This window comes from Lutra lutra, chromosome 4, assembly GCF_902655055.1.
Source record: "Lutra lutra chromosome 4, mLutLut1.2, whole genome shotgun sequence".
NCBI classification, from domain to species: domain Eukaryota; kingdom Metazoa; phylum Chordata; class Mammalia; order Carnivora; family Mustelidae; genus Lutra; species Lutra lutra.
Genome location: NC_062281.1, coordinates 165,656,590 through 165,726,809, shown reverse-complemented (window position 1 = coordinate 165,726,809; position 70,220 = coordinate 165,656,590). Strand labels below are relative to the sequence as shown.

The window sequence follows — 70,220 nt, the reverse complement described above, 5'->3', positions numbered from 1 at the left end:
CAGGAAGCAGAGAGCCTGGTTTTCAGCCAGACCCAGCTTGGAAGTTCTTTCCACCAACCCCATGCTGCGACCTTCTGCCAGTTGTCTCCAGCTGGAGGTGTAGGACTGGGGGAAGGCACTTAATGGTTTCTCGTCTGTAGAATGTTCACCTTTCAGGGTTATGAGGATAAAATGAGATCATCTGTGTTAAGCTTCTGGTCGCACTTGACCGAATAGGCTCGCTACCCAACATTGACTGTGGAGTCCTATGGGTAGTGAGACCATTGCTGGGGGAGGCTGGGAGCGGCTGGGGCAGGCTTCCTGGAGGAGATGCAGTGTGAGCTGAGGACTCATTGATTCCAAACACTGTGATGAAGTTTCCAGTGGCTTATGGGTGAAAGGAGAAAAAAGGACAGTGCAGTGAGGGGTTTGGGGAAGCTAGATACATTCAATGTAAAGGATTACTCTTTATCCTGAGATTCTGTCCTTCCTACTTTGTTGGCATTAAAGCATTCTTTTTATGAAATGGTGGTGGGTAGGGGGTAGTAGTTATATTTTAGACATCCTTACTAATGAAATAAAAACTTGGCAACCTTCCATCATTCCCCAAACTTTCTTTTGAAGTTTTTCACTGGTTGATGTAGTTCCAAAATCTGAGAAACTCTAACAGCTGGCATGCAGGGGGCATTCTTGGCAGAGGGAGTTGCACGGGCAAGCACAAAGGTGCAGGGAAAAGCACAGTACACTCTGGAACAGCAAACAAGCATCAGGAGTAGGAGGAACACAGGGGGACCAGGGTTTCTAGGGGGGCTGAGCAAGGAACCAGCAGGCCACATCCTGGGGTCAGGGTGGTCACCCTGCTGAAATGCCCAACCTGAGCCTTACAGGTGCCCAAATTGACAGGGGAAGTTGCTCTGGCCTGAGGCTTCTCCCCAGGGCACCCCTTGACCCTGCAGGGGTGTATGTGTGGGGCCTGCGTATATGTGCACGTTCATGGGCATAGGAATCCTTGGTGAAGAAAGGAGGCCAGGAAGAAAGGAGCATTGAGGACTGAAGGGTCCTGGCCTGGTCAGTCTTGAAGAGACACACAGGATGGAAAGGGAAATTAGGAAGGGCAGTGGGAAGAAAAGGGAGGAGAACCCCAGGACTATCCAAGTGGGGTTAGCAGAGTCTGCATGTCTGGGCACAAGTGTGTGTGTGTGTATGTGCGTGTCCCTGAGATCATGTGTGTCTGTGTGTTTGTACCTTTGCACCCTACATCATGTGTGCCTATTTCTTGCACATGACACTTGAAGGGGGAGCTGGGAGAGGTCAAATTCTTGATCCCATGCCTTCTCGCTCCTCTGGGCCCTTGTCAGCCTTGAGTCCACTCGGGCTAGAGTGCTGGGGTGGGAGAGGCCTTGCGGGTCTATGGGGTTGGGGGGGCCTTTGGAAGCCTCGCTCCCAGCCTGTTTCTGTCCTGTAGAGGTTCTCTTGGCTTCTCACAACCTCCTCTGATCCCCCACCTCAGTGTCTCCCTCAGAGGCTGGTGCTGGGCTCCAGACTGCTCCCTATGCCTGTGAGCAGAGGGAAGTCACCCTGGCTGCCCTCCTCATCACCTGCCTTCTTTCCCCACTCAGGACCCTTCTCCAGGGTTCTCCAGAGTCAGGCCTCTGTGGTGGGGCTGGGTCATGTGGGGGGCGAGCTTTCCCCAATGACTTGCCCTTGTCACTTGGCCTCTTGGCCCATATCCAGGAGCCTGCCAGGGGGTCTTCGGCACAGAGAAAAAGTGGGGTAGGTTGGAAGGGTGTGTCTGGGGGGTGATGAGGGCACCCCGAGAGCACGTGTCTCTCTGTCTGTGAAGGTGAAGGATGACAGGTGCGTCGGTGATCAATGGCATGTCATTTCAGAGAGCTGCTGGCAGCACTGGTGTGCGAGGTGTGTGCAAGGCAGACTGCATGTGGAAGTGCATAGGGGAGGGGGTGCAAGCACAGGCTCCCATTTATCAAGTGCCCGCTGTTAGCCAGGCAGGACGCTAAGTGCTCCGCTCAGATTATCTCATTTAATAAGTGTGACAGCGTGTGAGAGGGTGAGAGAGGAAGGAGGGTGTGGGTGGCTGGGAGCCCTCCCACACGTCACCCTGTGGGGACACCCCAGGCCTCAGGCTGGGGAGCTACCTCTCAGTCCCCTGCCCTATGGAGACAGGCAGCAGGGGGAAGAACCAATTCCCTGGGGTCCAGCCTGCCTCCCTGCTCTGCCCTCGGCCCGCAGGGATGGGCTGACTCCCTCAGGGGCCAGAGGACCACCTAGTTCTCATCTCTCTCCCACTATGCTTAGCACTGGGCCCAACACTCAGCAGGGGCTTAACCGGCCCTGTTCTTTAGCAGAGGGTGAGGCACACCCTAGAAACATCTGTACGTTGGTTCAGCCTGGTCCTTACATGGGGGAAAGGGGAACCCTTGTGGGTCAGAAGCCAGGCCCCAGAAACGAAAGAAGCCATGGCTGAAGCTATTTGAGCTGAGGTGAAATGGCTAATGTGGCTGCTCAACGTGAGGGCATGAGGCTCAGGTCCCATAGCTGATACCCATTGCTCTGTCTCATTCCAGTTTGGTGCTGGATTTTGAGTAAGTGAAGGTGCTTGGAAGTGAGGACATGGTCTCTTGTCACCCAAGGGTAACAGTGCAGGGTACTGATGGCAAGAATGCCATGGATTTCTTATCCTTTCCCTTCCCTTCCCTTCCCTTCCCTTCCCTTCCCTTCCCTTACCTTCCCTTCCCTTCCCTTCCCTTCCCTTTCTTTTCTTTTTAAGATTTTATTTATTTATTTGGTGCAGAGAAAGCACACAAGCAAGGGAAGCAGGAGAGGGAGAGGGAGAAGCAGACTCCCTGCGGAGCATGGAGCCTGATGTGGGACTGAATCCCAGGACCCCGGGATCATGAGCTGAGCTGAAGGCAGACGCTTAACTGACTGAGCCACCCAGGCGCCCAATGCCATGGATTTCTAGAGGAAAAGTGACAAGCAAGAAGGGAAGGAGGGAAGAGAAAGGGAGGGTAGAGGGAAGAGGAGGGAGGAAAACCATGGAGGTAAATGGAGTTCTCTCTTCCCCGCTGCATCAGCCACCCCATGGGAGCAGAACAGCTGCTCAGAGCTGAGTTACACAAGTATCTGAGGATCCTGAGCAACAGCAGTAGGGAGGCCTTCCAGGAGGAAGCGGGTGAGCCCTGAAGTACGGAGAGATTGCCACAAGGAGGTGCCTGGAGGGAAGAGCCCCAGGAAGAGCCAGCAAGTATGTTTGGAGGTCAGATGGACATCCAAAAGAGCATCACCTCCTACCTCCATCCTCCCATCCTGCACGTGATTGTAATGATTGCAATTTTCAGAAAAATACTAATATTAGTTATCGTTGATTGAGTATTTTCAGAGAAATACAATATTATACCTGCATGGGAAAATCAAGGTTTAAAAAGGCAAATGTACTTGTCCAAGGCCTCCTGTAGAAGCAGTGCCGGGATTTGAACCCAGGGTTTTGGCTCCAAGCCTCATGTCCTGACCGACTCCAGTCTCACTGCTGCCCCAACCACAAGTCCACCCCGCTGGGTCTCTGAAGTGTGGCACCACCACATGCTGGGCACCCAGGCTCAAAACCTCCTTGGCCCCCTTCCAACACCACTTCAGGCAGACCCCAGATTCTGAGTCTATTTTCTCCTCGTGGCCAGAATCAGACGGACCTGGATTCTAATCCTGCTCCATCACTTGTCAGCTGTGTGATCTTGGGGAAGTCACTTAACCTCTCTGTGCCTCAGTTTTCTTGAAGGAGAGAATAGTAATGGCACTAAGAGGATTGTGGTGAGATTTGAACCAGTGAATTCCCATAAAGAACTGAGACAACATCTGGCAGAAGAGATACTCAGGAAAAGAGCTATTTTTATTTCCACTAAACTACCCGCAGTGTTGATAACCGCCCAGCACAAGAACCTGTCACTTGTGCCTCCTGCCTTGCAGATGAGCAGGCAGACTGGGCCAGAAATTTCAGAACATGTCTTGCTATCTATATTGGTAGATATAGGTAGGTCTGCTCAGGCTGCCATAACAAAGACTACAGGCTGGGGGGTTCCACAGTGGAAATTTATTTTCTCGCAGTTCCGGAGGCTGGAAGTCCAAGAGCAATGAAAAGTGTTGGCAGATTTGGTTTCTCTGACGCCTCTCTCTTTGGCCTGCAGATACACAGTCTTTCCTCCATGTGCGCACCCATCCCTGTGTCTTTGTGTGTCCAAATTCCTTTTTCTTACAAAGAAACCAGTCAGATCCACTGAAGGGCCACTCATATGACATCATTCAACCCTAATTACCTCTTTAAAGGCCCTCTCTCCAAATACCACCACTTTCTGAGGGATTGGGGTTTAGTGGTCTGATGCACAAATTTTATGGGGGACACAACTCACCGAATAATACTATCTTCCTTCTCTGGGTATTTGCTCACGTGGCCTTTCTCTCTGCCTGGAACAGAGAGAATTCCTCTGTTCCTCCTCTCCTCCCCTCCCCTTGACGACCTCCTACTCATCATCTAAAACTCAGCCAGAGCATCACCACCTCCAAGAAGCCTTCCTGGCTGGGCCCCCCACAGTAAAATGTGCCTACACATGTCGTATCATGCACCACTCTAAGAATTGTCTTTTCTTTTTAAAAGATTTTATTTATTTATATATTTATTTATTTAGCGAGTGGAAGGGCGGGGCAGAGGGAGAGGGAGAGAGAGAATCTCAAGCAGATTTCCCACTGAGCGCAGAGCCCAACGTGGGGCTCGATCTAAGGACCATAAGATCATGACCTGAGCCGAAATCAAGAGTGGGCATTTAACCAGACTGTGCCTCCCAAGGGCCCCTAAGACTTGTCCTCTCATATTGCCTGTCCCTCTTGCTCGGGTAGATGCCTATTATTTTGATCTGGGCAGCACCCTTTGTCCCTCTCCTAACAACAACTTCTTCACAGGGAAGAAGGGACCCTCCCACTCTCCCTCCCCTTCCCTACGGCCACTTTAACCTTTCACATCCTCACAGGGCCCGTCTCCAAATACAGTCACACAGGGGGTTAGGGCTTCAAGATATGAATGGGGGTGAGGGAGAACACAAGCATTCAGTCCGTAACTGTTGATGAGAATGTGGAGGAATTGGGACTCTCATCTTGTTGGTGCGGATGCAAAATGGGGCATCAAATCATGGTTCTTGCTTCTTACCCTGGGAATGAACATAAGACTCCAATTAGAGTCCTTCCTTGGGCTTTTCATTGATGAATGCTGGGTGAGAAGATACTTCCATTTCTTCGGGGATCCAGAATGATGTAGCCTGAAATTTGCTGTGGTCATGCCCCTCTCTACCCCTGCTGTGAAGGGTCTTCATTCTGCAGGGGACAGAGTGAAACTTAGGCACAGAGGGAATACCTACTGTGGGCCAGATTCGTTACCCAAATTTAAAATTTTTCGTATTTCAATTTCTAGTGTTTTGGATAGGTAACAGAGCTAAATTGTTCAAAAATCAAAATAATATGGAAAGCTATACAATAAGAAGCCTCTGTTTTATACCTGCTCCTGTCAAGCCCATTACCTACCTCCCACCACACCACATAGATAAGCACCTTATCTGTCTACCTATCTATTATCTTTGAGCCGGGAGGAACAGAGGAACAGAGAGAGAGAGAGAATCTTAAACAGATTCCACACCCATTGTAGAGCTCTTGATGTGGGACTCCATCTCACAACCCTGATATCACGACCTGAGACAAAAAAAAAAAAAAAGAGCCAGATGCTTAATTGACTGAGCCACCCAGATGCCCCTGGATAATCACTTTAAGACATTTCCTATGGGTCCTTCTAATGGTTCTTTATGGCAATATAAACAAACAAAATAATAGTATATTATTTTTCTTTCTTAAAAGAAAGAATACTATATATATACACACAAACACTATATCATATAGTATTATAATATATATATCTTCTACACCTTGTCTGTTTTCCTTTAACAATATATTCTGGTATATTTTCCATAAAGTACTCTGTGATCCTTCTCTTTCTTTTTTACAGCTGCATAACATTCCAACATGGGAATGAACTACACACTTCCTAATGATGCACACTGGGGTTATTTCCAATCTATTGCAACAACTATGCTTGATATGTATACTTTTATGTGATACAAGAGTACATTCAGACTTAATAATAAAATAACTCAATTGAAAAAACTGGGCAAAGTACATGAATAAACATTCCTCTAAAGAAGATATATAAATGGCTGATAAACACACGAAAAGATATTCACCATCATTAGCCATTAGGGAAATGCAAATCCAAACCACAATGAGATACCACTTCACACCCACCAGGATGGCTGGTGGTCAAAAAGACAAAAAATAGGGAGTGTGAGTATCTTAGTCTGCTCAGGTTACTAAAACAGAAACACCACAGACTGGTTGGTTTAAACAACAGAAATTTATTTCTTCTAGTTCTGAAGGCTGAAAAGTCTAGGATTTTTTTTTAAAGATTTTATTTATTTATTTGAAAGAGAGAGATCAGAGGTCATGGCAGAGACAGAAGGAGAAGTGGACTCTCCACTGTGCAGGAAGACTGATGTGGGACTTGATCCCAGGACGCTGGGACCATGACCAGAGCTGAAGGCAGATGCTTAACTAAGTGAGCCACCAGGCAACTAGCCAATTTTGTTACTTGTGAGACTTCTGGCTTGTAGATTGCTGCCATGTCACTGTGTACTCAGTGGACTTTTCTTCATGCACATTCAGAGAGAGAAGAGAGTGCTCTGCTGTCTCTTCTTATGAGGGCAGTGATCAGATTAGAGCCCCACCCTTATGACTTCATTTAACCTTTCACCTCCTCATGGCTATATCTCCAAATATAGTCATGTTGGAAGTGAGGGTTTCAACATATGAATTTGGGAGGCATAAGAACTTTCAGTTCATAATAGTTGTTGATAATATAGAGAAATTGGAACTCTAATACCTTGTCAGTGGGAATGCAAAATGGTGCAACAACTTTGGAAAACAGTCATTCAAAATGTTAAACATGGAGATATCATTTGACTCAGAAATTCTATTTCTAGGTACTTACTTACAAGAAATGAAAACATATGTCCACACAAAAACTTGTACATGTGTGTTCATGGTAGCATTATTCATAACAGCCAAAAATAGAAACAACCCACATATCTATCAACTGATGAATGGGTAAACATGCGGTATGTCCATATAATGGAATATTATTAAGCAATAAAAGCAATGAAGTACTGATCCATACTACAATATAGATGAAACTTGAAAGCAGAGTGAAGAGAGAAAGTAGAGGGAAAGAGAGGGAAGCCAGTCACAAAGGATCACATATTGTATGAATTCCATTTATATGAAATTTCCAGAATAGGCAAATATATGGAGAGAGAAATTAGACTCGTTGTCTAGGGCTTAGGGAATTGGTAGAAAAGGAGAGAGACTGCTAATAGGTATGGAACTTTCTTTTTTTTTTTAATTTAATTTATTATTTGAGACAGAGAGAGACAGCGAGGGAGGGAACACAAGCAGGGGGAGTGGGAGAGGGAGAAGCAGGCTTCCCGCTGAGTAGAGAGTCTGATGTATGGCTTGATCCCAGGACCCTGGGATCATGACCTGAGCTGAAGGCAGATGCTTAACAACTGAGCTACCCACGTGCCGCAGATATGGAATTTCTTTTGGAGAAGATGGAAATCTTTTAAAACAGATTGTACCACTCTGTGAATAAATTAAAGTCATTGTATTGTATAGGTTAAGTTTTACAGGTGAATTATGTGGTATCAGAATTATATCTCAAAAAAACTGTTGGGATAGTAGGGTCGTAGGACTGCAACTATTGGGTAAAAGGGTAAATGCATTTAAAATTTGATACATATTGACAGATTTGGCTGTGGGGTTCTTAATTTGGGGTTCATAACATGTGATATATGAAAGTGCAAGGCAGGTACTATTATCTTTATTTTATACAGAAATTCAGGCATGGATAGTCCAATATCACACAATAAATAATACCCAAGATGTAATTGAAATCAGTCCTGTCAGACTCCAAAACTTGTGCTTTGCTGCATTCTATTCATTTGGTGTTTTCCCAATAGTCATTGGATCTAAAAACAGTAACAAGAACTTTTGATTGCATTGATTTTTCTCTATTATTTTTCTGTTTTCTATGTAATTGATTTATGCTTTAGTCTTTGTTATTTTTTCTTTTCTGCTGACTTTGGCTTAATTTACTCTTCTTTTTCAAGGTCTTGAGATAGAAGTGGATGACACTGATTTGACACCTTTCTTCTTTTCTAATTTATATGGTTAATTCTATAAATGTTTTCCTAAGTATATTTTTAGTGTCATTCCACAAATTCTGATATAATGTATTTTCATTTTCATTCAGTTCAAAATACCTTCTAATGTTCTCTATGATTTCTTCTTTAACTAATGGGATATTTAGAAGTAACTTAATGAGTTTCCAAATATTTAGGGGATTTTCTAGATATCTTTTTATTATTGATTTCTAATTTAATTCCATTATAGTCAGAGAACATACTTTGTCTAATACTAAATTTATTAAAACTTGTTTTATGGTCTTGGTCAGTGTTTTATGTGCATATTAATAATGTGTACTCCACTGTTGTTGAGTGAAGTGTTTTAAAAATGTCAATTAGGCCAAGTAGGTTGATAGTGTTTAAGTCTACTCTATTCTTCCTGATTTTCTGCCTGCTGTTCTATTGACTACTAAGAAAGTGATATTGAAATGTCACCAACTATAATTGGGGATTTTCTCATTTATCCTTACAATTTTATAAGTTTTGGAGAGTATTTAAATTTATATTTAAAGTGGGTTTCTTGTAGGCAAGCAGTATGTAGTTGGATCTTGCTTTGGATAAACAATCTGACAATCTTGGCCTTCTAAGTGCGGTTTTAGACCATTTATAGTTAATGTGAGTATCAATACGAATGGGTTTAAATCTACCTTCTTGCTATTTGTTTTTATTTTGTTCCATGTGTTCATTTTCCCCTTTTCCCTATTTTTCTGATTGAGTTTTTAAAAAATTTCATTTTACCTCCTTTATTGTTTTAACTAGCTATATATATATATTTTATGGTTACTTTGGGGTTTATAGTATACATCTTTAATTTATCCCCATCTATCTTCAAGTAACATTAAACCACCTCGTGTATGGAATAAGAATCTTACAATAATATGTGCTTTCACTTCCCCCCTCCCCAGCCTTTATGTTATTGTTGTCACACATTTTACTTCTATACGCGTTATGAATCCTGAATACTTACTATCTTTTTATTTGCTTTAACAAATAAATTCTCTTTTAAATATATTTTTAAATAAGAAAAAATGTATTTGATATATTTCCACATAGTTATCATTTCCAGAGGTGTTCATTCTTTTGTGTAGATTAAAGTTCTATTTGGTATAATTTTTCCTTCTGCCTCAAGGACTTCCTGTAGCATTTATTATAGTGCAGTTTTTTCTTTTAAGATTTTACTTATTTATTTGATGGAGAGAGAATGAGAGAGAGAGCGAGAGAGAGCGCACAAGCAGGGGGAAAGGCAGAGAGAGAGGAACAAGCAAGCCCTCTGCTGAGCAGGGTGTGCAACATGGGGCTTGATCCCAGGACCCAGGATCAATACCTGAGCCAAAGGCAGATTCTTAACCAAATGAGCTACCCAGCTGCCCCTCTTATAATGCAGTTTTGAAAGTGATTATTTCAGTTTTTTTTTTAATCTTGGAAGAAGTCTTTATTTCACCTTTGTTTAGAAGTAGATTTTCAGTGGGTATAGAATTTTAGATTGATGGTAGTTTTTTGTTTTATTTTTTTATATTCTGCACCACTGTCTTCTGACTTGAATTGTTTCTGATGAGAAGCCTGCTGTAATTCTTACTTTATTTTTTTGTATGTCATCTGTATCTTTTTCTCTGGCTGTTTTTCTGATTTTCTCTTTATCACTGGTTTTAAGCAATTTTGTTATTATAAAGTTATAATAATAAACTGCCTTGGTGAAGTTTTATTCATGTTTCTTGTGCTTGATGTTCTTTGAGATTTTTTTTAACCCCTGGTTTAGTTTTTGTCAAATATGGAAAATTTTGACTATTATTTCTTCAAATATTTCTGCTCCCCTCTTCTTTTGGGGACTCCAATTACATATATATTAGGCCTGTTAGAGTTGTTTCACAGCCCATTGATGATTTGTCCATGTTTAAAATTTTTTTTTCTCTATGTATTTGGGATCTTGTTATTGCTATGTCTTCAAATTTACTAATCCTTTCTTCTGTGTCATCAAATCCATTGTTAATCCCAATTAGTGTATTTTTCATCTCAGACACTGTATTTTTCAACTCTAGAAGTTGAATTTGGCCTCCCACTCCCCATTCTCCACTTAACATGATCAATCTTTACTTTAGCTTCTTGAGCATATAGAATATAGTTATGTTGTTCTAATAACCTTATATACTAACTCTATCTTCTGTGTTATTTTGGGGTCTGTCTCTATTGAATAACTTTTTGGCTTATTAAGGGCTATATTTTCCTGCTTTTTTTCATGCATGTTAGTTTCTGGTGGATTCCAGACATTGTGATTTTTACTGTGTGTTCTGGCCACTTTAATATTCCTGTAACTATTCTCGAGCTTTGTTCTAGGATGCAATTTACTTGAAAAAGAGTTTGATTCTGTTGAGACTTGCTTTTCAACTTTATTAGGTGGAACCATTACCTTTTCCCCCCAGTACTGAAGCAATACCCTTTTAAGGAATCAATCTGGTGCCCCATGGCTTATGAGGTTTCTCACTCTGATCGGCAGGGACACAAACCATTGTTTGTGTGTACTTTGCAAATTGTTTCCTCTGCTCCTTTGGGATGTTCTTTCCTCAAACTCAGATAGTTTCCTCACATACAAGGACTGTTCAATATTCAGTTGAAGGCTTGAGGAGAACTCTCTATAGATCTTTGAAGCCATCTCTCTGTAAGGCTCTCTTCTCTTCAGTTTTCTGCCTTGTGAACTCTAGCTGCTTTGGCCTCCCCAGACTCCCTGCTCCGTCTTCTCTATGTGGAGAGGCAGCTGGGACCCCGTTCCCTGTGCTGCAGCCTGGAAACTCTCCCCAGGCAGAAGCTAGCAATCAGAGGGCTCACCTCATTAGTTTCTCCTCTCTCAGGGGTTGCTATTTTGTGCTGCCTGATGTTCAATGTCTGAACACTGTTGTTTCATGTATTTTATGTGGGTTTTCAGTTGCTCAGAACAGAGGGTAAATTGACTCCCTGTATTTTCCTCTTCCCAGAAGCCCCATAGCTGCATATCTGTATTTAATTATTACTATAATCTTATATATTAGGGATGATTATGCCCATTTTACAGATGAGGAAAGCTGAGGCTTAAAGAACACATTACAGTAGTGTTGGGAGACAGAATAATCTAACAGATAAAAAGATGGATTGTGTAGCCAAACCTCTGGATTTGACTCTCAGATTCCCCATTTTATAGTTGTGTGACCTTGGACAAGCTCTTTAACCTCTCTGTGCCTCAGTTTCCTCACCTGTATGAGTGGAACGATAATAAAAACTACCTGATAAAGGGTTGTTATGAGAATTAAATGAGTTAATATGTAACTGGCATACAGTTACTATGTAAGTATTAGTTATTATTATGAAGGTAGACTAGTTGACACACCTAGAGCTGAGTGGCAGGGAAGCTCATTTTGAATTCCAGCTCCACCACTAACTTCTTGTGAAGCCTTCACCATGTCAGCGTTTGGTTAGAGACACAGAACGGCTAGGAGATCCCCGCCACGGCTGTGCAGGAAAGGGAATTCTGGGAAATGTAGTCACACCATACCAATTATCTGCTCTGAGAATCTAGCTCTTCCTCTGTGAGATGGGATAATAATACCCCTCATTGAATGAAATGAGATCATGCACCTGAAGCGCCTGTCATGCTTTCTGGCTCAGGGTTCAAGAAATGGTTCCTAGAGCCCAGGATCCCATGGCTAATAATGGCCAGAGTCATCATGTTCTGTCTCCCAAATCTGTTGTTCTCCCCCCATCACCATGCTGCCTTCCCGTTCTGGGCCTGGATGTATGAACATGTGTAAGTTACTAGCCCCTGGTAGAAGGGGAGGCCAGGACACCCAGGAGTATAACATAGGACAGGAAAAGGAAAACTAACTATTAATGGGAGCTCCTCCAAGGCTGGCTCTGGGCTGGATCTTCTACGGGGGGATGCAGAGGTAGGGATCCAGGATCTTCTGCATGCCAGGCACTGTACATGACCATCCCACTGAGTCATCACCACTGAAAAACAGGACGGATAGTCTTATTATCCCTGTAATATACAGACAAGGGAACTGAGACTCCGAGAGACTGAGCCACTTGCTCTGGGTCACAGAGTGACCAGATGACAAAGCCTCCGTGTCCCAGGTGATGGCTAGAGCGGTGGTGGAGGCGGCACCGGGGGTCATCCCTGGGCAGTGGCTCTCGCTAACTGACTCTGAGCCCCCCACCCACCCGAGGCCGGCTGGCCTCTGCGCCTGCGTCTGCCCGTGGGCGGCGGGCACGCTGGGGGCTGCCTTGGCGGTGGCGATGGTGGTGGCGGTGGCAGCGGCGGGCGGCAGCAGGGAGACAGTCACACCTCGCTGTTTTGTAAACTGTTTCTCACAGCTTGTTTGTTCCGGGTTAGGGCTGGAGCGGCACCGTATGGAAGTGTGACTCATTGTTTAATGTGGCAGCTCATTAGCAGAACTTGTTGCTGCCTCTGATTTCTCTGCTCCCGCTAATTGGAGAGCCCAGTGGGGCCCTGGCTTCCCGTGAAGAACAAGCCAGCCCCCGGGGCTCCAGCTGGCCCTTGCCCCTCGGGTTCCCTGAGGAGGCCACCCCATGCCGCCGGACTCTGGTCTCCGCCAGGCTGGGTTCAAATCCCAGCTCATCCTGGCTGGGGAGCCTTGGACAAGGCTCCCAGTCCACGCCTCCTCTCTGAGCCTCAGTTGCCACACTCAGCAATGGAGGAAGCAGTAGCCACCTCATCAGAGTGGGTGGGAGGAAGAGCCATAATACGTCTCCGGTCCCCTGGCGCATAATAGATGCTCAGTAAGTCAGTCATGCAGTTTTATTGTCATTAGTCTGGAACCTGAGGGAACGGCTCCATCCTGAACCTCCGCTGGGGCAGACACCCAGTCCAGAGGAGTTCCCGAGGCTCTGGCTGGGAGGAGCTTTCCACTGCGGACAATCTAACAACACTTCTTCCTTCCCTGTGACACTTCATAAGGCAGATCTGTGGGGCCCCAACCACACTCCGTTCCGCCAGAAGAGGGACCGACAGAGACAGTGCAGGCCTGCCCTGGAGTGGGGGCTGGCTTCCCTGGAGCTCTCCCTCAGATCGCCCAGAACGGGTCTGCTCCCTGGGCCCTGGGACTGTCCTCTGATCTTTGGAGACAGCAACCATGCCTCTCTCCAGGTGGAACCAGTCCAGGTCCTTTGTGGCTCCCTTCCGGAGCATAGTTTATGGGGTCCCCGGGATGCAGCTCTGGTGCCCTGGAGTCCTGCGATACTATGAGCTCCTTCCGAGCCCCTTTCCCACTGCCCCCACTCTCTCTGGACATGCTCCTGCCCTGTCCGACAACATGATAACGCCAGCCCTGTGTGTGTTTTTAAATATTCTAGTAACCTTTTATTCATACAAATTAAAAAATAGGCAACATGAACTTCAAACTATATTGTATTTAACTCGATATATCTGAAATAGTATCATTTTGACATATAACCAATACAAAGATCATTAATGAGAAATCCTGACATTTTTTTTCCCGCTACAATATCAGATGTGTTTTTACACTTAGGTCACAGCCTTTGGGATGAGCCATGTTTCAAGTGGTCAGGGACCACACGTAGCGGTGACAGTGTTGGCCTGGTGTGAGGCACTTCTAGACTCTGGCTCTATTTGTGTGGTAGGAACTGACTTGGGTATTGTGGCTAACATGTAGCTCTGATTCAGGAGGGTTGGGGCATCTGGCTGTTGGGAGATCTGGGACCCACACTGGGTTCTGTTACCAGCTCTTTCTGCTGGTGACTGTGGATACGTCACGACTCTTCTCCAGACCCCAGTTTCCTCATCTAACAAATATGAGGAACTCTCTCGAAGGTGCTCTTTGTAGGTTCTCTTAGGCATTTCTTAGGAGAGCCCATGATGTAGGTTTTCTTATCTCTGTTTCCCAAGTGGGGAAATGGAGTCTCAGAGATCTGACCTCTTCCTCCTGTTAGGGGTTTGCCGATTCACCCAGTGCAGGGACTGGCCGCTCCTGCCTTCCTGGCCACCATGGATCCCAGTGGGGCTACTTCAGGCAGGCAGCCCTCAATCCTGTCTCTTCCTTATTGTGATTCCTTCCCAGAGTAACAGATGAAGAGCGGGTGATGGCAGCACAGCTGGGTGGATACAGTGTGTGCAGGTGAAGGTCTGCTGGAGGAAAATGGCTCCATCTGCTCAGGGATCTGCTCTCTCTCTCCATCACTGTCCCATCACAGTGGGGGCCTAAGGGCAGGTCCTGGCCCCTCCCTATGTTTGCTTCTGCTCCATGGGGATGTATGGAGTACATCAGACATCAACTCACTCAAGGCTCCCTCCCTCCATCTGCTTCTTCCCCAAATCCTTGAGGCTGGCTGACTTCTCCACCCTGACCACCGACTTGTCTTCTAATTCCAGAGCCATCTTCTGTCACCTGTGTGACTTCAACTAAATCACTTTGCTTGACAGAATCTTCACTTCCATGTCTGAGATAAGGCAGACTCTCCCTTTCCTCACAAGGTTGATGAGAGTAATGACTGAGTCAATATATGTGAACGGCCCTCGCTGGGTACTTTATGGAAATGTTAATTGTGACTGAATATTGACTTGTCATTTTAAGAAGACTTAGCTTTATTCTTCCAAACTGGACCTTGCCTGGTCTAGTTTACAAGGCTCTGTACGGCTTTGTCCTTTTCACTAGCCAGCCAGCCTTCTTAGCCTGGCAGGCAGGCTCCCCACTGTCCTCTGAGGAGAGTGATCACCCACAGATGACCACTCTCTCTGCTGAGAGCATGGGATGCCAGGGCTGAGGGGTCTTGGCGGTCATGCCTGGGACATTTCATCACCAAGACCAACCATCTTCAAAAATAAGACAATTGACTTTTTTTTTTTTTTTTTTTTTAGGTAGGCTCCACACCCAGCGTGGAGCCCAATGCAGGGCTCAAACTCACAACCATGAGATCAAGACCTGAGCCAGGACACAAGAGTCAGACACTCAACCGACTGAGCCACCCAGGTGCCCCAGGACAGATGTGACTTCCTTTTTTTTTTTTTTTTTAAGATTTTATTTATTTATCTGACAGAGAGAGAGAGAGATCACAAGTAGGCAGAGAGGCAGGCAGCGGGAGAGAGGGAAGCAGGCTCCCTGCTGAGCAGAAAGCCAGATGAGGGACTCGATCCCAGGACCCTGAGGTCATGACCTGAGCCAAAGGCAGAGGCTTAACCCGCTGAGCCACCTAGGCGCCCCGACAGATGTGACTTCTATTGTGAATCTTTCTAAAATATATTGCACCCTTCCCTGTGTCCCCCAAATGAGGATAATTGATGTGAATTTATCTTTTTCTTGATTCAGGATCGTCATTACAGATGGATGTTTTTATATTAAAATAGGAGTAAGAGCACTCACTCTCGTTGAGCATTCTCTGTGCACCGATGCCTTGCAGACGGCATCACGCAGGTCTTACCCTGCCCCGATGTTGTATTTGGGTATTTTCCCTTTCTCATGTGGGAGGAAGCTGAGGCCCAGAGATATGTAGAGACTGGGCAGGGCCTCCCTGAAGAGGGACTGGGTCCCACTGGCTGAGAAAGACAATCTTGTAGCACAGGCTTGCCTTGACCTTGCCTTGACCCAAGGAAGACATTCCTTGACCTGGTTGTGCCACCTGCGCTGTTCCCAGTACCTCCTTCTTTCACCCTCTCTTCTCTTGGTTTTCATGAACCCCCTTTCCTTCTTAGCACTCTGGCTATTTTCCCCAGATTCCTTTGCAGTCTCACCTTGCTCTGCTCCCCTTAATGTAGGAGAATCAGGACACCCTCTGGCACTCTGCTTTCTCCACATCTCCTCCAGGGTCTTAGCTGTGGCCAAGACCATGGCTTCACCAGCTCCTCACCATGGACTCCCAGATTCCCATGACCTGCGCAGCTCCCTCCCCAGAGCTCCAGGCTGTGTGTGGATGCATGTCTTCCCTGGTTCTCCCACAGGCACCTCCCGCTCAGCACCCCAAACAGAGTCCACCCTCCTCCTCTGTAGCTCCACCCCCTCTTGGAGTTTCTGGCTCAGTGACCCCTCCTGACTCCCCCAGCTTCCTTTTTTTTTTTTTTTTTAAAGATTTTATTTATTTGTTTGATAGACAGAGATCACAAGTAGGCAGAGAGGCAGGCAGAGAGACGGGGGGGGTGGGGGGGAGCCGGCTCCCTGCTGAACAGAGAGCCCGATGCAGGGCTTGATCCTGGGATCATGACCTGAGCTAAAGGAAGAGGCTTAACCCACTGAGCCACCCATTCGGCCCTCCCCCAGCTTTCTGATAACACAGGCTACTATTTCTCTGGCCTTACAGAGTATAGACTCGTGCTAAGTCCTTCCACGGCTCTCACTGGATCCTCCATCAACCACCTAGGTCACCAGGATTTCGTTATTATCCCCCTTTTCCAGATGCAGACAAGGTCTGGGCAAGGTAGCAGATGTTCCTGGCACATAGTAGGCCCTTGACAAGTGCTGGTTCATTCTTTCAGCCTCTGGTCTTTCAACAGTCTAAATTCATAAAGGAAACCAGCTGATCTCACGCCAAGCCGAGGTGCACAGTGGTCGTTCCCACCCAGACGTCCACAGGGGTCCAGCTCGCTCTGTGAGTCTGGCTTGGCAAACTGGGAGCCCAGACTGCTTCCTTGTCTGGAGGTATCTCACCATAGCTCCTTCCTGCTGAACTTGACCTTGCCTCAAGAGGCAGTTGCTGTGCAGCCCCCAGCGTGCTCCTTCCCTGGGAAAGCAACGTTTCCAGGTGTGTCTGAAGGTGGTGGTCTGTGAGGGGTTTCCTCCATCTGCCTAGGTATCAGCCTCTCCAGAGCTGGCCCACTGTGACCGACTGTGGTGAGGTAGGGTACAGCCCCTCCCCATGTCGGTTGTCCTTGTTATAGTTACAATAATGATTCTTATCGTCATTATCATCCCCACGATAGCCTGTGAAGAAGGCAGTGTCAGTCTGTGTAGCTAAGACAGCTGGGGCTCTGGGAGAGGAAGTCACTTGCCCAAGTCCACACAGCTCGAGCCAGGCTCTGTGCATGTGCTCTTTCGATGTGTAGTTTCAAGGTGATCGACTGCTTAAAGAGAGTAAGATTAAGTTCTCCTTAAAATGACTTGTAAAATGCAGGCATCCACCCAGAAAAAGACTGAAGATTTGGTCACAGTGAATATTTACTCCAAGTCCTGGGCAAGGCATATTCACATATATTGTCTCAATTGTGGCTCCCCCTAGCCTTATGAGAAGGGGGGTTCTCCTGGATCCCAGACACGGAAACAAGGATTATGTCAAAAGCAGTACTTTGCTCAAAGTCACCCGGGTGACAGGTGATGCTCTGGGGTAGAAAGGCAAGACTCTGAGACTCTAAGCCCCGTGCCCCATTCCTGGTGAGACTATGAGCAGGAACAGGGGCTAGGGAAGTAGGAGGTGAAGAGAGAGCCTTGGGTGGCTCAGCAATTCATTATTCTGAACAGGGAAACTGAGGCTAGAGAAGCGCAGTACTTTGTTTCGAGTTACACAGCTAGGAAGTGGGGATGCTGGCATCCTGCTCGCATCCTTCTGGAGCTGCACCCCTCCTCCCACACCACAGTGTAGTTGCCAAAGCCACACACCTCCTCCTCCGGACAGGCTCTTCTAGCCATAACCTAAGGTCCATTAGGAACTCTAGATCCTTTTCTCTCAGCCCTTCTGCCTTATTACCCCCAAATTGCTCCAGGCACTGTACTGGGCACTTTACATGCATTACTTTATTTAATCCTCATATCAAGCCTGAGAGGTAGGTGCTACTATCCCCCATCATAATGATGAAGACTCTGAGGGCCAAAAAGGTCACAGGATTAAAAGTGAGGAAGCTGGAAACTGGAGTTTGCATCAAGTACTGACTCCACACCTGCATCTGACTGCGACCTTCTGCTATTTCTTGCCTGGACTGGGTGGAGACAGCCCTCTCTGAGGTGTATCAGGCCAACAGCCCCGAGGGCCAGAGTCCAAAGCTCCAACCACCCTTGTCCCCATCCATAACTCCCTCTTCTTCATGAGGACATCACCACCCCCACCTAACACCATGGGTCAAGTCCCACTCTGACCTGGGGACCTCTTTGGCTATTTCTTTGCTTTGTCACCAGTTTTCACAATTGCCCTTCGGGTGGTCTCCATTTCCCGGAAGATTCGAGTCTCCAGGGTGCCACAGGGTGGGCATCAATGTCCAAAACCAGGTCTGTCTGTCTCTAAGTCTCATGTCCTTTCTAGTTACCTCTCCCCTCCTCCCTGGGAGGTCTTGCAGGGAACCTGAAAAATCTCCCACTTGGAATTGTGACGCCTGAGTTGTGGCCAGTTCTACCCCTACTTGGGTGCCTCATACCATCCAAGGGACTCAGTTCCTATTCAGGCAATGAGCCTGATAAGGCTCCTTCTTGATCTGAGAGCATGGGGTCCTGTCCTCATGACTCTGTCTCAAGTTCCACAAGGAGAACAGGGCCAAACTCCACCAGGGGACCAGCCTCCTGACCTTGAAACTGATACTCAGGCAGCTGGGACCACCCCAGTGTCTCCAGAGGGGTCACCAGTCACAGCCCTCCTCCATGGAGGCCAATTCACCTAACTGTGCTTTCTCTGGGTTCCTGGAACCTACCCAATGGGCCTCCTCACCAGACTCTGTGACTTCCCACCCTCTGTGCTCCTCAAGCCTGTCCCAGGGCAATGGAGGCAAAGTGAGCAGGTTGTGGAACCCACCGACCCAAGTCACTGGGCTTTCCAGCTGGACTCTTTTTGGGGCACTGATTCACTAAAGAATTAACCCAAGGACAGGTATTCTAGCAACTCTCTGCTCTCTTCTTTCATTATTCTTAATTTGTTGAAAAAATATCTGACAATATAAAACGATATAAAAAGAAGGAAAGCTCTCTTGAAGCCCCAACACCACTCTGGATTAGAACTAACTATTCTTAACAGTTTGGGGCAATCCTGCATACATGTATAGGGGACTTTTTATGTATGTATTTATATACATACATGTTTAATGTGCACGTGTGGGATTGGCAGAAATGGAATCATGACACAGCGCCTGGCATGGAGTAGGCACTGACTACTTTTCTGTCACTTTGTCTTTCACTTAATGTTACATAAAGGCCATCTTGTGTTAGCGCATGGAGGTTTATTTAATTTTTTTTATCATTTCTTTATTTAAAAATATTTTTTTTAATTAAACTGTACACCCAACATAGGTCTCGAACCCATGACCCCAAGATCAAGAGTCAAACGCTCTTCCGACTGAGCCAGCCAGGCACCCTGGAGGTCCATTTATTTTTAAAGAGCTGCACGGTTGTCCTCTGTGTGGTTGTGCTCTAACGTAATGTCCTACAGATGCTCTCCAGTGTTTCCCTGCCCTGCCCAAGATTACAGCTGCAGCCTGCCCTTCTGGAGTGCCTAGCATGTGCCTGTCACAGCAGGAGGCCCATTATGTACACATATTTATGAATACCTCCCCTGGCATCTACTAGGGGCTCAGGAAACTATTGGAAGACCTAGCCCAAGTGACTCACCTTCCCCATCCCCCATGCCCTCCCACTCTCATCAGGTCCTATGCTGGACCCAAGAAATGAGCAAGACCAAGACCTGAACCTGAGGACCGCCCAGAGTAGCAACCAGATGTGGGAGCAGGTCATCAGAGCCCAGGCACAAGGAGAACAGAGGAGGAAGGACTGGTGTTCCTGAAGGTTTGGGGTGGGGGCGGGGACCCTCTCAGGGGAGGGGACAGTAGAGACTCTGGAGGATGTGAGGAGAGTGGCAGGTGTGCAGGGCTGGGCCGAGGGCTGCCCACCTTCCATGGGACTGGCTTTCTGCATCTGTGCTTCATGCCATCCGCAACACGCGTGCCTCGTCTATTTCTGAAAAAAGGACTGGGGTAGTTGCTGATTTTTATGAAATTACGTACACAATAGGACCATTGAGTGAGGAAGAGGACTAAGAGTTCTGTAATAAAATGGGGGAAGAGAATGACTCTTCTCCTATGAAGAGGATAGTTCCTGAGATGGAACACAAAGCTGACCTCTCTGCTCCCAGCAGCCAGACAGGGTGGCAGCCGCCGCACTGCAGGGACAGAGGCCCATTCAAGCCCGCCAGTGGAGTCATGTCCCCTCCTCTCCACACTTGACCCCTGTTTACTCGCTGGGCTTATGGCTCCCTTGTGTCCTGGGCTGCTATTTTGAAGGGATCATTAATTCTGACCCATTCACCCCATTGAAATGTGGCACCTACCGTGCCACACTCTGAGACACACACAGAGAAGAACCCAGGGCTCAGAGGAGTTAGGGGAAAGGTGGGCAGGGCTGTCCCTGGGCCCCCATCTGTTGACCCCACCCCATCCTCTTTACACATTCGGCCGGGAAGGAGCTATGGATAAGATACCTCCTGACAAGGAAGCAGTCTGGGCACCCAGTTTGCCAAGCCGGACTCACAGAGCGAGCTGGACCTCTGCGGCCGTCTGGGTGGGAACGACCGTCATGCCCCTGGGCTTGGCCCAAGCTCAGCTGGTTTCCTTTATGAATTTAGACTGTTGAAAAACCAAAGGCCAAAAGAATGAACCAGTACTTGTCAAGGGTCTACTATGTGGCAGGAACATCTGCTACCTTGCCCAGACCTCATGTGCATCTGGGAAATGGGGATAATAATCAAATCCTGTCAACCTCAGGGGTTTGATGAAGGATTCAGTGAGAGCCATGGAAGGACCTAGCATAGTGCTAGCCCCCATTGAGGATTCTCTTTATGATGTTGGTCATTAAGATTATCCTCCTCACAATGGTCCCGTGAAATAGGGACTGCTAGTGCTGCCTTATGGCTAAGACATGGAGGCCCCGGGAAAGGAAGTGCTCAAGGTCACAGAATTGGAGCAGGAAGCCTGTTGGACTCAATTTCTGGGCTGTGTCCACACTGAGACATGAGCCCAGGAGGTCAAATGAAGACCCAGGGCAAGCACGCAGAGGGCAGCCAGACTTGGGCGGGTGTGCTTGACGGTGTCAGGTCCCTGACGGTGTCAGGGATCCAGAGGGCAGCTGCAGAGAGAGTTGGGGCCCAGGTGGCTGGCCCGGGCCTGGGGGCTGGAGCTGCTGTCACTGTGGTGGGGCCATGCTAGGGCCATGCAAAGTCCCCAGAGGAGCAGTAGAGAACAGCCGCAAAGCAAGCTGGGCCCAGGTCCCAGGGCTCTTGAACGGGCCAGGCCACCTAAAAAGGGCCATCTCTTGGCACCTGGTGCTGAGAGCTTAGGATAAATGGGATGATATCCTTTGCGTGACTGCATTTTTGGCTTGTCCTCACTTAGTCTGACCCAACTCTTAAACTGCAAGGATTGAAAAGTAGAATTTAAGAGTGTGGGCTGAGCAGGTTTCCCAAAACTGTCAGCCGCCCTTGGCTGGGGCACCCTGTGTCTTCCCCGCCCCACCCCACCCCTGTCCTTATTTGGCCTTACCCGCCTGTGCAGGCAGCGGCCAGGTGTGATAAAGCAGTTGCAGTGGTGAAGGCACTAGCTTTGGGGGCGGGGAACTCTGGCTTAGATCCTGGCTCAGAGACCTGGGGAAGTCATTTTACTGCCCTGAGCCTCTGCTGTCCCCTAGAAAGTAATGCCAACCTCTCAGGATCATGGGAGGACTGTGGAATCATTTAGCAGAATGGCTGCACTTAGGAAACACTCACTACATATTACTATTGTGTTTATTATTGTCATTGCTCTCATGACAGTCCTGTAAGATTTCTGCCACAGATCCTGCCTCAGTTTCCTCAGCAGATACCTTGTTTTCCTCATCTGCAAAATAGGACTCGTCCTGAGGCTCTGAGGGTGCATTTGTGGAAGGAACGAGGAGTGCAGTGGGCAGCTGGTGCGTGAGACACCCCCCGCCCCCCACCCCGATCCCTGCGAGCTTCCTCATCCCTCTGCAGCTGCCTCAGTCGGGCCGGACTCTCTGGCTGTCCTCATCGGCTGGGAGCCCACTGCCTCCCTTACCCGAGGCCCTCATGCTGTAGGGATCCTGAGACCGAGGGCTGGGGAAGTGGCGGTGTGTGCCACGCCTCCAGTGGACACAGGGCCAGGCCAAGCCGTGGGCCGCAGAGAAAGCACGACCTGAGAAATTCTTTGGCAGTTATGCAGCTCCTTCTCCCCCACGTTCTCTCCTTTCATTCTCCTGCCTGCTCTGGGGGGGGGGGGTAGATGCTGTGATCTCCATTTTACATATGGGGGAATCTGAGGTTGGTGACTAGTCCCGGGTCACCCAGCGTGTCGTTGATGGGGCTGGGACTTGCTGCCTCCTTCCCCAGTACTAGGACCGTGACTGCAGAAGGGAGAAGTGGCAAACCTGGGGTGTGATGGGTGGGTGGGCATCTGGGCGCTCCTCCGAGACTCAGGCTCGATGGCCTGGGATAGACTGCTGCCTCCGGGGCCCGATGGACTGGAGGTGGGGGCACTGGAGAGGGGGACAGCTGGAAGAGGCTGCCTTCTGTTAGAAACCTCACTCCCTTTTCCAGGACTCATTCCCCTAACAGTCATGGCTCTGGAATTCTAAACGACTTTAGTGTTTTGCAAGGAGGTCTCAGGGCTCTGGGAACGTCAACCTCAGATTGAACCTTCGAGGTCACCTGCTCCAAGCCTCCCATCCATTTGACTAATCAGAAGACAGAGCCCCTGAGGAATGGAGAAACGTCTTAGCTGAGAGCAGGGCCGGTGGCAGAACCCTGCAGCCCCATGTTCTGAGAGCGTCACTGGATCAGGGAGATGACAGGCTGGGGTCAGGACATTCCAGAGGACAGGTCACATGGGCTGGACAGGGCAGGACAGGACGGGGCAGGGCGGGCAGGGCAGGAGGCCACAGTGAGATGCTAGGAATTCTTCGGCCAGGCTCTGCTGTCAAGTCCTCACTTTGTCATTTCCTTCCCACATCCCGGGGAGGTCACTATTGTTGTCCTCATGCTACAGGCTAAGAAACAAGACACAGAGAAGTTCCAAGTCAAAGAGCTTCTTCGTGAAGGAGGCAAACTTGAATGTGGCCTGTCTCCAAATCCTACAGCTTTTCTATTACACCTCCGTCCCAGGGGGAGTCTTGTCCATCCTCCACCCCAAAAAAGTCCTGCGTTTTCTAGAACCTCAATACGCGACCTTATTTAGAAACAAAGGCATTACAGATGTAGTTGGTTAAGATGAGGGTCTAGCGGAGTGGGGTGGGCCTAATGCAGTGTGGCTGGGTTCAGAAAAAGAGGAGAGGCACAGAGAGAATGCCGCTGGAGACCTGGAGAAGACACAAGAGAGGACAGCATGGAGAAGGAGACAGAGGCTGGAGCGATGTGTCTACAAGGCCAGGAATACCGGGCTTGCTGGTGATGTGCAAAGACCGGAAGAGGGAGGAAGGGTTTTCCCCTAGAGCCTTCAGAGAGCACGGCCCTGCCAGCACCCTGATTTCAGACCGCCAGCCTCCAGAGCCTTCAGACAATATTCTGGTTGTTTTAAGCCACTTTGGAGCTTTTGCCCTAGCAAACGAATACGCCTCCTTCCTGTCTCGTGGAGAGAGGATGACGTGCAGGCCTCAGGGATCCCAGACGTGGTCGTGTTGCCATTTAGAATATCAGGGCAAACGAATGGGGGAGAAGGACGGAGGGGACACGTGTTTGTCTGACATTTGCTCCGGGCTCCACCTTCCACGTGAGGTCCTGATCACCCTCCAGGGGTGACGACAACCATCTGTCGGAGGCCCCGTGAGGCATCCCAGAAGGGAAAGGATCTGCCCCCAGGCCCTAGGTGCCTCCAGGTACAATGCAAGGAACAAACCTGGGCTCTAGTATGAGTCCTAGGGAGGGAGGCCACTCACTTCCCTTCTCTGACCCTCTTTCCTCATCCAGAGAAAGGGAAACATGGTCACTGGCTCTCAGTGATTGGGAGAATGAAATGGGCTCATTCTGTCGTTCAAGAAACATGTGTTGATGGTCTCCGTGCCAGCCCCTGCTCTAAGTCCTGGGGACACAGCAGCGAATAAGATAGGCAAAAAGGTCTTGCTCCCAAGGGGTTAGATTCTTCTGGATAATATGTGTCAGGGGCTGACAGTAAGCGCTCCATACAACTTACGGCGATAAAGACACAGGGTTGAATGGCACAGTGGGCAGATCGGGCTTGGCCTGGAAGAGGAGTCCACATCAGCCCTAATTGTCTTCCCTGTGGGTGTGGCACAGTCTCCTGGCCCAGGAGAACACCAGGTCCTTGGGCACCCAGCAGCCACTGGTCTAAGCTGCTTGCCCAAAGCCAGAGAGCTCTCTGCCCCAGGCAGGGATGGTGGAGGCAGCTCAAGGAGGCTTGGGTCCCATCAGGAGGGCCCTCCCCTGCTGCTCTACCACACAGCCTCAGCTCAGCCCCACCCACTCCCTGACACTGTCCCTGGGCCAGGCCTGAGCCTGCTCTGGAGGCTCTCCCAGCTGTCCTGATGTCCCCTCTGGCTTCTGCAGACGCTCCCCATTTCCACCCCTGGAGGCCTCTTCTGGGCACCAGCCCCTCCCCTCCAGAGGCGTCCCCAGACATCACTCCTGTGCTATTCTTTTTTCCTGACAACTGTGGCATCAAATGTCAACCAGGATCTGCTCAGCACCAGAAGGTGGGGGCAGGAGGCTGGTTCTTGATAATGACTGTGTGGTTTAGGGGAGGGTCCTCCTCAGTCCTCCTGTGAGGGGCTAGGCATGGCTGGCCCTGGTCTGGCTCTGCTTCCAGATCACTGTATCGCCTCAAGCAAACCTCTTCCTCCTCAGACCTTGGTTTGTCTGAGCCAGGAAGGGGAAGCAGGCTTCACCTGGTGGTATGAGAATCAGGGGACACAGGCAATACCCTCTGGGGACTTGGAGAATGCTGGGCCAGTGGCAGTGGTCTTCCCTGAGAGCTTACTTCCTTCTAGATGAGCTCTGGAAGAGGTTCTGGGGGGTGCACAGTAGCTATGCCCATCAAACCTCAGAGAAGCCCGTCCTCCTGTCCTCACTTGCCCCGAGTGAGCTGGGACAGCTGGCACCAAGCACTGGGGAAGCGGGCTCTGGCGGGGCCCTGACAGCTCAGCAGTGGCAGCGGGGAAGTGGCAGTGGCCGCAGTGGAAGGGGCTATTCTGAGAGTTGGGAAGGGCTGGGGAGCTGAGACTGGAGACAGGGAGCAGCCCAGGAGAAGGTAGTCCTGTGAGGGTGAGGGGAGTGTCCCTGCGGCCATGTCCATGTTCATAGTAGGGAGGGCTGTGTAATGCGCACTGGTGGGGGGGCGGGGATGGAGCACTGAGGTCATGAGGCACGCACTGGGGTTGCTTGGGTGTCTGTGTACAAGTTTTGGGATCCAAGTATGAGTTGAATGGGTAAAGCACGCATCTGGAAGTGCACGAGCAAGCCGGCGTGCATGCATTGGAATGCGAGCGCATTCGAGTGCACAGGAAAGTGAGAGCAGAAGCAAAAGCTCCCGTGTGTGGAAGGGGGAAGAATGCAAGGGTAAGCAAGTGGGCTCTTGTTTGTGAGCAGGAGCAAATGTGGGAGTGGTAAGAAGGGTATATGAGAGAGCAAGCATGGGAGAGGGGAGCAGAGTGTAAGAGCCCTGGGGCCAAGGGAACCCTCAAGAGGGTTTGGGGACACAAGGGAAGGGACAGGAGCGTGCGCGCGTGGGTGTGTGTGAGCCAGTGTGCACCAGTGGATGTGTGCATGTGTGCAGTGTGAGCAGTGGGGCCAGTGCGGACTGGGAGGGGTGGGAAGGGAAGACGTGCAGGAGAACCAGCAATGGTCATAAAAACAGCTAGCATTTATTGAGCACTTACTCTGAGCCGGGTGCTGACATGGATGAGCTTACTGAATTCTTTACATCTCCCATGACGTCAGTGCTGTGATGATACTCATTTATAGATCAGGAAATGGTGGCCTTGCGCAGTTAAGTAACTTGCCCCTAGTCTTGCCCCTAGTCTTAATCGCTACGTTATACTGCCTCGTAATGAATGTGTGAGCAGCAGCCAAGCTGTGAGTAAAGAATGAGCGTCTGTATTGGTGGTAAGTGTGAGTTTGAGCGTGTGTGCACTCAGGGCTGAGTGTGTCAGACGTGGGTTCCAGAGGAGCGTCCCAGCAGCCGCTGTGGACACTGGGCGGGCAGGGGCCCGAGCAGAGTCTGAGTCAGTCTCCGTGGCGTCTCTGCCAATCTGACTTCCCAACCCCCCAGGGACAGCCTGTGCCAGGGCCCCCAGCTAAGGGATCCTCCCAGTTCTGGTATGGCCCCCAGCAGGCCCCTGGCTCACACGGCGGGCTGGCCCATGACTGGAGACTGGCAAGAGGCCTGGGTGGCCTCCAGGGTACCTAGGGGGCTGCCCTCAGTGTGGCCTCCCCAGGCAGAGAGGGCATATGAGAAGTGTGGGAGGGGGTCCAGCAGTGATTTCAGGCCCCTTGTGACTCTAAACAGAACCACCTGGAGGGTGTGTGTATGTATGCAGAGTGGGGGCAGCCTGTGGTTCCCATGCCCATCCCTGCCTTTGGGATGTGACTCAGGCAGATGCCATGCCAGGCATTTGCAAGCTGGGCCTACTTCCACCCTGGGGGGTGGGACGAGGAGGGGCCCCTCCAGCCCTGCTCCCACAGTCACCCTTGGCCCTACTCCTTAGGACCTAAGCTGGAAGGAAGGAATTTTTGAGAGCCAGCTGTGTCCTATGGTGGATCGGGCCCCTGACTGCCCAGAGAAAGAGGAAAGCTGCTGTCTCCAGCCCGGTCTCCAACCTCTCCAGATGTGGTACCCCCCGGGCTGGAGAGCTTGGAATTCTGTTCCTGGAAAGTTATATCCCACTCTAGGCTTCTGTATCCTGACTGGCAAAAGAGAAATAATATACTAAAGGGACATAAGTGACATAAGGTGTTGCTGGCAGAGCAGCAAGTGGTGGGGGCAAGCAGGTAACAGAGACAGCGGTGGGAGTTGGGGCTAGAGAAGGTGTCAGGATGAACTGATATTAAGCTGAGCTTTGAGGAATGGGAGAATCTCCCATGAGGGTACCGAGGAGGGGAAAGGGCTGTCCAGGGAGAGGGGCAAAGGCTGGCAGGTGGAGTTGCGGCTGAAAACCTAGCCCAGGACTCTGTGGGATGAGATCATGGACTGCCTAGCTTCTCAGACAGCCTCTCCTTCCTGAGGCCATATGATGATCCCATCAACATCTGAGTCCTCCACTAGCCTGTGCAGTAGGGACCTCATCGGTCTCTGTCACCTGCCACTCTTGTTGCAGTGGTCCGAACAGTGCCTCGTGCATTAAAGGTCCTCAATAAGTATCTGTTAAATAAATGAGAAGTTTCTCCCCAAACAGGATGAACTCTGGGGCAAGAGCTTGTTCAACAGCCACTGCCAAAAGCCTCCCTGAGCGTATGAAACTGGTCTGTAAAGTGTGGTCCTGGGTGCATCACCTGGGAACTTGTTAGAAACGCAAAGTCTTGAGCCCCAACCCAGACTTACTGGGCTGGGGCCCAGCAATGTTTTAACAAGCTCTCCAGGTTGATTCTGTTACACGTTAGACTTTAAGAACCAAGGCTCTAAAACTATGTCCACAGGTCCCCTAAGAGCCCATGAAGAACCAACCCATCTGCAGATGGAGAAGCTGCAGTTGTGGCCAATGTGGCCCCAAACTCTGATATTCTTGATCCCTTCCCTTTCCCCAGCCCAGTCCAGGGCACAAAGGAGAGCCGGATCATCTGCCCTATCAGGTTTCAAAGATTGGAAACCAAGGGGTCTAGAATCAGGGGGCGGAATACGCCCCCCTCGGGAGTGGTAGGCGGAGCCAAATGTTCTGAGCCCCGCCCCTTCCCCGTTGCCCCGGGAAACCCCGGGTTGTAACAATAACCCGCTGACGCGCTTCTGGGAGGGATCCTGCCGAGTCCGTGGGCGGGACATCTCGGCTGCGGACCAATGAGAGAGATCGGGCCCCGCCCCCGCATCCCCCTCCCCCAGCGCCGAGCAGGGGGCGGGGTCGCTCCCGCCTCTCCTCCCCTGCTCCGTAGGCGGCGCTGTTGCGCACGGGGGCTGCGGCAGGGTCGCCCGGAGCAGGGAGCCCCGCGCCCCAATCCCCAGCCCGCAGGCGGGGCACCCGGGCAAGCAGAGGATTCCGTGGCCGCGGGCGGGCACGCCCCGCCCCCTCCCGCGCCGGGCCCGCCCCCTCCCCGTCCCCCGCCCATCCCGAGGTGCAGCCGGCGCTGAGCGCGGCAGGCGCGGGAGCTGGCGCTGGAGCTGGAGCGGCGGCGGCGGCGGCGGCGGCATTCACGGGGCGGCGGCGGCGGCGGCGGCGCGGGCTCCGGCACGGACTCGGGCTCCGGCATGGTGCAATCCGGCCTCGTCCCGGGAGAGCGGGGCCCGCGCGCGGGGCCGGCGCCGGGGGAGCGGCGGCAGCGACGGTGGCGGTGGTGGCTGCAGGCGCAAGCAGGCGGCAGGTGCTAGAAGCGGAGCTGGGCGAGGTGTGCGCCCGCCGGGCTCCGGGGCCGCCGCTCCCTCGCTGCCCCCATCTTTCCCTCCCTTCGGGATTCCCAGAGCGTCCAGCCCCCTGTCTCCGCGTCCCGGCCCATGGCGCCCCGCGGTTGAGCCGGCGCCGCCAGGGACCCCTCCCGCGGGCCTCCCCGGGGCGCGCAGATCCCGGAGCCGCCCGCCCACCCTCCGCGGAGTCTCCCTCCCCTCCTCGCCCGAGCCGGGCGGGACCATGGCTGCGAAGCTGCGAGCGCATCAGGTGGACGTGGACCCGGACTTCGCGCCGCAGAGCCGGCCGCGCTCGTGTACCTGGCCCCTGCCGCAGCCCGACTTGGCCGGCGACGAGGACGGAGCGCTGGGTTCAGGGGTGGCAGAGGGCGCCGAGGACTGCGGGCCGGAGCGCCGGGCGACGGCCCCGGCGATGGCCCCAGCACCGCCGCTGGGCGCGGAGGTCGGACCGCTGCGGAAAGCGAAGAGCTCCCGGCGGAACGCGTGGGGGAACCTGTCCTACGCCGACCTCATCACCAAAGCCATCGAGAGCGCCCCGGACAAGCGACTCACGCTCTCGCAGATCTACGACTGGATGGTCCGTTACGTGCCCTACTTCAAGGATAAAGGCGACAGCAACAGCTCGGCCGGCTGGAAGGTGGGAGCGTCCGGCTGGGGAGGGGGGCTGGGGTCGCCGGCTAGGGCTTCCTGGGGCTGCGAGGTGCGTCCGGGGCCCCGACGAGCCGTCGGGAGGGAGGCCCTGGGGCACCCCTAGGGGTCACAGAGTGTGTGCCTGGGGAGTGGGGCCGGCCCGCAGACAGGCGGGGGCGTGCTGGGAGCAGCTGTGTGCGTGCTCTGGATGCAGGGTGGGAGGTCTGGTGAGGTGACAAGGGACTGCCACTTTGAGGCACCCCCGAGGGACACCCCCACCCTGTCGACGGCGGCATGGCAGAGGAACCGACTGGGAGACCTCGGATATTATGGGCCCCCACTGAGACCCCGCGAGTTTGCTTTGTGTGTTACTCTTGTTTGACCCTCTTCACCGGAGCACCCTCCTTAAGAGCTGGAATAATGGCCTGGGGCCAGTGCCTGCCTTCTCCCCAGATCTTTCCCACTACCTTCCCTGGAGCTGGCCCCAGGGCAAGGAGTGCAACCCGGAACCCTTCTTCCTCTGGTGCCAAGAGTTCACCCTAGGGCACCAGCCAGCCTGGGGTGGGGAACTGGTCAGGTGACCTGGAATCTGAGTTCTCTATGGGGCAGCTGCTGTCCCCCTTTCCCTGGATCAGCATGGTGGGCTGGGGATGACCTCTGCCGGTATGAAGGCAGGGTATTGAGGGCTGGGGATCTGTCCCTTCCCACCCTAGGCTGTCTGGCTTCCATTTCCCTGGCTTTTTGAGCTCAGATGCATTTGGGGAGAGGGGAGGGGAGGGGGCACCCTAGGGAGGCCTCAGTGCCATCCAGTGGAAAGGGGGGAGCCATCTTGGGAGAGGACAAGGGCTTGACTAGATTGTGGCCTCCAGACCCTCCTCTGACCATCTTGTTGGGGAATGGGGGTAGTCGATGCCTTTGCAGGAGGAGGAGGAGGTTTGGGGGAGAGGGAGGGGTCTGTGCCTAGGGCCTGGGAGCTGTTAGGCTTCCTATGGGAGAGGGGTCTCTGCAAGGGAGGCATGCTTACATGGAGGGAGGGAGCAGTGCCTGGTAGTGGCTGCAGACAGGTCAGCGGAAGGAGGGGTGCCAGAGGAGGAGGGGAGGCTGGTAGACATGAGCAGCTCTGGTCGCCCAGTGGTTTGCATTGTAGGGGCCACAGCACTCTGACCTGGGGGCCCATGGCTCTCAGGCTTCATGCTGGCATCTTCTCTGGCTCTCTCTGGCCACTACAGGGTGGAGGTACAGGTTGGAGGAGCACCCATGAGTCTCCCATCTTCTTGGGTTCAGCTCCCACGAGAACACTTACTCCTCCTAAGTGGGTACTGCCCTTGGGATTTGCTTCCACCCCTGTCCCTGTCCCCACACACTCTCCCACCTTTCACTTCTCCCTGTAGATGTATTTCTCGTCTTCAAGAGCACAAGTTCAGATGCCTCTTCCAGGAAGCCTTCCCTGACCCTTTTTAGCTAGCTAAGGATTTCCTCTTCCCTGGTCCTCTCCTTGCCTGTGATAGGGCTCAGTCTTTTGTGTCCTGTCGCATTTCCCCTCCCCACCCAACCATTAGAAGACAGTGGCAGTGGCAGAGCAGTCTCCGTGCCCATGGCACCCAGCATAGAGCCTGGCACCGAGGAGCCATGGGTGAATGTCTGGTGAGAGTGTGAAGGAACGGGTGGCTGGTGCAGAGGGTGCAGAGGCTGGGGAGGGTACTGTGGGCCAGAGTAAGCCAGGAGGGCTTCCTGTAGGGGGTGGAGCCCCACTTGAGCTTGAGGGACCAGAAATGGTGGGGGAAGATGGCAAGAGAAGACGTGAGGCCAGAAGCTGAGGGAGAACTGCAGTTCATGAGGGTCTCAGGGCCAAGCCAGGGCATCCAGGGGCTGCTAGGGGCCTGGTGTCAGCCACCTTCAGGCATCTGTGCCAGGTGTCTCCTTAATGCTCTCAGCAGTTCTTGAGGTAGGTTTCACTGTCACCGTTCACAGAGCTGGGCGCTGAGGCACAGAGTGGAGGAGTGAACTGCCCAAGGTTGCACAGTCAGTAGATGGGAGAGCTGGATTTCAATCCAGGTGTGTCTCCCTCCAAGGCCCCACACAGCCTCTGGAATAGTATCCTGCTGGCACTGGGTGTGGGAGGGGGACACAGACAGCTTTTGAACAGGGGCAGGTCTAAATCCTAGAATGTGACTGGGAACGTGGAGATAATTTAGTCCCCGGACTTCATTTCTCGGACAACGGGGAGCCTGAGGCCCCAGAGGGGATGGAACTCCTCAGGTTGTTGGTGAGCTAAAGGTGCCAGGAGATGCCCCCCCCCCCCGCCTGCCCCTTGGAGGTGGTTTCCACTGCACCACGCTGCTGGGGACACACTGGTTCTCCCTGCACCTGGCTCAGGAAGGAAGGTGCCCTGGAAGGCTGGTCCTGGGCTGGGGCATGGGAGAGGGAGCCTGAGGCTTGGGCTCCCGACCCAGGGCCTGGCTGAGACCACCCAGACACTAGAGGAGGGCTGTTCAGAGGGACCTCTGGCCTTTCCCATTCTACCCCACCCCCAATCCTTTTTCTCCTCTCATTCCTACCCCTGCCCCCATTCCCATTCAGTCCCTCCAGAGAACTGGTGGAGGGACCAGCCCCAGCCCCAAGCCAGCCCGTGCTTTAGCAGAGGGTGTGGAGTCTGTGGTATACCTCTGGGGCTAGGGCTGGGGCTGGGGCCCATTGTTCCTTCCTCCCTCCCCTCCCCCACATAAGTGTGGACCTGAATTCCTGGGATATACTGAGAGCCCTATGTTAGAGGGAGGGTGGGGGACCAAAGGGGAAGGCATCAAATCTGCCTTCAGGAGGCATCAGGGCTCCACACCCAGGCTGTGTGTTTTACAGCCAGGAAGGGCCAGAGGTGGGGGAAGGTACAGGGAAGGCGGGTTAGATCCCCTGGGAGCCCAGGCAAACCCTCCCAGAGAAGGTGGCACTTGATCTGGGCTGTCTTCATTGGGGGCCAAATGTGTGAGAAAGTCTCTCAAGGGATGTTGAACGGAGATGCAAGGGCAAGGAGGCAGAACTGTAGGAGATGAGAGGATTGGGCGGCTCCTAGGAATGGCAGGGAGGTGGCATGGGAAAGGGAGTGGGCCAGATCAGGAAGGGCCCAGGTGCTTGACTTTCACCCTGTGGTCCCACCTGGGACTCGGGGAGGTAGTCAGAGGTGCTGCTGATGGAAACAGGAGGAGGCCAGATCAGCAGCAGGTGCAGGACCCCCAACAGCCTCAAGCCTGCAGAGAGGCTGGCCTTGGTGCTGGGAACTCCACTGCCTCGGAAGAGGCTGCTAGTGTTTCTCTCAGGACAGAGGGTCTGCAGGCCCTGGATGAGGGCTGGGACAGGAGGTTCCCCTCCCTCTTCGGTGTCCTCAAAGTGTGGAGGTCAGACATGCAGGTAGAGCCTCCCACTTCCTCCCAGATGCTCCAGCCCCACCTTGCCTAGCAACAGGACTCCTCCAGGAAGCCTTCCAGACTGCTCTGGGTCCTGGTGCTCCTTCCACTTAGCGCCCCTGGAGTTGTTCTGCCTGCTTTTGTGTTTCCTGGCTGCCAGCTCCCCTGGGAGCTCCCAGGCCAGGCCTGGGCACCTCCCATTCCTGTCCCCAGGCTTGATGGGGGAGGAGCACAGTGGATGGGGACTTCCCTTCTCCCTCAGGGCCTGGAGCAGCTCTGCGGTTGGGGGATGGGATCAGGAGGGAGGGTGCTACCCCCATCTGGCCCAGGCTGGGCAGCAGGTCTTAGGTGGGGTGGAAGGAGGGACTGAGAGGCCAAGAGGAGGGTCCTCTGACAGACAGGCTGAGCAGTGGATGTGAGTGCAGAGGGCTCCCCCTTCCCTCCTCCCTCCAGCTTGCTCCAGCAGGGCTCCCTCCTCCTTCTTTGTCCTCCGGGGATCCCCAGCCCCAAGGGTTGGTGGGGGTGCGGGAGGAGGCGGTGTGAGCCCCGGTTGGGGGGTGTCCTCACCCCCCGCCGCGCACGAGCGGGGGGCTGGCAGCTGCCCGCCTCCTGGGCACGAGCCCGTGCCAGCCGCTCCTGGCACAGTTGCTGGCACGCCCGGCAGACTCCCACGGCCACCTGCTCACACCCACCCACGAGCGCTGGCGCGCTGCGGGCCCTTCCGGCTTCCCGGGCCTCCCGGCGCCCCTCCCCCGCCGCCCTGCTCCGGAGCCCCCACCCCAGTCCCCTTGCTCTCCGCCGGCCCCCGCGCTCCTGCCAGCCAGCCCCAGGCCCGGCCCCCTCCCTGCGCCACTTGGGGAGTGCCGGAGTCTGGGTCGCGGGGAGGCCCCTGGGGTAGCTGCGGGGAGAAGGAGGGATGGGGAGGCAGGCAGACAGACAGAGGGACAGACAGGGTGAGGGCCCCGCCTGCCACCTGGCGCCGCTCCAGCGGGACGATGGCGGGCAGCGCCGTGCCAGGCGGTAATTGCAGACAGACTAATTTAAAGAGATGAGACGGTTATTTTTAACTCGTGTTAAGGTAATGAACGGCGCGGGGGGTTTGCGGGTTCGAAAGTTCAGCACCCCCCAGCCCCCACTTTCTGTGGGTTGGGGGCCCCCCTCTCTGCACACCCAGAGGACTTCAGCTTCAGGACTGACTGGAGTTGGGGGCTTCTGGCAGGGCCTGGGAGGGCTAGAGGGCCTGGAAAGAGGGGCCCCCTAGCCCAGCGCAGATCCCTTCACATCCTGGCCACCATGTTTGGTTGCGGGGGGGGGGGGGGGGGGGGGGGGGGGGCGTGTATTAGCATCCCTATCTTCCGGAGTGGAGAAGTAACTTGCCTTGGGGTCACAGCCTTAGGAAGTGTCTGCCCTGAGAATCGAACCCCCTTCTGACCCCAAAACTCAAACTTTTTCTGTGCCACTGGGGCTGGAGGAGAGGGCTTGTGTTTGGGTTTTGAAAGGGTGCAGGTGTGTTCCTTGCAATCCAGAGTCTTGTCTTCAAGTGGCAGCTGGTGGTGGCCACCACACGGGATCTTGGGGGCTGTGGAAGCCCCTCTGTCTGGGTCTTGTGAGGGGCGAGGCAGTGGTGATCATGAACTGGGTGTGGCCATACGCTTCTAGGATATAGGTATACTGGCTATAGCCAGGGGAGCCCCCTCTTCTCCTCACTGTCTCCCTTACCTTGTGGACGGCTCACCAGCAGCCCCTCCCTATGTGCAGCCTGTGAGCCTGCCTCCCAACTAGGGGGTGGGTACATGGGAGACAGGTCATGCATTGGGGCTCACTCCTTCCACCTCCAAATCCGACTTTGTGTCTCTAGGGGAAGTGGGGAGTCATGGAACCCAACACTACCTTGCACGCCTCCTTGCCCAGCTCAGTCCCCTTCTCACACACTGTAGTGACTGAGTGCACTGGCCTCTGGGACTGCCCATTCTGTTGCCAGACAGGTCTTAAAAGTTGTTAGCACTTCCTTCCTTCTCCCTGGCAGCCGTCCAACCCCCTGGAGCCGTGCTCCTCTCCTGGTGTGTTGGTTCAGCTGTTTGGGTCCGCTGGAGTTGCAGAGTCCAGAGCCTTTGAGGGTGGACAGAGCACCCACAGAGCCCCCCTAAGGGAGCCTGATCAGGTGTGTGTGAACTGGAGCAAATTCTTTCCCATTCTGATCCCCGATGAGATTGGTGTCCAAAGGGCCTTAACTGGATCCCTGGTTCTTTGAAGTCTGTAACCGACCAACACTCTGGTTCAAGGAGCTGTGAGGGCTTAGTTGGGACCCAGGGCACAACGTACTGATGGGACTTCTCAGGGGTGCAAGCATGTGTGGATGGACTTGAACTTGGGACTTCTGCTTGGGGATGCCTACTCTGACCCTGGCAATACCCAGGTGGCAAATGGACTTTGGACACAATAAAGAGAGTGCTCATGGCAGTCTCAGTGGGCCCCCAGAGCAGACAGATGGGGGGTGCAGGGTGTTGGGTGGGCACTAACTAAGGCTCTGGGGCCTGAGTAGGGTGCTCAGGGGGACAGCTGGATCTGGAGCGGCCCCCCTTTCCTCCTGGCACCTTGGTTACCATGGAAACCAACTCCTGTTTGGGAGGGTTTGGCTGTTTGCTGCCTCTCCCACCCCCCAACCCATATGTGGAGGTGGGAGGGGGGCCAGGTGGCGTGTGGGGGAGGGGCCTCCCACAACGTCCCCCTGGGGCCTCCCTTTTTGCAGAGAAACCTCTCTGGTCTCTAAGGGGGGGTGCCTCTTGTGGGAAGGGGAACCAGAATTAAGAGAATTAACGTCTGGGTGCTAGGCCTTTGGGCACTTCACATACATTCTCTTTTTACATCCTCCCTGGACCCTGCCAGATATGTGTTAATAGCCCCATTTTGCAGTTGAGGAAATGGAGGCCAAGAAGGGTGAAGTCACTGGGCCAGGGCAGCATAGCCAGGATGAGGCTGAGCCTGATTTAGACACAAACCTATCTGTCCCCTGTTTCTCCCAGTGCTGTGCAGTCTCAGCCCTATGCACACCAGCCCTCCTGCCCCAAGGCTCTCTCGTGCTCCAGAACCCTCAGGGGCTCCTCAGTGTCCCCCTGGGAGCCAGCCAGGCTTGGACAGCTCTGTATGGACTCCTGGGCCCTCAGCTGGCCTTGGTCGGGCCCTCCCCTCCCTCCTGCTTTCTGTGCTGCCTGTGATCTCAGGGACCCTTTGCTTTGCCACCTTTACACCTCGCACGCCCCTGCCTTTGTCAGATGCTCATTGAGGCAGCTCCTGACTCTTGGACAGATCCCTTGGGCCACCCCTCAGAAACTGGGCTGGGTGCTCAGGTGGATTGAATACAGGCCCACCTCCCAGGAGATTCTGGAACCCACCACATCTCTCCGAGAATTCCTGCCTATTTTCAAATCCTTCATTGTTGGCAAAACTGGTTGATGATCAGAGTCACCTTGAAGCTTTTAAGTAAGAGTTTTCCAGTTCCCATCTCAGACCCTCTCTATCAGACCCTCAGAGGGTCTGATTTTAATAGGTCTGTCTACTGATGGACCTAGATTCTGCGCCAATGCCTTCGTGGAGGTGTCCCAGACTCCTAATTGTCCCTCCCTTCTGCTCCCAGTGTAGACCAGCTTCTTCTCTAAGTAGGCTGCCCTGGTGGAGCCCCTTCCCCTCCTCCTCACTCTTTTTGGGTCCTCCAGAGAATTATAGGCCATGTAGTCAGCTTCAACACCGGATTCCCCAGCCCCAACACCATCACCCTCCTGTCTTAGGAGTCGCGCTGTATAGAACACAGCTGGAGAAGATGGAGCCTGCAGCTGGGGCTGAAGCCCTCTGCCACTGAGGGCCTTTGGCTGCAGGAGGATTTGTTGTGGCATAAAGACTCAGCAAGCATCTGGAACTGGCCCAGTAAGGACCTGAGAGTCACAGCCCCTCTTCTCGGATAGCTCCCTGTGTGTCCAGCTCAGTGCTGTCCCTACAGGATCCCTTCCGGGGGCCTTACCTGGCATGACATTCAAGGCCTTGGCCCCCTGCTCCCAGTCATTTTCTCCAGCCACATCACTCGGCTCTTCTGACCCTTGAATCAGCCCCACTGAACTATGCTAGCCCAGGATTCAGCTGCCGGCTACCATTATACACATGCTTTCTTCTAATTCTTGCAGCACCCTGTGAAGTCGCTACTGTGACTTTCCCTGTTTTAGGAGGAAACTAAGGCTGGAGAAGGAAAGTGGCTTTTACTGTATCCTGCTGTAAGTGACAGAAATAAAACTCCTGGGGCTAACTCTTCCCTAGCCCAGTGTTCAGGCCAGGTCAATCCAAGCTCACACACACCCCTCACTCCCTGCCAGGCCTTCCCCCCACTTCGGCCCTGAGCCTTCCAGTCTTGGGGGCTGGCGGGGGCGGGGGGGTGGGGAGAAATGGCTCCAGGGGCACATGGCTCCCTCTCTCACACAGAGGTCCCCAAGGGCAAGGCCAGACCAATGTGCTGTGGTGTTCACTGCCTCCTTCCTCACCTCATCTGCAGGCCCAAGGCTGATGACAGCTTTCTCCGTTCACTTTAGTCCAGGCTTACACCTGTCAGCCACCCACTACAGTGCTGCTGAGAGGAACCAAACTGGCTCCCTGACCTTGAGTGACCCACAGGTCAAGCTGGGGAGATAAGATGAGGTCTCCTGAATTGGACTTGGGGATGAAGATTGCTCAGGGTCATGAGGGAAGGCCAAATAATGGGTATTTGGAGGTGGGGGGAGGGGAACCAGACAAAGGAGGTCAAACCCTTAGGACTCTTTAGGAGCCCATGGGGTCCGGTTCTGTTGGTCAGAGCACAGCAGAACTTGAGGCTGGGGAAGCAAGCCTGGGGCTGAAGGGAATGGTCTTGAGGACCAGGCCAGGGAGCTGGCACTCCAAGCTGGGGAATGATCTAGGCAGAAAGATCATTCCGAGGTGGTGTGGACAGGGGGCAAGACTAGCTTGGGCACCCAGTGTGGGCCTGGCACTGGGGTACAAGGGAGAAGGTGTGTAGAGGGTAGAGGTCCAGAGAGTCTGAGAAGCAGGCCTGAGGTGCGATGCAGACCGTTTGGGACCTGAGGGATGTTAGAGGTGAGACTGAGGTGCGGTTAGGAGTCCCGGAGGCAGAAGGGAGGAGCTAGAATGGCCGCTCACCATCTGTGTGGCCTTGGGCAACTGAGCCTGTTTTCTCCTCTACAAAATGGGATGATAATAGGATTTATGTCCAAGCTTTGTGGTGAGAATTACAGGAGAGTTACATATAAGGTCCCTAAGAAATCCTAGCAAACATCCTTACTGTGTTGTACATTGCTCTGGGAGAGGAAAGGAAGCCCTTCCCCCACTGCTGTGTTGGGTGGGGATCCTGGGCCCTGATCCTTGAGAGACACTGACTCGTGTTGGTGTGTGTGTGTGTGTGTGTGTGTGTGTGTGTGTGTGTTGGGGGCAAGTGGTCCTTCCTCTAAGGCCTCCTGTTCTGTCCCTGAGGTGTCAACTCTTCAGGATGTCCAAGCTTCCACCTGCCCCTAGCTTGACCCACCGTTCTCTTGCCTACAGAGTCTTCCTCCTGGCCTTGGGAGGCTAGCAGGCAGGTTTTAGGCTCTGTATTTTCACAGATGAAGGCAGTGGTTTGCTCAAGGTCACCCTTGAACCCAGGGCTGCCTGCCCCTGGATGAGGTCTCCTCTTTGTCCACTGGGAGGCTGTGTGACCTTGGGTATGGCCCTTCCCTCTCTGGCTCTGAGTCCCATCTAGAGATCCGAAATTCCCCTCCCCCCACTCTGGGAAGCCTTGCAGCCTCCTCCACCCTGTCTGTCCCCTCCCCCTGTCCTCTGCTGGCCTTGCCTTCTCTGTAACCTGAGCTGGGGCTGTGGGGGAAGGGGGCTCGCCCTCTGCCAGAGGCACCTGCCAGCTGAGCAGATGTGAGGGGATGGAGGCCCCCCTCCCCCCAGGGGATCTCAGGCTCTTAGCACAGCTGGGCTGGGGCTGGGGCTGGGGCACGCTGGCACTCAGCACACCCAGCCCTGGCCTCTGGCCTCTACACCCAGAGCTTATCCTGAGCACTTGTCCATTTTTCAGGGGACGTTCATGCTCCAACATGTCCTGCAAGGACCTCTCAGAATCCAGAAGACAGATGGCAGATGAGGGCGGGTGCCCCGGTCTGGGTGGGCTGCCTGGGGATCCTGGAGCCCCTTGGCATAGGGACAGAGGGCCAAGGGCAGCCCCTGGGGCGAGGCCAGTGCCTGTGCGGGTGGCCATGCCCCTGGGAGAGCAGATGGTTCTCTTGGCGCCATGCCCACTCTGCCTCTTTTCCCCCCAGGAGCCAGCCTTACAGGGCTGGGGCACAGCTGCTGGGCCCTCCCCAGAGCTGGGCCCAGGGCAGGGCGGGGTGAGGTCACCGCAGCTGCTCCCAGGGCCTGTGGCAGGGGTGTATGGAGGTGATGCTTGCAGAGGGAAGGACAGGGCTCCGATTGAAGAGTGATAGGGAGGGCCCTGGATGGCTTTGCACTTAGGGATCCCCGTTAATCTTGGATGAAGGAGGAAAGAGTCTTCCGAGGATTTGATGAGCCAGTGCGGACTGCCCCACCCCCACTCCTACCCCAGGCCCACCCCTGGAGTTTCTCTCTGGCCTGGGCTCCTCCTTTGAGGCATCTCAAGGTGGAAGGCAGGGCAAGGGCCCTGGGTGTGAATTCCTTCCCACATCACCACTTCACCACGTGACCTTGGGCAGCCCCATTCATCTTTTGGAGCCTCAGTTTCTCCTCAGTAAAATCGGCACACTACACCAACGCAGAGGATTGTTAAAAAGACAGTGAGATTTCAAGTGTGGTGCCAGCACGGTGCACAGCGCATAATGAATGTTCATTCAGTAAACGGTAGTTTCTTGCCTTCCTTCCTTGCCTGAATTCTCCCGAGGAGTCTGGAAGCGCTGAGGAAAAGCAGGGAGGTGGCAGAGGCAGCAGGAACTGGACGGGAAGGCAGGAGGGAGAAGGCGAGGCCTGGAGCTCTGGCCTGAGGTTTGGCTGAACAGAAAGGGCAGAGAATTGCCAGGCCAGAGAGGCTCACGGCTGCCTAGTGCTCCGTGGCATGTGTGGACTAACCGTGAGCCGGGAGTTGCCCTGCGAAGTTCAAGGGGGGAGGCCAGCGTGTGCCCAGTTGTCCTCGGGTTTGGGGTTATATTTCTGCCATGGCACTGAGGTGGGAGCTACTACCTTTGGGATTTGCAGAGGGAAATAGAAAGATGACACAGAGCTCGCCTTGCCGGAGCAGCAGGAACTGGTCAAGCAGAGAGGGAAGGAGGGGCAGTGGGAGCCGAGTGTGCCAAGGCCTGTCTGTATAAGACAGTGTAAGACATCCAGGGTGGCTGGAGCCCTGGTGGGCAGAAAGGGAATGGGGGTGATAAGCCGTACAGCCTCGGAGGGTTCTCGTGTGGGCAGGCAAGGCCAGCTTCCTGAGACAGCCGCTGGGCTGAACCTCGGAGAGTGATGGAACCTGGAGGGGCGTTGGTACCTGGCTTTGGGATTGGGCGGATGGGTACAGGTCCTAGGACTGAACTGACAGGGTCCTGGAATTCCCCAGATGTCCGGAAGGCCAGGAGGTTGCACAGGACTTGTGGTGGGTGGGGACACACCAGACTTGGGTCTCCTGCCTCTGATGAAAGCCAGGAAGCTTGGGCTTGCGAACCCCCGGCGGGCGGGGGTGGCCTCTGAGGTGTGCGGGACCATGTCCCCTGCCACTTTGGGGGAGGGGGTAAGAAGAGCTCTGGCTTTGGAGCCCCACCACTCTGAGACCTGGACCTGGCTCCAGGACTGCCTAGCTTTGTGGCCTTAGGTGTCATTGAACTCTCCCGAGCCCACTTTCCCCTCTTTGGACGAAAGTGGTCCCTGTTTGCACGACGGCTACCAGGACTGCATCTAAAGAACCTAGTCTGGGTCTGGCATGGGGGAGGTGGTGCCCTTCTCCCGCCTTGGTATTTGAAGCACACCCCAGTGGTGTGTTCGGGCTGGCTTGCCTTGGCTCAGAAGGGCCCGTCCTGCACACTTCTTCCCAGTTCTGTACTCAGTGATGTCATGCTAGCAGCTTAAAATTGGCTGCGATGGGAGTATCCAGGCCACAGAAATCAGCCAAAGTTGCAGATCAAATCAGGTGGGATCTTTTCCCTGCTGGGGAGCTGGAGGCAATCAATCCTGGGGGCCCTTTTGACCCCTAGAGGGGACAGAATGGAAAGTGGGGTCATGGTGGGGCACTGGCTGGGCCAGGCAGTGCAGAACTCCTGAGTCTGTGGGCCCTTTTGGTGTGGGCGGAGATGGGTCCATCTGAGTCATAGTGTCAGGCAGCCCTCTATAGGCAGGGGATTGGACTGGTGAGACCACTCTTGTCTCCATGTTCTTCCCCCGCCCTCCCCACCCCCTGCACTGGGGGCTCTGGCAGGCTCTGGCTCTGAGAAGGGTGAGTTATCAGAGAATGGAGCTGTGCGAGGAGGAGAAATGAGGTTGTAGTGGAAGATAAACGAGGTTGTACTGTCAGGGAATGAGGTGGTACTCGGAGGCAAGGTGAGGCTGCATTATGAGATAGATGGGCTTGTCCTGTCCGGGGATGAAGAGGACTTGTAGGAGAGATGACGTCCCGCTGGACCGGGCGGGTTGCCCCGGCAGAGAACACAACACCGCAGGCAGAAGGAGAGACTTGGACTCGGAGGATAAATGAGGGTGTCCTGCTGGATGGATGAGGGGGCCCGTCAGGTGAATGGAGTGCTGTTAGCAAATGAGGTTGTACTTGCTGGATAAATGGGACTGGGGTGCTGGATAAATGGGGCTGTGCTGTCAGAGGAATGCATTACTACTCGTGGGCGAAGGGTATCCTGGGAATAAATGAGGGTGTCCTGCTGGATCGATGAGCTGCCAGCACCAGGTGGGTCAGACCCTGTCCGTGCGGGGGGACACCCGCAGCACGGCTGAGGTGGTTCTCTCCCCACTGGGGCCCCTGGTGTGTCTTCTGGCCCCGGTGGGACAGGCTCTCTGAGACCTCGGCCCCAGCAAGCCCCAGATGACTCAAGTCTGTCTGGGCAGCAGGAGGGAGGGGGGGGCCCTGGAGTGGGGGGAACAGGGGCACGGCCACCCCCTGAGGCTGTCCCCTCATTTCTCACGGAAGCCCTGACCCTCCTCTGTGCTTCCCTCTGTGGATCAGGCTGTTCCTGACTTGTTCCACCCATGCTTGTCTCTCATTCTGCCTGTGCCCCCTTCTCTCTGCCCAGTTTCCTTTAATTCTCCCTGCAACACAGTATTACCCCCTCCGCTCTCGCTCGCTCGTTCATTCATTCAGTGAACATTTACTAAATGCCTGGTGTGCATCAAACACACGGGGTACAGTCAACATGTAGGTTATCGACAAAAATCCCTCCTGAAACTTACATTCTAATGGGAGGGGCAACAGACAATAAATAATAAATACAGACTCTCAATAAATTACATATTTATATATAACTTACATAGTAATTGTTTAATGTATGCATATGAACTGTCTATTAATTAAAAAAGTGATTATTGCTCTAGAAAAATTGAGCGCAGGTCGGGGGGTCAGGAAATGGCAGAGAGGAGGAGCAAAAGGTTAGAGTGGTCACGATGGGCCTCGTGGCAAAAGATTCTATCTGCACGTGGACTTGAAAGACATGAGAGATGGATGGGGGTATCTGGGTGAACAGTTTTCCCTTGAGACAGAGGCCCCAGGGCGGGACCGTGCCTAGCAGTTTCAAGGAACAGGAGGAAGGAATCGAGCAGATCAGGCTTAGGGGAGGAGACTGAGAGGTCATGGAGGCTCTTGCGGGTTATGGCAAGGCTGTCATTCTTTACTCTGAGATGGGGGGCATCAGAGCATTCTGGGCAGGTCTGGATGTGATCCAAGCTATTTGGTGGGTGGGACTGCTTGGGGGGAGATGGCTGTAGGGAGGCAAGGGTGGAAGCATTTAGGTCTTTGAGGACACAGAGGTTCAAGGCATGTTGCCCCAGAGTTGCACAGTTCGTGGGGTGTTGGGAGCCCAAACTGAAATCCAGATCCAACACCAGAGCCCATGTGCTTTCCCCTGCACCAGCTCCTCTCCCAGGTGGGTGAGGCCCCCGGGGCCCAGGCTCTCTATCCTGGGTTCCAAGGGAGAGTGGGACGGGCGTGGATGCAGTCAACTGTGCCTTCCCTCTGCCCTGAGATGGCCTCCCTCCCAAATCAGGGAGGCCCGACCTCCCTGTTAACCTGCCCCAGGCCTGCATGGAGGTGTGGGAGGTGGGAGGCCCCAGAAGCTGGGCCCAGCTCCGGGCACAGGGGAGCCTGGGCATGCCGGGGCTGTGGCTGTGGTGGCGGGTTGCTAGGCGACTCTAAGAGGGAGCCCTGGTTACTGCTGCCTGGCAGAGGCGTCTCCCTCTTCTGCCTCCCTCACCTCCTCCGTGGCCTCTGGCCTCCCAGGAGGCCCTGTGGGTGAGCTGTGATCTGTGCTTGCCTCTGGATCTTGGCTGGGAGCTCTGAGTGGTACCAGGTGGCTGGGCCCTGAGGAGCCAGACTGGGCTTCAGGGCCTGGACTGCCCTCAGGGGCCACAGCCCAGGTACACAGCTGGTGCCCAGCCTGGCTCCACAGGCAAAGGCCTAGGTCCTTAGCCAGCTCTGGGCTCCCTCTCCAGGTGACCCCGGGCAAGGTGTGCCAGACCTCCAGATGTCCTGTCCACAGTCCCTTCCGCCTGGCCTGCAGCATCCTTCCACCGGGGCCTGGTTTTCTGCAAGAGTGCCAGGGGTGTGAGCCGGTCCTGCTCCCTGATGGCTTGTGTCTGGAACACTCCGTTTTGCATTAGATTCCATTTGCAAAGAGTTCTACTATTAAAAAAAAAAAAAAAAAAGTTTGGGACACCTGGGTGGCTCAGTCAGTGAAGCGTCTGCCTTTGGCTCAGGTCTTGATCCCAGGGTCCTGGGATGGAGCCCCGCATCATGGGGCTCCTTGCTCATCCCTCTCCCTCTGCCCCTCCCCCCTGCTGGCACTCTCTCTCCCTGTCTGTCAAATAAATAAATAAAAATCTTAAAAAATAAAAAAGGTTTGAAAACCTGTGGACTGGATGAGTTTAAGAACTTACAGTGTCAGATTGAAAAGGTCATGGAGTACAGCTGGCACATCTCATCAGTACCTAAGCGGGGAGACAGGCCCGGAGAGACGAACAGGCCTGCCCAGGTGAGGCTTGGTGGGGTGAGAAGAGCAACGAGCCAGGGGTCAGGAGGCCTGTGCTCGAACCCCCTCTCTGCTACCAGGTCCTGGGTGACCTTGGGCAAGTCCATCCTTTCTGGGTCAGACCAGCAGTGGTTTCAGGCTGGGGCCTCCAGGTCCCAGGGGTACCTGGCCAGGCAGGGAACAGAGTGGGGAAGAGTGCAAACCTTCACAGGCCCAGAGCGGGCGCTCTTGGTACAAATCACGGAAAACATGGAAACATGGCAAAACATGAAACACATGATTTGTCTGTTCAGAAAACTCAGATGCAATTTTGCAATGCAAAATCCCCCTGAATGCTAAAAACGAAGCACAAGACTTACTAGGAAATTTTGACCTTGAGGCATGCCCCCAGGCTTCCTATGCTGCCAGCCTCTAGGGATAGTTTACATGGAAAGTTTGAGAAGCACCGGAGTCCTGGCTTCCTAAGATTCTTTGGAAATTCCCTGACTCGGTTCTCTCCGCCGTGGTGGAATGTGATGTCCTTTGGACTCCGGGCGAGAGGAACCTGAAATCAGTGCCTGCCTCTGCCATCTGAACGGCGGGACCGGCAGCTTACTGAACGACTCTGAGCCTTACTCTCCTCATCCGGAGACAGGGCTCACAATCCCTGAGCTGTATGGAGCAGGAGAGAATACGAGAGATCAAAGACTTATGATACCTCGGGCTGAACAAGTAGGTACTGAGTGGGTGCTGACACTTGGTGATGTCCTTCCTCCTCTCCCCCACCCCCACCCCCAGCACCAGGCTGGCACACTGTGACACCGCTAAAGAGGTGTTGCCTGACCAGCCTCCAGCTGGAGAAGCTGGGAGGCGGAGCCTCCGAGAAGCCAGACAGCCCCCTGGGGGAGAACTGAGGCCCCTGAGGCCTCTGAACACAGGTGTGCAGGAGGGGCTGGGGAGCCAGGTGCAAGGGGAGGAGTGGGAAGGGGGTATCTACTGGAGGGAGCACCACTCCCTGGGGGTCTAGCTCCCCTCTTCTCAGGGCCCCAGGAGAAGCCAGGCAGGGCAACGCTGGGAGGAGCCTTGGTGCTGTCACCTCCCCAGACCAGAAAGTGGCAGCCATAGGGAGGTGGCGGGGTGCCTGAACAGTCAGGCCAGTACCTGGAGCTGGGAGTGTGAGGGAGGCAGCAGGAAGGACCCCTCCTCCTGGAGACTGACGGGAAGGAGGAGGAGCCCTCACTGGTCAGTGGTTATGGAGCTGGGCAGACAAATAGGTTAGGAGTAGGTCCATGAGCTGGGTTAGGTCTGGGGTGCTATCTGGCATTTGCTGCCTGTGGGACTCTGGGCAAATTACATCATGCCTCCGGGCCTCTGTTCCCTGGTGCAGTGAGACGGGGTAATGCCAGCTTCCCAGACGGCTGGTGCCTAGCGCAGTTATACGCAGGACATGCTATTAAAGAGGCAGAGAAAAAGCAGGTCCAGGGGGTGATCTCGAAGTGTGGTCTTCTGGACAGAGTGAGGCCTTTAACCAGGGTTTAGGAGCACCCCGTACAGTCACCAAACACGTGCCCGCACACATTGCCTCACGCAGTGATCTAACAGCTTTCTGGGGTGGTTACTGAACCAGGCCCATTTTGGTCAGAGGCGTTCACTGAGGCACTGAGGCTCAAGGACATTGAGTCAAGAGCCCTGGCAGTTCGTGGGAGCTGTGCCCTGCCACCCCCCCCCCCCTTTTTGGCAAAAGTGCGCTGTGACGTGGGGAGCTCTAGAGACTAGCATGGCAGAAATTTAGAAGAGAGTGTGTGCATGGGTGGCAGGGGTGGAGCCCAGGAAGGTACCAAGCGACAGCGGAAGGCACTGGGCTGCCCTGGGCGAGCCACTTGATCTCTCTGAGCCCTGGTCTTCTTGTTGGAAATGAGGATCAGGCCACCTGATGTGTGGCGACTTTGTGAAGCTTCTACCAGAAAGGGGCTTGGGGGCAGGGCTCCTCTGCTCCAGGTGGTCAGAAAGGGAGGGCAGGCGGGAGAGCTGGGCTGGCCTGAAGGTGGGCACTGAGCACAGGTGGGGTCTGAGGTCCCCCATGGCTGATGGATGTGCTCTGAGGGGCTTGCTGGGAATCTAGGCTGCTACGGTTCCCAGGAGCTCAGGAGAGTTGGGGGAAATTTCAGAAGAGTTCCAGGCCTCTACCCACCTTAGGGACCCCCAGCCTTTTCTGCTACCCCTGGCCAGGCCCTCCCAGCAAAGGGTTAACAGTCTTCTCTACCTGCAGTTGCATTTTAAAGACACGAAATTAAAGCAGGTAATTTATTCTCCCCACACACGAAAGAGCAATTAGTTCTAAACAGGGCTTAATCAGTCACCGCGAGATTGATTTCTGGAGCCCTGGGTTTTCGGGCTCCTGGCGCCATGCCAGGCTGGGGAGGGAGGGGGCAGACAAATGAGCCACGCGGCGGCATGAGCCCTTACATAATCTGCTGGGGGGCCCTGGCAGCCTGGCTAGCCCCAGGCGGGGCTTGGCTGAGCCGGGGAGAGGGGGCCTTGCTGTGGTTCCTTAAGAGTAGCCCTCAGGCTTCTGCCAGGCCTCCTGGAGAGACGCCAGGCCCAAAGCCCTAACCCCTCCCTCTGGGCGGTGTGTGTTGTGGGGGGAAGGGGTGCTGGGGAGAGGGAAGAGTGGTGCGGTTCTGGGGTAGAAGGTGGGTCTTCCTGTCCAACCTGGTACTTAACACCTGTTCTCCCGCTCTTTACCCCATTCACCCTTCATCATTTTCTGTTTCCTCCCATTGCCCCTTCTGTCCCTTCTCCTTCCTCCTCTCTCACCTTTTTATTCCCCCTTCCTCTTTCCATCACATCCTTCCTCTTTTCTAATGGCCTCCTCGCTTCCCACTCCCCCACCCATGTCCTTGTCTCTGGCCACAGAACTCCATCCGGCATAACCTGTCGCTGCACACCCGTTTCATCCGCGTGCAGAATGAGGGCACAGGCAAGAGCTCCTGGTGGATGCTGAACCCCGAGGGCGGGAAGACAGGCAAGACCCCTCGGCGGCGGGCCGTGTCCATGGACAACGGGGCCAAGTTCCTGCGCATCAAGGGCAAGGCGAGCAAGAAGAAGCAGCTGCAGGCACCTGAGCGAAGCCCCGATGACAGTCCCCCGGGCGCGCCGGCCCCGGGGCCCATGCCTGCCGCGGCCAAGTGGGCCACCAGCCCGGCCTCGCACGCCAGCGACGACTACGAGGCGTGGGCAGACTTCCGCGGAGGCGGGAGACCCCTGCTCGGGGAGGCGGCCGAATTGGAGGACGACGAGGCCCTGGAGGCCCTGGCACCGTCGTCGCCGCTCATGTACCCGAGCCCCGCGAGCGCGCTGTCGCCCGCGCTAGGAGCGCGCTGCCCCGGGGAGCTGCCCCGCCTGGCCGAGCTGGGGGGCCCGCTGGGCCTGCACGGCGGCGGCGCGGGGCTGCCCGAAGCCCTGCTGGACGGCGCGCAGGACGCGTACGGGCCTCGGGCCCGGGCGGGGACGCCCGCCTACTTTGGCGGCTGCAAAAGCAGCGCCTACGGCGGGGGCGGGGGCGGGGGCTTCGGGCCCCCGGCGCTGGGCGCGCTGCGCCGCCTGCCCATGCAGACCATCCAGGAGAACAAGCAGGCCAGCTTCGCGCCGGCCGCCGCTCCCTTCCGCCCGGGGGCGCTGCCCGCGCTGCTGCCGCCGCCGCCCGCACCCAGGCCCGGCCCGGTGCTGGGTGCGCCGGGGGAGCTGGCGCTGGCGGGCGCGGCCGCCGCCTACCCCGGCAAGGGCGCGGCCCCGTACGCGCCGCCGGTGCCCTCGCGCAGTGCCTTAGCCCACCCCATCAGCCTTATGACGCTGCCCGGCGAGGCGGGCGCCGCGGGCCTGGCGCCGCCGAGCCACGCGGCCGCCTTCGGGGCCCCGCCCGGGGGCCTCCTGCTGGACGCGCTGCCGGGGCCATACGCGGCGGCCGCCGCCGGGCCGCTGGGGGCCGCGCCCGACCGCTTCCCCGCCGACCTGGACCTCGACATGTTCAGCGGGAGCCTCGAGTGCGACGTCGAGTCCATCATCCTCAACGACTTCATGGACAGCGACGAAATGGACTTCAACTTCGACTCTGCCCTGCCTCCGCCGCCGCCCGGCCTGGCCGGGGCTCCGCCCCCCAACCAGAGCTGGGTGCCGGGCTGAGGGCCGCCTCCCGCGCCGCCGGTGCCCCGCCCCGCCCCCAAGGGGCTTCTGTCTTCCCGTCCTGATTCCCTGGGCCCCATCCCCGATTCCAGCTCCACCGGAGGATCCGGGAGACAGCCCCAGGCCTGCTAGAGACGTCCCTCAGAGGCTGACCGCTGGAGGGAAGCGGTAGGGCGGGGCTGGGGCGCCTGCCATTCCTGCTCCAACTCCTGAGACCCGCTCCTCCTGCCCCCCCAGGGCAGGAGGCCTGGGGGAATTTCAGGCCGGGTGGGAGTAGGGAGGAGCCAGGTGAGCTGCGGTGGTCGGTGGTCGGGGATTCTAACCAGGATGTGTGGCGTCTCTGAACCTTCAAGTTGCAGACGCCCTTGCCGCTATGGATCACCCACCCCAGACTCATTCCCAGCTGACACCTTCCCACTGGTCTTAGCCTCACCCACCCCAAGCCAGGAACCCCCTCCCGGAAGCACACCTACCTGTTGGCTGTTCACCCTGAGCTGTTTTCCTTCAGCCCTAAACCCCCCATAGAGCCCTCAATCCCATGGTTCAGCCCCTCCTTCCTATCCTGGCAGGCCCTAGCTCCTCCTCTCCTCTCAGGTTGGAGTTAATCCCCCTTTCCACCCCCCACCCCTCCCACCCCCCAGTACTGGTCTCAGCCTCTCCAGCAGGCCTCAGCTCCGGATCTACCCCCAAACTGACACCCCTTTTTCTCCGTTCCAGTCCTGCCTCCTCTCCCGTATTTATAAGTGTCCGGTCGGGGCGGGCTATGGGCGCGGCGTCCCCGGCGCATATCGTAGGCAGTGTACCGTGGCCGTGCCGTCAGCGTGTGCGTGTGCGTGTGTGCCGTGTCGAGGCCGTGTAGAGTGCATTGTACAGCATATTTTCATGAATAAAATTGTTTTAAATATTTCCCGCGCCTTGGGCTAGCAGGGGTGGTGGTGGTGGCCGAGGAGGGTCATTGGCAGGGATCGTAGGGTGTCCCTGTGCCTGCGTCCCTATTGTGGCTTTGTGTCTGAGTCCCTGTTGGCATTCCCTGATGCCTGTCTGCTCACACACATTGGTTAAGCGCCTACTGAGTTCTGGACGCTGGCGATGTGCCCGTGTGGAGTTCTGCACCTGTTTCTGTGAGCATATGCATTGCAGGAAGTTTCTGGTTTGCGGGAAATTCTGTCCTGAATACATAAGCCTCAGAAGTTCGGAGAGATGGCACAGATATTCACTGAGAACCTGCTAGTGTCAGGTCCTGCATTAGGTATGATTTTCATTCCCATTGTACAGATGAGAAAACAGGGTCAGAAAGGGAAAATGGCTTGGGAAGGCAGGGTGGGATAAGGGAAGGGAGACCTTGGAAGGCACACAGACTTCTCTTTGAGTCCATTCCCTGCCACTTGCTAGCTCTACGCCCATGCGCAAGTTTTCAATGTCTTACTTTCCTGGTCTAGACCATAGGGTAATAGCACCCATTACATGGATTTCTGCGGAGGAGCAGATAAGAAAAGGTATGTGAACTGCTCGGCCCTGCATTCATTCATTCATCCATGGAAGATTTCGTGAGCACCTTTAAGTGCCAAGGTCTTGTACCAAGCATTGGGGCTGCCAGAGAGGGCAACAGAGATGCAACCTCTGCCCTCAAGGAACTTAGAGGCTCACGGGGGACACAGGTGGATAAACAGGCAATTATGGATCAGAGCTGTAATGAATGGAGGAGCCGGGCTGCTGGGGGAATGAATGACATGCCGCACCCTTCCCAGGGAAGGTACCTGGAGGGGGTGCTGTCTCAGCTGAGTCTTGAAGGGTGAGTTGGCATTGGGAAGGGCAGGGATTCCGAGGGCGAAGGAATGGCATTGTTGAGAGGCCCGGAGTCAAGATCGTGTGGGTTCCAGAATCAAAAGCCGTTTAGTGTGGCTAGAGCAAAGAGACTGGAGAGATTACCGATGATGGGGAGGCAAATGGACCAGAAGGGGGAGAGGGTCAGTGGCCAGGCCAGAGGTGTTGGAGGTGATTCAAACAGGGAGGGGTTGGGGAGGACAGTGGGGCTGGAGGAGAAAGGATGTATTCCCATGTATTTTAGATATAGAATCACTGGGATGAGGGGGTGAGGGACAGGGAAGAATCAGGTGATGCCTGGTTTCTAGTTGGGCACCTGGATGGGCAGCGCCATTCCCTGAGCAGGGGAGCCTTGAGATGGGAGGAGCCCTGGGGGAGATGGTACGCTTAGCCTCAGATGGGCCCCATGTGAGATAGGCTCCATTGAACCCTTGGGATTTTGGAGGGATATTCAGCAGTGTAGCTACTGTGTCAATGGCAGTCCCTGGCACTGGGCAGCATGGCGGCCTGGAGATGTCCAGCTGGATCATGGAGTTAGAAACCCTAGAGAGGGAAGTTAAAGAATCAGGAGCACCGAGGTTGTCATGAAGGTGTTAGACAGGCTTGGGGGATGATGCTGAGTGGGAAGAGGTAGGCGACCCAAGTCTGCTCTGGTAAACACCTAAGAACACGTTGGCACGGGAAAAGGAACCCACTGGCTGAGAAAGAGCCACCAAAGGGAGAGGAGGAGGAAAACCAGAACACTGAGCTCTTAGCGTTTGTGAAAAGAGCGTGGTCCTGGAAATAAGGCCTAGTGCCTTTACTTTTTGGAGCCTCACTTTCCCGGTCTAGAAGCTGGGGCCACAGCCACTGTCTCAGATCTGTTTTGAGAAGTGAACAAGATTGGAATTCTTCTGTGAGGTCACACATCTGAAAAGTGCCAGAGCCAAGGTTCTTACCCAGACTGTGTACCTCCAATGCCCAGGCTTTCCCATGGCCCCCACTGCCTCTAGAGAGGTGGCAGCAAAGGAGCTTGGAGCCAGCAGGACCTATACAGGTCCTGGGCTAAGTGCTGGGAGGCCAGACCTCCCTGTGGGGTGTGGTAGCTGTCCTCACTGGGTGGGGAGTATATAGAGGCTGATGGACTATCCCCTGGGACAGATGCCCCAGCCCCACCCCACAAGCAGACTCCAGGACAACCCAGCTGGGTCTGGGCTCCATATGGGTTGCAAAGCTGCCCCCACCCTAAGCTGATGGTGGGCTGCTGGTGTGCGTGTGCAGGTCTGTGTGTCCATGTAGCGCCATATGCATCTGTCTGTGTGGGCCCGTGTGCGTGAGCCTGGGAAGGGGGGACAGCCTTGGTGATGGTTGGGGTCTCCCTGTCTGTGCACATGCCTGGGTGAGGGTGTGTGTGTGTGTGTGTTAGGCATAACAGCGTATCCATCACCTAGTGTGCCCACATGTGCGCCCAGGGCTGTGGAGTCTGCCTGTGTGAGTTGTGGGCACTGCATGTTTTCCTCTCTGGGTGTGTCTGCTGTCTTGGCGTAAACTTCTCCCTGGGTACATCAGGGCCGGTGTTCCCTTGCCAGGAGCGTCTTCTGGGCTGCTCTGCTGGGGGATGGGAATGGAGGGAAGCAAAGGGACACTCCCAGCCCTGGGATCAGGCCAGGCTCATGAGCCCAGAGCAGGGAGACCACCTCAGAGTAAAGACAGCTCCGCCAGGCTCAGGCCCATGGTAATTCCAGAGACAGCGTCTGTCTTTTGGACCCCATCAGGAGAAAGGGGACAACATCCCTGCAGCTGGGGGTCTGCAACCGGCCCTTCCCTGCCAGCCTTGGAGCCCAGCAGACGCGCCCCCCTCCATGCCCACTCCCTGGGAGGCGTCTGACACATGATTTATTCATAAAAAGCCATTATTTGTGCCAAAGAACTGAGCCGCTGCTTTTTAAGTGCTGATAATGCTCTGGGCCTCCTTGCCTCTTCTCCCCACACCCGCCTCCTGTCTCTCTCCTCCTCTCTCTCACCTTCTTGGGACTTCCCATCCTTTCACCTCCCCTTCTCCCTCCTTCCTTCAGCTCCCTTCCCATTCCTTTATTGTTTCTCCTCAACTCTTCCCCCAGTTTTTCATTCTCCCTTCACCCACTCTCCTGCTCCACAATGAGGGGAGTGAGGCAGGGTTACGGAGCCTCAGAACCAGTTGTCCCAGATTGGGGAAACCAGCCTGGAGCCCAGGGGTCCCCACCCTCCTCCTCAGCCCTCACCTCTTACAGGGGAGGGGGGGTTGGTGGGGAGGCTAGGGCAAGGTGGGGAGGAGGGAGAGCAGTCTGTCAAAGTCAGCTGCCCCAGGCTACAGGTTTAGTAGCCTGAAACCTCCAAAAATAATCTAAAAAGCAGTGCACTTTGCTATGCAAATGCGGATCTGGGCAAACTCTGTAAGCCCTTTCTCCACACCCCCCCCCGCCCCCGCCCCCGCAAGGGCTACCTATGGAAATTCTGGAGCCACCATTCTCTGGATGGTGCCAGGAGATGCTGGCATCAAGGGAGGCACTTGGGGTCCCCTCCCAAAGTACTCTCTGTCCAGACAGGAGGCAGCAGAATGAGTATCACAGATGTGAGCTGGATGCAGACATCACAGATCCACGTGTGTGTGTGTGTGTGTGGCCCTCATGTTCACATGTGCACACACACAGGCACGCACACAGGCGCACACCTACTCACGCAGATGGAGAGTCATTCCTCCCCTGAGCACCTGCAGTGGGGGCTGAAATTCTTTCCCCATTCAGGTACCTGGTTGCTCGCTCATTCATTCGTTCGTCCATTCATTTATTCATCCACTCTCTAAACCTTACTTTCACACCCCCTCTGGTCCTGCATGGGGGCTGGGCACTGGGGTGGCAGAGATGAATATGGCTGGGCCGTAGGGAGGGGAACTGGAGCAGAGGGGGCACTACAGTCCCCTCCGGCAGCCCTGGGCTGGGGGTTAAGAGCCCAGCAGGCAAAGGGTTAAGTCATTTGGCATCCAGAGCTGGAGCCATTAGGCCTCCTAATTATGAAATTATCGAGGTCCTCAGGTGACTGCTAATTTCACACACACTGTTCCTCTCACGGCTAATGAACGCCCGCAGAACCCACGCCTTGTCTTTCCTGCTGAACGGTGACCTGCAGTTAATGAGCTCAGGAAGGCAGACAGGCCGCCGGCTGGGTGGGTGGGGCGCCAGGCCTGAGGAGGGGGCCCGCAGGAGGGCTGTGGGGCCAAAGCCCAGCCTGAGGTTTGCAGGACTGGCTAGGCCCCGGGCTCTAGCTAGCAGGGAGAGATGCAGACTGGGGGGAGGGCTTCAGGTCACAGGATCCCAGTTGGAACCTGGTGGAGGCTGGGGGCGGTGGTTAGGAAAAAGGCAAAGGATAGGGGAGAGCACTGGCATGGGCCTGGGGCTAGGGGTAGGAGAAATGGAATGCAAACAGTGGGGAGGGGAAAGCATTTCTGTTGGGTCCTGACACCAACTCCCCCTAACCCCCCAATACCCCTACACCCCCCCACCCCCGCCGGAGTCACAACAGCACAGCGCAAGGGGTGGGATTGGTGGGGGAGGCGGGTGCAGTCATCACAGGGCAATGCTGGAGATGGTGATGACTCTGGGGGCCAGCAGTGCTAATGGCGAGGAAGCGACGCTGCTGGTTACGATTTTTAGTTTTGATTTTTTTTAGGAACATAAAAAATGATCCTGCAAAATAAGAAGAAAAAAATCTAACATAGCCGTCATGCAGTCTTAGGTGGGGGCAGGGCAGGAGCCCTGGTCTCTTCCTTCTGGGGACATCCCCGGCCCTTCAGGCTCAAAAATCAAGTAGGTTGGAAGGTTCCGTGACCTGCCTCTGGGGCCACCGCGCCTGGCCCGGAGTTCACCAGCCTGGTCAGTGCCAACAGAGCCCGAGTCCCCATCAGTGACCCTCTCCTGAGGCAGGTACCCTGGGCCAGGGGACAGGGGAGGAATCCCCTCTCCTCCAGGATGCGTGTGGTACATGGTGATGTGCATTGCTCGGTCCTCTTTGAAGCTGCCCCCTCTCTCTCAGGGGTGCGAGGGGCGTCCAGGCTTCCGCAGCCCTGACAGCAAGTTCCCGCTCTGCCACCAACTCCCGTCTCCTTGTGCACCGCGGTTTCCCACCTGTCAAAGGTAGGTAACCAAAGTGTGAACTCACTTTGGGTGTGACAAAGATCTCAGAAGTTGTCGCTGCTGCTCTGTGACCTGGGCCTGACCAGTTCTCCCCTCAGGTGCCCAGAGGGTCTCTGTGCTGGGGTGGGCTGGGGAGGTGGGGGGAGTGCCTGCACCGGGGGTGTTCCCAGGGAGGAGGGAAGGATTGGGAAGGTGGGAAGGACCTCTCCATCCACACAGAGGCACACACCCCTGCAGCTCACACGCTCCTGCTAGCCCTTTGAGGGTCCATTCCCATTTGACCCATGCATCAGCAATATGAGGTAAATGCTGTTATCGCCTCTGTTTTCCCAAAGAGAAAACTGATGGTTGGAGCAGTTACGTGATTATCCCCAAGTTGTACAGCAGGCAATGACAGAGCCAGGCCTCACACCCAAGCCTGTGCGTGGGCCCTTCCCTCCTGCGTTACGCCTCTCCTCCACGTGCCCTACGCAGAAGCCCACATACATGCGTGCCACTCGCCCATATATACACCCCACACAGGGGGCCCCTCATCTCCACGCCCTTCCTGCACACACACAAACACCCGTATCTGCCTTCCTCTGGGCCTAGGCGTCCAACCCCACACACCCACAGGAGCACTCAGACACAAACAAATCATTAGGCTTGCAAAAATGCACATGGACACGCCTGCCGAAAACAGACGTCCACACGCAAACGTGCAAAGCACATGAACCCATGCGTAAACACACACACAAGTTCTATGGAAACCGCATGCTGACATGCCCACCCGGGGAAGGTGTGCACACACACAGACACACACCGTGTACACACGTGGTAGTATTTACCCACGTGCATGCCCTGGCATGCAAACACGTGGGTACACAATAAAGATCCTTGAAAGAACTTCTGTACACACGTGTGTGCCTGTGCAGATGTGTCCTCCATATAGGAAGCAAGGCCTGTGAGGACTCTCACGTGTGCACCCGGGAGCAGAAGCACAGGCTGGGCACTCTGAGGCAGTGAGGTGAGCAACCTCCCGGACCATGGGGGTGATGGAAGGACCCACTTCCTAAGTGACTATCAAAGTGTCGTGGTGTGTGAGGTGCAAACACCAATTAGTGGGGCCTTTGAAAGCATCAGCTCGTTAGAGGAGAAGCAGAAGAGGCTGGAATTGGCATAAAACATGGAGCCTATTTAACTGTCGTGGGATGGGGGTGTGTGAGCTGGGGAAAGGCCTTCGGGCAGTGCTCCCCCTCCACTCTGTACTTGTTAGTGGAGAAGGACCCTCACGAGGGGCCTTGGCAGGCGGCTTTGACACTCCTTGAAAGCGGGGGGCGGGGGGGGGCAGCCTCCTGCCAGTGCTGGGCTGGCACCGAGCGCGCGGGGGCTGCGCCAACTGGCGATCAATTTCATGCACATCGTAAACCTAAGTGCTTTCTGGAGAGTCGGGCAGATTGCACATAAAGTCCCCCTTCTGTCCCTAGCACACGGGTGGGCGGGTGAGGCAGAGGCTCACCCTGGTAGGCAGACCTCTGCTAGGCTGCAGGAGGCCCCAATGACCTGGTTCCCAGAAGGAGGTCTCCTTGGGGACACGGGAGGTTCCACTGGGAGGCTGGGCAGCTGGATAGGAGGACAGGGCCTGAGTGCTGGGGATGGTCCCTATCTGCTACCTGACAGCTGAATGACTTTGGGCAATCACCTTCTCTGACCCTTGCTGTGACTTTGGGCAATCAGCTTCACTGACCCTTGGTGTTTTCATCTGTAAAGTGGGTTGATGTAAGAATTCAGTGAGTTCCTGTCTGTAGCACGATGAGCCAACTGAGTGCAAGTAAGGTCACATTTGCATTTTTCGTGATGCCCAAAGGATTCAGGCCCTGAGCCCCTACATGCTCACTAAAGGGCCGCAGACCCCTCCCCACAGTCTTCACCATTTCTGAGACGCTCCGTAGTGGGGTATCATAGGGGTCCACAAACCTGTCTTTCATTAAAGGAGCCTACCTATTATTCCATCCTGGTTCTGCCCAAACGCCTGTTTACGCACATCTGCCACCCTTAAGTGCACTTGGGGAGCCCTCCCCACCATCCCTTCCGTCATGCAATATCCATGCCAGACCAAAGGGGTGGCCTCTGGATGTTCTCCAAGTCCCCTGCCCTTTGGATGCCAGAGCAGTTCTGAGCTCTGCCTCAAAGCCAAGGTGATGGGGTGAGGTGGCGGGGTGGGGGACGCGATGGGAAGGGTGAAGGGTAGAGAAGGCCACGTTCTGCTCAGCTCTGTGCCTTTGTCATCTGGGCCCCAAAGAGTTGTGCTTGTGCATATCACCTCTCACACACACTCACGAAATCGGCTACTTCACCTTCTGCCCTCATTCTAATCCTGGAAGCTCAAATCCTGGCCTGGTGCGGGGCTGTAGGGAAGGGACCCACACTGCCCTCCTCCCTGTGGCCAGTGGAAGGATGAAGAGCAATTCTGAAGGCAGACTGCTCGGATTCAAATTCTGACTTTGCTGTTTATAAGCCACATGATGTTGGGTAACTTACCTACCTTATCTCTGCCTCAGTTTCTCGTCTGTAAAATGGGGATGATGGTATTCGCTTCATAGAACTATTATAAAAAATAAACAAATAAATGCAAGTGAAGTGCTTGGAGCAGTACCAAGCACATAGCAGCATGATGTAAATGTTTCCTGATATCATTATGATAATATTAATATTATGATATTATAATCATTATTCTCTTTCTCCTCTGCTCTTTTTAGCCCCCCCCCCCCCGTTCTTCCTCTTGTAGCAACAAAGGCAGTCTTTATTAGTGGGTTCAAAACAGGACTGAGAGCGGAAATATGACAGGTTACTATAGTTCTCAACTCCAGGAGGTGACTTCCAATTACAATTTTTGTCAGTGCCCCATTTGTTCAGTACCCAACCTGAGCAACTGAACATAACTATCTCCTTTTCTCTCTGATATAGGAAACCCTGCTGTCTTAGTCTGCTCGGGCTGCTATGACAAAATACCATAGACTATGTTGCTTAACCAACACTCATTTCTCACAGATCTGAAGGTTAGAAAGTCTAAGATCAAGGTGCTGGCAGATTTGGTTCCTGGTGATAGCCCTTCCAGCTCACAGACGGCCACCTTCTCACTGTTTCCTTCCATGGCAGGAGAGAGGGAGCTCTCGTTTCTTACTCATACCATAAAGGCACTAATCCCATCGTGGGCGTGTCATCCTTATGACATCATCTAAACCTCAGGGCCCCAAAGACTTCCCACATCCAAACACCAGCGCACTGGGGCCAACATATGGATTTGAGGTTGACAGAAACATTTATGTCATAAATCCCCCCCCTCCCTGGTGAGGCATGGAGAGCCCAGCGGCATGAAGTTGGCACTCAGGAGCCTTTGAATAATGAACCTCCCAATCCCCCTATGAGGAGCAGATGGTCACCATCAGACTAGCGACGGAGAAATGGAGCTCAGAGAGCGCTGGATAGTCAGGATAGGAGAGGTTATGCTGTGGTGACCAACAGCCCCAAAATCTGTGTGGCTAAGCACAACAAACATCTCTTGTTTGCTTATGCAAATTCTGCTGCAGTTTCTGGCATCTCTCAGAGCTGGTGTCCTTCATGGGGTGACTCAGCTTTCTGTGTTGCTGTTCTGGAGGTGCCACTATTTCAAAAGCGGCTTTCTTGGTTGCTACAGCAGCTAGAAGGTCAGGCAGCAGCTCTCATATGCTTTGGCCAGGAATGACCATTTCACCTCTGTCCGTAACTCACTGGCTGGGAGCTGTCCCATGACTCACTTGTGACCAGGAGTCCACGAAGTGTAGGAATCTGGGTCTGCAGGAGGGAGACGGGTGGAGGTGGTTCTGGGTGTCCAGGCATGGACCAGGCAAGAAGGGCTTGGGAGCTTAGGATAAGAGGAGGTCCTGCCAACTGAGGAAGCAGGGAGAGGCTTCCTTGGAGGGGGCTAGAGCTAGGCTTTGAAGAAAAGGGACAAGATGGATTGGGACAGGCAAAGAAGAGAAAGAAGGCATTCCATGTGGGCACAGAGAAGGAGCAGACACCTGCAGGTAGTGTAGCCAAAGATGCCTCCAGGGAACCATGAGAACATTCTGGCTTTGGCAGGTCTGGCTAGGGAGGATGATGAAGGGAAGGGTGGATTTTCAAGGTCTTAGAGGGAGAAATGTTTTGGAGGCAGAGCTGATGAATCAGGAGTCCATCATTGCACCCTGTGTGGGTGTGGTGGGAGAAAGCTACCTTGAATTGACTTCCAGTTTTCTGGCTTGGGAAACTGGAAGGTGAAGGTGCTAGTCATCAAATTGGAGAACCCAAGAGAAGTGGTGTGGGGTTAGAGGGAAAGCTGGGTTAGGGCCATGTTGAGTATGAGATACCCATGGACACGCTGGGAAACAGGGGTCGGTTGGGTTCCAAGCTCAGGAGAAGGAGCTGGGCTGGAGAGGAAGAACAGAGGAGTAGCCACACAGATGGGGTCACGTGAAGGGCAGAAGGAGAAGAGGACCCCAGTCAGAGCTCTGGAGAGCAGGCTCATGAAGCAAGGGCAGAGGAGTCCAAGATGGTACAAACCAGAGGGATGGGGGCAAAGCCAGAAGATGTCATAGGAGCAAGGGAAAGCCAGGAAGAGAGGAGCAGTTCGTTGTGTCTGACATTGCCCTGATGGAGCATCCATATGGGGCATGACCAGGGGATTTAGTGACAAGAAGGTTGCTGGTGACCTTGGCGAGGATTGTTTCTAGGGCATGATGGGTACAGAAGCCAGATTGGAGTGGTCAAGGAAAAAGTGTAGACAACTCTCCCAGAAGCTTCCTGAGAGGGCAAGGAGAGAGATGGCCATGGGTGGAAAAGTTGGGCTGTCAGGGGAGAGTATTCCTGAAAAACTATTTTATTACTATTACTGTTTTTTAAGGAGGGAGAGATTTCAATATGTTGACAGTAGAGGGAAAGGATCCAGTAGGGAGGAAGATGGTGGACTCAGGGGATCAACGAGGAGTTAGGGGCAGTGGGAGGAATCCAGAGTTGGGCTGGGAGATAGGTCTTCACCTGGAAGGTCTGCTGTGAAAAAGAGGCTCCCAGGGAGACCCAGGGTTGGGTAGGGGTGGGGATGCGGGCATAGGAACACAGAAAAGGGAGAAGTTGGGGGCAGAGGGAGGAGGCTGAAAATAGCAGCGAGAGGTAAGAGACATACACATAAAGGTAATCAGAGAAATAAAGACACAAAAGAGGAGAGCCAGAGAGGGGACGATAAAAGGCTGAGCTGAGGCTCAGGAGAGGCACCTCAGGAGGGGACTGGCAGTCCTGGGCAGGGCAGGGAGGGCCTCTGGAAAGAGTGTGTGCTCTTCTCAGGGGCCCCCGAACCAGCCCAGAGCTCAGACCCTCTCCCAAACCCCACTAGGACCCAATCCAGAAATCTACCTGACTGTAGCCCTGCAGGCACCAGGGCCCTTGCCTTCATGGCCGGTGGGGTGGTGGAGGTGGTGGGGGGGGTCATCTGCCAAACCCCTTCCTCTGTAGCAGGAGTGCCTGCCAGGCCCTTCCATGCTGCTGATCCTGGGCAGAGCGGGAGCCTGGTCTTCAGGGGGTGGGGAGGGCAATCCTGTCTCTGGCCACCCAGCAGGCATCTAGCCCCCGCATATGGTCTGGTCAGGCCCTGAGGGAGATGACAGTTGTAGCCAGCCCCCTGCCCCTCAGCCCTCATGGGGCCCCGAGGTCTTGGTGGCCCCGTGGGGCCTGGGCCACCCTGACATTCACCTAATTGTCTTCCCGCTTTGATGAGTGGCTCCGCAGAGGCGCCGCCACGGATCAAATTAAATGTGAGCCAAGCAGGCAGCCCCGCTGATGAGACGGGAAATACCACATTTACATAGCCCCGCACCAGGGCCGCACCAGGGCCAGGGACCCAGGCCCCGAGACAAAGATCTGGGGACCCAGGCAGAGACAGAGGGAGTCAGAGAGACAGAGACAGAGAGATGGGGGTGTGGAAGCCAGGAAGAGAGCGGATAGGTGTGGGAAGGGGGTCAGAGGCACCATTCCGGGGGTCCTAGTCACTGTCGCTGAGCCAAGGGCAGTGGGGGAGGGGAGAGATGAACACAGGTAGACTGCTGCCCTGCCAGGCCCAGCCTGCTGGCCCCAGAGGTGGGAAGGTGGCCTGGAGCCCAAGATGCAGCTGAGTCCCCCTCCGGCCTGACGCCCAGATGAGTCTCCACTTGGCTCCTCTCTTCCACTCAGACCCCACAGCTGGGCTGCAGCTGCCTCCCTCAGCACAGCCCTTGGTGGGTGCGGCTGGGAGCTTCCCCTCAGTTCACTTGGGGACATTCTGGCCGCCCCCAGGAAGGGTGTGTGTGTGTGTGCGAGTGTGTGTGATGTGTGTGCAAACGGGATGGAGAGAGCATGACCACATGGGGCCCCTGCATGGGATCTCTTGTGCGCAGGTGTGCTGGCTGTCCCTAGGCCTGGGTGCTCGGAGGACGGCCGTGAGTTAGGTCTTCCTTCTGACCTGAAGGGCTAGGGTGGCCCAGATGCTCCCCCCGGCAGACCCCGAGTCTGAGTGCAGAACAAGTAGGGCTCTGGTGTTCCCCTCAGAGCCGTGGCACCAACAGCCCCTCCCCGCCCCTATGGCCTATCCAGGGTTCATTGATGCAGCCTCAGAGCAACTCTGTGAGGAAGCCTGCTGTCATTCTTCCCACTTTCCAGAGAAGAAAAACTGAGGTTTGGAGAGGAGAGATATACCAGCCAGAAAGGGCACAGCCTGGACAGGAGCCCAGGACCATCCCACCCAGGCCAGTCGGGCCTCCTCTGCCTGATTTTCCATTGGTTGCTCTAGGTGTCTGGGGCTCCTGAAGAAGGCACAGAGTCCTATGGTCAGTAGGGGTGGAAAAGAGTTTACTCATCCCATCGTTCAGTTTTCTAAATGGGTTCCCTCAGAAATGTACCCTTCCCTCCCCCTTCAGCCTCACAGGCCTGGGCTGGGACATGCATGGTACTTCCACCACCAACGGCGTCCGCTGAGCACAAGACACATGCCAGGCATGAGGCGTGCCTCACCGGTGCCATTGACCCCTCACTTCAACCCTGGGCAGGAGGCCTCCTCATTAGCCTCATGGGACATATGTAGAAACTGAGGCTCACACAGATCCAAGAGAGGCAATCCGTTAAGAGCTAAGCTGTTAGGGTTCAGTCCCCTCTTGCCCTGAGAGTCCCCTCCTTCCCTCTGTCCCTGACCCGGACCTAACCGTCCTGGCCAGTGTGTATGAGCTTGGGGCCGGGGCTGGCATGATGCCCCACTGTGTGCTGGAGTCTGTGGGTTCCTCTGACGCTTTAACCTCTTGATGCCTTGCCATGACTCTACCGCCTGGGAATGATTTTTTCCTCATTTTGGGGGGAGCACGCTGAGGCTCAAAAATGGGAAGTGACAGCAAGTTAGCAACAAGGCTCGTTCTGGGACCCAAGCTTCCGGATTCCCAGCTCTTTCCAGCCCCCCAAGGCTCAACAAGCTTTGTCATTTTTCCCCCCTTGGGAACCCTTACTTGCCCCTCCTCCCCACCCAGGGAAGTGCCTGTTGGCTCCACTGAAAAGCCCTTCCCCCTCACCCATGGGGGCCAGGGCAGCTTTTACTGGGGAAATAATTAGAAATCTAATTCTTATTTCTCCCACTCCGCTAATTGTCTGTGGACAATTTGATTGTAACAGTCGTCACTGAAGCAGAAAAACCACCTTATTTCTGCCAGACATCCTCCCTGCAATTAACACCAGCCACTGGCTGGCTCCCCTCTCACCTGCAGAACCCCTGGGCCTGAGGGGACCCTCACCTCTCTGCCTCCTGGCTCTGGTGAGGCACATCTGGGGGCCAGGCCTGGCTATGGGGGGGGGGGGGAGGGCCAGGGCCAGGGGCAGGTGCCCAAGGACCTACAGGACAGGTGTGTGTGTGGGGGGGGGTCGGCAGTGGGGGTGAGGAGAGAATATGAATACTGGAGCATTTATTTGGGGGAAAGAAAAAGGGGGAAGATGGAGACCCCAGTTCAAGGAGATATAAGGGCAGTGGCCAGTATCCTCAGACCCAGGGCAGAGAGAGATGCGGGAGAAGGAAATGCCTGGTAGGGGTCAGGGCCGAGGAGGCAGGAGCCAGGACCCCCCCAGCCCAGACTATCTCTCTGCCAAGGCAGGGGACACACCTCTGAGACAAAACCAGACGGTGTTTTTAGGAGTGGGCTGCCGAGGGCTCCCCAGAGAGCCAGCCTCCTCCTGGGGTGGGACATGGCTGATTAAGAAGGGAGGGGGGGAGGGGAAGTTGGGGAGTGGGGTGTAGGAAAGGTGAGGATCTAGAGACTATGCAAGAATGCAGATGGGGCCAGACTGGACTGATGGGGACAGGACTGAGCGTGAGACAGACACACAGCCCAGGACTGACCTGCTGATGAATGCTGTCCCACCAGCTGCCCACCCTTCCCACCCTGGCAGCACAGAACCACCACCACCACCACCCCGCGCCACCACCGGGGGATCAGACAGGCTCCGGTTCTCCTCCAGTCTCCCTACATATCTTATCGCTAGAGTCCCCCACCCCGTCCCCCTCTCTCTCTTCGGGGCCAGGCAAATGGCAGGGGGTAGTTGTGGGAGCCCTATACCTTGGGGTGCGGGTTGAAGAGCTCGCAGTGGCCTCCTTTGCCATGGAAGCTGGCACGGGGGGGGGCAGGGGTGGAGGCAGGAGGGAGAGACTCCTGACTGTGTAGGCACTAACCTGCTTTTGGATGCCCATCCCGGGGCGGCTGCCCTGGGGTTGGTGGCTGCGGGTGGCTTGCTGGGTGCTCCGTGTAGGGGCGGGGGAGGCAGCCCAACCCTGACTCGCAGGGAACCCTGAGCAGCCTCCTCTCCCTGCCCCCCAGAGCTCTGCCCCAGCCCTGCTCCCTTAGCTAGGCCAGGAGGGAAAGTGCCAGGGACTGAGGGGCGGGCAGCCATGTGGTGGGGCCTGGGGCCCCCCTACACAGGGTGGGAGAGAGAGGGGCGGGTGAAGCCACAGCCCAGAGCCTCCTCCGCCTCTTCTTCCCTCTGTGGGTTCTCAGCCCTCCTCTTTCTCCCCCTCCCAGTCTTGTCAGGGGAGGATGTGGTGGTGGGGGGGCGCCGGGGGCTCCTGTCAGTCTCGAGCTGGAGAGCTCCCCGAGCTTCATTAACATGCAAATTAGCAAGTTCTGACTGGCTGTGGCAGCAACGGGCAGCCACCCCTCCCAGCCCGGGAGTGTGTGTGTGTGTGTGTGTGTGTATATGTGTGTGTGTATGTGTGTGTGTGTGTGAGATCTGCAGCAGGGTCTGGAAGAGGGGAGAGTGGCTCATGGCTCTGGACTCCACAGACAGCAGGACACGTGCACCTCACACACACTTCTGTCCACACAGCTACACAAAGACACACACTCACACGCGTGATACATGTGATACACAGACCAAACATGCACCTATATGTCTACACATGTGCACACCAGACGGACAGACACTCCTGGTCACAGCCAGCCAGCCACACTCCTCCAGCTTAGGGACACCCTATGTGTCATCCATATCACACGTGGTCATCCAATCACCTCCGCACAGCTTTACCCACGGGGGTCACACCCTAAGCCGTCTCCCATGGGCATACCAAGTTCAAGCTCCCCCTCTTTCCAGACTCACACGGCTTTGCACCCTGACACACAGTCCCACACAGGAACAAACCCATAAACACGCTGTCCCCCACACCGCCGCACACACACGGCTCCGGTCAGTGACTCTAAGTCCCACCCAGACCAGGCACCACAAGAGGAAGGTCCCGAGGCCTCGCGGTCTGCCACACCCTGCCTGCATGCTCTCAGGTCCATCCTGTCGCACTGTTCCTTCCACTGGAACTGACCAAGACCTGCCCCAGTGTCCTGGCCCGCCCTTCTGCTTCAGTTTCCTGTGCTGTGGGCCCCTCTGCTCGGACCATCACCCAAATCTCCTTTGCTCGGGCCCCCTTGCACTGCGATCACCTGCCCCAGCGGCCTGCCCTTGGCCTTCCCTTTGTGGGGCTGGGCCTCCCTAGAGGATGACCCAGGTCAGGTGGCACTGCAATTGCCTGTTGATGTGTCTCCTTGCCTGGGGCGGGGGTTGGGGGGGGACAGGGGCGGCGTCTGGCAGTCTGGTGCACTGCTCTGTTCCCAGTGCTCAGCTCACTGACCCCTCCATGCTATTTCTGCAACAGGAAGGAGCGTGAGCCAACAGGGTTGATAATGCAAATGGCTAATACTTATTTGGTCTCTGCTGTGTGCAAGGCCCCATGAGGGGGTGCCTGTTACTATCAACCCTATTGTTACCCCATTGTTAGATGAGGAAACTGAGGTGTAGAGAGATGAAGGAGCCTGGCCAGGATCACCCTTCCTATAAGTGACAGACCAAACTGGGATCTGAACTCTGGTTGTCTGGCTCAGGACATCCCTGCATGTGCTCTTCCCCAGGACACCAGGCAGCAACTCGGAGAGTTGGAGGCAGTCACAGGGGGTGGGGAGACAGAAATAGGGGAGGGGAAGAGCAGCAGGAGAGGTTCCCCAGTCCTGAGGAATAGAAGGGGGCTCTTCACTTCTAAGGGGGAGGGCCTTGCTGGCTCACACATGTCATGGAATCTCCAGTCCTGGGAACCTGGGACATCAAGGGTGGGGAGATAGCCTGGACACCACCCCCATTTTAGAAAGGGGGCGACTGAGGCCAGAGAGGCTCTGAGTCAGACTGACCCCTATTTCTTTAATACCTGCTGTGCACCAAGCCCTCATCTGACTGATCCCCTTTATCCCTCAGGAGAGCCCAGTGAGGTCAGCCCACTTACTAGCTTCATTTTACAGATCAGAGAAGTGAGGCTCAGGGTCTCTCCACATGCAGGGATCAGGGTGGTGGCCATGTGTGGTTTCGTCTGTAAAGAACCATTCCCCACCATGCTAACCCTGCTTCTGGAATGGGAGCTGTCATCTCTCAGGATCCCACCCTCCTGCACAGGATTGATTGATTCCCTGACAGACACGTGATTCAACCTGGGCCAATCAGGGCCCTCCTTGAGAATTTTGACCTTGTGTCTCCGCCCCCCCCCCAACCCCAAGGCCAAGGCTCTGGAATTTTCAGCAGCCCACACTGCCTTCTTCAGGAAGAGAAGGGAGGGACAAGCGCACTGAGGGGAAGGGAGGGAGTGTGGCCACAACCTATGATCAGGGGGCAGCCTGGGCCTTCAGCATGTCCTCAGCTTACTGGGCAGTCTCCAGCTGGTTCCACCTTGCCCGGGGCTCTCCTCCATCTCTCCTCACCCCTTTGCTTTGTCTAGTGCCCACCATCATCCAGAGGGTTCCCAACATTTGTCCTGGGGATGGGAGTCAAGCAGGAGGGGGCTGTGGCCATTGGATGGCCCAGGGAAGTGCTGAAGCAAGACTCAGGGGCAGACAACCTCACTCCTACTGGACAATTTGTGGGTGTGTGGCTGATGGTCATCTCCGAGTGAGCAGTCCTTACCCTCACACTGCCCAAGGCCAAGGTCCCTCGTCACTTGTTCACTGTGCCCCAAACTGTGTCTGGCATACAGAAGGCCTTCATTGTCTATTTGTGAAACGAATGAAGGGCTGGATTCATTGATGTATGTCTTAGGCCTTGGACGGGCACAGAGTTCATTCACCCGTGGGGGGTTCTACAGGTGGTCCTCCCTGCTGACCAGTCTTCTCGGGTCCCTTTGACGGTCCCTTCCCAGGCTTTGGAGTCTTTGATCTAGTCTAGAGGGTGGGGCTTGGGTGGCTCTCAACACCGAAGGAAGCATCTGGTCACTTAGGGTCTTAAGTTAGAAGAGAATCTTTTGAACATAAAAGGCTGAGACTACACACCTCTGTTTGTTGCTTCTGGTGCGGGGGCGACCCAGTGTCATCCATCAGGTATGGTGGAACAGGCTAGGAGTGGCCCCCCTGAGTGGTGCAATGTCGTGGCTCAGGACCCAAGCACAGCTGTGGAGGCTGGGAGGAAAGACCCTGAGAGAACAAGTCAAGAAGTTTGGTGAGAGTGGGCGGGGTCAAGATTGATGAATCCTTCAAAATGTCATCAGGGAGCTGGGACTCAAACCCAGGGCTCCCACAACCTAGGACTTCACGGTCCCCACGGTTGCTTTCTGAACACCTCAGAATTTCTAGCACTGGCTGTTTGCTTCTGAAGTTGGAGTTGGCAGGACTCACTGAATGTGGCCTGGTGAATCCCGCCCGTCTTGGCCCTGTGTGGGCCCTAGGTGGGGCTCAGCAGTGACCCACCCTCCCAGTCTGACGGCCACTGTTAGGCCTGTGGCCTCTGTTTAGGGCTTTTCCATCTGGAGGAGGCCATCAGGTCTCTGGAGAAGAGAAGAAAGGGCCAGGCTTGTCCTGTGGGCCAGAGGCCCTGAGTATCCTTTGGGACGGACCCCGGATCCTGCTGAGGCGGAACGGAGGTGTCTGCGTTTCTGGCTCGGGTTCCTTGGCTTGGCAGCTGCCCCTGGCATTTGTCGCAGATGAGGCAAGGGTATGGCATCCAGCGGGGGGCTCCAGGGTTCTAGTGTGGTGGGCGAGCCAGGGCGGCCCTTCCCAGCCCTGGAAGCAAAGGGTTAACCGGCTGGGGAAGGCGGGAGCAGCAGTCATTTGGCTAAGGAGCCTTGTTAATTGATTCCCTCATTCCCATTTGTTCCTGCTAAAGAGAGACAGATGAGAGCGAGCCCGCCAGGCCCGTCTTGGCACCCGGCAGCTTGGCTGGGCACAGCTGTGCTCCTGGCTCTGGTGTCTCTGTGGGGGGGAGGGGCCGGTCACCACGAAGGTGAGGAGGTGGGGTACTCCCACCCCAGGGCCTGGTGGGTGCCCCTCTGCTCACCCTCGGTACCCACGGAGATGATTTCAGAGCGCTTTTGAGAGGATAGATTTTTTCTTTCACCTTGTGACACCTCTTTGATCTTCTGGCTGGTGCTGTTGCCACCCACGGTCTGGGAGCTCGGTAGCAGAAATCAGAGGCAGTCCTGTCACCACAGGCTCGAGAGGGGCTCCTGCCAGCCTGAGGCCCAGGCAAGCTTTCTGCCTGGAAGAGGGTCAGCTCTGATCTGTCCAGTTGCGCTCTGTGGCTTTGGGAGGCACGCCGAAGCTCATCACAAAACTGGCAGCCTCGTCCCGTGTCATGGCCACAGGCTCCGTCTGCATCCCCTGGTCCTGACCTGTCTCAGACTCCACGTTTTATCGGCTCCCGCCTCGCTGTCGTCTCGGCCACGCACTCTGGGGCCTGCCAGATCGGGCTGTTTGGGATTGTGCCAGACAGGGGCCCTGCTGCTTTCCCCTGAGAGAACAGAGTTTGAATGTCACAATGCAGTTGACCATGGAGACCTCTGAGTTCAAATCCTGGCTCTTCCACTTCCTGGTTGCATAGTTTGGGCAAAACATTTTTGCCCTTTCCGGTCTCAAGTTTCTCACGTTTAAGATGGCAGTTATGCTGGTACCTCTCGTGGTGGCAGGTGAAAGTGGCCACAGGTGTCCACTCCTCTCGAGGATGACCCACGGCCACAAAGCTTCGCACCTTCTTGCATCCCTTTAAAATCTGGAGACTTTTTCTGGCCAAAAGAATGTGGTAGAATGCCAGTCCCGGTTCTGAGCCCAAGCCTCAAGAGGCCTTGCACGCGTTAGCTTGTTCTTTTGAAACCCTGCCCAGCTGCTGTGTGAAAAAGCTTGGGCTCTCCTGCTGGACGAAGAAAGACACATGGCTCAGTCACCTCCGTCCCCCAGATGACAGCCAGACAACTCCCAGAAACGGAGCCATTAACTGATGAGTAGCTGAATATCGATGCATGAGTGAGCCCAGCCACGGCCAGAAGGTTAGCCTCACTGAATTTCCGGACCACAGAATCATGAGCTTAATAAGGGGTTGTTGCTTAAAGCCATAAATGCAGGGGGGCGGGGTGGTACTTCGTTATGCAGCAAAAGCTAACAGATACACAATTTCAAATCACTGCTGTGTGGACAAAAAGGATCTCATGCAAGTCAAGTACCTAGCGCCGTGCCCAGCCTGTTGGGGCGATCAGAAAGTAGAGTTTCTATTTCTGTGGCCCAGGGTGGGGTCATCTACCACACAGGAGAACCTTTTGCATTTGAGACTGTTCGCTCGCAGGTGCTCAAGTTGTGGGAGCCCTCCTTGACCTACCCCTTGCACACACAGGCCCTCTGGAGCAGTCACGGAACCAACACGGAACAGGATGGAGGTTGCCGGTCCCGTGCTCCAAGTTCTGGAGCCGCTGTTTGACGCGCATTATCAAATCTTCGCTGGACCTCATAAGAGAGGCCCTTTCATTTGTGCATTATTTCATTTTTACTCATTCACCGTTTTGAATCCGAGCAAACCGAGGCTTGGGGAGCTGAAATCTCCTGGATGGAGAGCCGCATAGCTTTTGTGAGTGGCTTGCGAGAGATAAATTGACCACCCTCTACGTTTGTCTGCTTTGCTAGTTCAGCTCCCCTCTGCAGGCCATTTCGTGGCAACCCCAGTCTCTGGGGGATGGAAAAGTCTTTCTTGGACTTTCACCAGGTAGTATGGTTAGGCTCAGGTAGCTCCCTATCCAGCCTCTGCTCCTTTGGCCCCTCAACATGCAGACAAATGCGGTTGGAAGCCTGCATCCCTTCTCTGTCGGGATGCTTTTTATCCTTCGCTCTCAGTAGTTGGCTTTTAGGGCCACAGGTCTTTCTCTGGCTGCCCTTCCTGAGCCTCCAAATGACCATTCCGTTTTCCAAACGGTGGCAACGTTTTCTTTGCTCTCATGGTTCCTTTCCATCTCTCTGGTCAGGAATTCAGCAAACATTCACACCATGGAAGAGATATTGGGAGCCTTCTAGGTTTAGCACCTTTCCCTTCTCTTGGGAATCATGGCCCTTCCTGACCCTGCCAGCCCTGTGCCCCTAGCAATGGCCGCCATGTTCTTCCAGGAACCATCCCCTGGCCATGGCTTTTTGACCCAAGTGTGGCACACGATTCAGGCCTCGCCAGTAAAAGCTCTCTGAGTTTTTCAACTGGAAATGAAAGAGAGTCAGTCTTTCTTGGAAGTTATAGGATACAAAACTGGAAAGGATACTATTATGTGCTTTCTGTATTTTATTTGTCCTGCTTCAAACTATATTGCTTTTGTATGTCAATACATTTTAGAATAGTGATTTTTAAAAAAATATATATGTACTTTTGGAGTAGCCTTTTCCCTCTTCACGTACTTCATTACCATGTTTCTTCATATTTTAGCCCCAAGGTGGCCTCGCCAGCCTCACGGAAGAGAAAAAAATTCAAACTAAAAGTTGATTCTTCTTTTTAAATCACTGAGGATTCGGTGTTTCCTGCCTTGGGGAAGAAGCGGGTCTGCAGGCGGAATGGATGAGCCGGCGCTGGGGCAGAAGCAGAGAGCAGAGTCGATCCACCAGTCCGGGCCGTTCCTGTGGGTTAAATCCTTGGATTCTTCTAGCCATTGAATCTTTCTCTGTGCCTTTGGGAGCTGGAGTTATGTTTCTGTCACTTACAAAGCAGAGTTCGGACTTCGGCTTCTTGTCATACCGCCTCTCCAAACGCCTCTTCCAGGCCCCAGGGGACAGGGGAAGGGGAAGAAGCATGGCCTGAAGGGTTGCTCTCCTGCAGGTGTGGCTTCTCCCCTGGGGAAGTAACTTCAGTTCCATGGACTCAAGCTCATCTTGGTAGATGACTCAAAAGCGAGTCAGTTTCCCATTCTCCAAAATTGGCATCACCCGTCATCTTTACTCAGACCAGAGACCCAGAGGTTTGTTACCCTTCTTTCTTGCCTTTCCCTTAAACCCCGTATCTAGACCATGAAAGAGTTCTCAAAATTCTATCTCCCCAAATTATCCCGAATCTGACCACTTCTCTCCATCCCCATTGCTACTTCTGGGTTCATGCCATCCTTTTTGCTCTGGACCTCTGTGACTGACTTTCACCTGAGCTGGCCTCAGAAGGCCCTTCTCCACATGGCAACAAAAGCATCCTTGGCATGTGCGTGGGTATCAAATCACAAGGCTTCTATAAAGCTCCCTGGCTTTTCATTGCTCATCGCATTTGGAATCCAA

General features: G+C 54.5%; 1 protein-coding gene across 1 annotated transcript; it reads left to right on the top strand.

Moving 5' to 3' along the window:
- Positions 1-28,475: 28,475 nt before the first annotated feature.
- Positions 28,476-49,085, top strand: FOXO6 (forkhead box O6). Its single transcript, XM_047727117.1, has 2 exons — positions 28,476-29,410; positions 46,913-49,085. Exons 1-2 carry the CDS (start codon positions 28,997-28,999, stop codon positions 48,176-48,178), a joined length of 1,680 nt encoding a protein of 559 aa, XP_047583073.1. The 5' UTR covers positions 28,476-28,996; the 3' UTR covers positions 48,179-49,085.
- Positions 49,086-70,220: the final 21,135 nt, after the last annotated feature.

What these genes read in the sequence shown, in the direction of transcription:
- FOXO6 (XM_047727117.1), top strand. Translation starts at nt 28,997, where the DNA reads ATGGCTGCGAAGCTGCGAGCGCATCAGGTGGACGTGGACCCGGACTTC. An exon ending in ACAGCTCGGCCGGCTGGAAG is followed by an intron (nt 29,411 to 46,912) that starts GTGGGAGCGTCC and finishes CTCTGGCCACAG; the next exon opens with AACTCCATCCGGCATAACCT.